The sequence below is a fragment of the Benincasa hispida genome, chromosome 5, assembly GCF_027475165.1.
Source record: "Benincasa hispida cultivar pf3 chromosome 5, pf3_genome.v1.1, whole genome shotgun sequence".
In the NCBI taxonomy this organism is placed as follows: domain Eukaryota; kingdom Viridiplantae; phylum Streptophyta; class Magnoliopsida; order Cucurbitales; family Cucurbitaceae; genus Benincasa; species Benincasa hispida.
This window is the reverse complement of record NC_143482.1, coordinates 40,165,651-40,237,739: the sequence shown is the minus strand read 5'-3', so window position 1 is coordinate 40,237,739 and position 72,089 is coordinate 40,165,651. Positions and strand designations below refer to the sequence as shown.

The window sequence follows — 72,089 nt, the reverse complement described above, 5'->3', positions numbered from 1 at the left end:
AAATGATCAACTTGATGCTACTCAATAGCGAAGATCGATGTATGATTGAGCTTGATATTATGTTATTCGATGCGATTTGAATGGTGAATCTATGGCGCCCGATTTGCAGAAAGAAGATATTCGTATGAACAAGAAAGATAAGGGCAATAAGATGAAACACAGAGTTTACGTGGTTTGGCAAGATTACCTACGTCCATGGGAAGATCCAAGTTATTTTACTAATGAAGATTGCGTACAGTTTTTGTAGTTTACAGAAAACTAGGAAAAATTATGACAACTCTCTGTTTTTGTTTTAAAGATCAGAGGTATTTATAGAGCATACCAGCTACTGCTCTTCTAATATTTTACCAAATTCAACACAAATCCCTCATTTCCATGCTATTAAAATGGAAGAAAAAACTACTATGGTATATTTTAATATATATATATATATATAATATTTTTTTAGTTTTAGAATTAATAAAAAAAATCTAACCTTTATATTAGTTTGATAATGTTTTGTATTTTGTTTGAATTTTAAGATTTTAGAAAATTTGAAAGATAACATTTAGGGCTTCTCATTTAAAAGTTTTGACAAAGATTTGTTATTAAAAAAAAATAAGGGAATTTGCAGTGGGTGTCAAATCCAAAATGTATAACATATAAAAAAATTTAGATATGACAAAATTCCCAAATTTAAATTTTCGTTTATTTTGTATATAAGTTGTCCCTTTCAATAAAGGAATAGTTTCGAATATAGATATTAGACCCAAAGTATTAGTAGATATAACATAATGTAAACAAATTACAAATATTTCCAAATTTAAATAATCTATCAGTGATAGACCATATTATTGATAGGAGTTTATCAGTGATAGACTATATCACTGATAAGAGTCTATCAATGATAGAAGTCTATCGCTGATAGACTTGACTATATTTGCAATTTTTTTCAAATGATGTTATACACTTGATTATTATTCCTAAAAATATCACCAATTAAAATTACCCTTTAACTAAACTCATGTTTTTTGGTATATCAGTCAACTAATATATCACATTTAAGTTATATTAGTTGTGTATTTTTTCCACTTATTTTTATACTTTTATGTGTTTTTGGTTTGCAACAATATGAGTTATTACTCACTCTAATTTTTGTATTTGCTACATTTTTTATCCCTTTTGTAGTTTTTTCCTTTTTAATTGATCTCATTTCTTTCATTTCTAAATACAAACGTACAATAGGCCGGAGAGTTTCAACGTAAAGCTCACTAACATTCAATTTATTATATTCATTTCGACAATTTGGCCATGTCTGGAATAATTAGAGAAAAAGTGTTCTTCAAAAATACTCATTTTTATGATTATTTTTCTTAAAAAATACTCATTTTTATGATTTTTTTTAAACACACTTAAATAACTAGTCATTTCAATCGTGTACCAATAGTATAACAAGTGAATCATGTATCTATCAATAGTGCATCAAGTATATATCAGGAGTGTATCAGACGTATATTAGTAGTATATAAAGGGTATCAAGTGTATATCAGTAATGTATTAAGTGTATCAGGTGTATTAGGTGTATCACGTGGGTTGAGCTTTTTTTTTCTTTCTATTTTTGCAAAAATAATAAGTCTAGGTTATAAGCCTAATTTTTTAATTTATTTTGTCGAATCTGTAAGAAGCTCAAAAAAATAATGGGGTTGATTTTAATTTATATTATATTGTTTTAATATAATAAGATAATAATGATACAGAATAATTAATGATAAACTATATTCACTACTTTCTAAAAGAAAAAATATATATATTAATTAAAGTGCAAATTTGAAATTTGAAATTTTAATACAGAAAAAAAAGGATGAAAAATAATTCGAAATCATCTAAACTTGAAATATAATGTTGATTAATCAAATTTCTAAAAAAAATAAATAAAGAAACCGATGCTATTACTGTTATTGTGGGGGCAATAAATAAAGTGTTTGGTTGAAATATAGTGAAAGATTTCCAAATGATAGTGTTTGGTTGACAAAGCAACGGTCTAAAAATATTGTGGGGGCAATAAATAAATTCAATCATTTTTCATAACCAATTCATCAATATATATTACTAATAAGGATTAAGGTTTTAAATTTTTGTTAACATATCCACGATATTTTCCTACGTTTATGGGTTGAAAATCAATACAAGGGATGATTCAATATTTATATTATATCTTATGTCTATTAATTACATATTTCATTGATTTTTTTAAGCTTAAAACAATTGATTAAATATGCACTATAATGTCAACTAGATATCACTAATGTAAACCATATTAATAATAATATAATTTTGAACTTACCAGCTCTAAAAAGTCAATTGATATCAACAATTTGTTTATATTTTCATCAATATATTTATTTATACTTGAAACATCAACATAATTTCATCAATATTGACATTTAAAATCTTGATGTTGGATATGCTAATACATATTTAAGATAATCCATGTGTACATTTTCTCTTGAGCAACAAAATCAAATAGCTTCAAATCGTATCAGGATCGCATGTCAAGAAAATCAACTCCTTTTGAAGAAAATTTTTAGGAAGTATAAAATTTTTGCAGAAGCATCAACAAAAACAGAATGAAAGATGAAACATATGGATCTAATAAACAGGATAAATCATCAAATATTGAGCTTTTAAGCAATAACTTTGTGAAAAAAAGTGGATTGAGAGTGTTCCCGCACTCATTTTCTAGTAATTTGAGGTACTTGAGAAGAAGAAACAAAAAAACTTAAAAAAAAAAACAAGAAAGAACAAATTGTAACAGTAAAGATAATAAGATTCGAAAAAAATACGAAAAGAAAGAATGAAAATAGGAAGAATAATGATAATATGAGATATGAAAAAAAATAAAAAAGAAAAATAAAGAAGAAATGAAAATTTGATATAAGACGGGATTTGAAAAAAAAAATTGATTATATCATAAAATTCAGACAAATAAGAGCGACTTTGTAGGCTATAATCTGATTTTTTTGATATTCAAATATAGGAAGGGTAAAATTTAATTAGGGTGTAATACAAGATTTCGTTAAGGGTATTTTAGGATTTTAGAAAAGAAAATAGGCACATGCATTAGATGAAATTTTCAACAATTCTAAAAATTTTCGATTTTTGCTAATCTTCAAAATGTAACCTCAAATGTTGCTACTGGGTTCAATTGTCCAATAGTATTTGGACATTAGTCAACAACATTGTTGAATGACAAATTTTGGATCAAACACAAGTTGCCACGTCATTTACTAAATTAATGACAAAATTCCAAATCATTAAATTTGGGCTCAATTAGGAGTTGACATTTGTCCTGAATTGAAGTTGAAGACAAATTTCGATGACGCCACGTGGTTTTATTATGACTATTGAATCAGATAAGATTAATTTGACCAAATTTGATATTATTATTTGCGTCAAAGTTCAACTAAGCCCAAAAATAGGTTGAATTAGACTCAAATGTCAAATCAGGCCTAAATTCGATTAATTGGGCCCAAAGGCCAGACCCATGGACCAACCAAGCCCAAGTCCAACTAATTGGGCCCAAAGACCAAACCCATGGATCAACCAAGCCCAAGCCCACCTACGAACTCTATAAATAGGGAATCTCTCCTAATTTGGAGGGGTCAACAATTCTATATACAAGAGAGCTTCTAGTGAATTCTCTACAATCAAAAGACTCCTTGACTTTTGAAGCTGACCACACCTGAAAACTGAAGTTCTTCGAAGATACAAGCATTCTGAAGACTAAAGTTCTTTGAAGATGCAAACATTCTGAAGACTGAAGTCCTTTAAAGATACAAGTCTTGCCTTCTGAAGACTGAAGTCCTTTGAAGATACAAGAAATTCTATACTCCAGAGAGCTGATAGGTAATTCTCTACTTGGAGATACAAGTATTCTGATGATTGTCTTTTGTATTATGAAGACTGAAGTCTTTTGAAGATACAAGCATTTTGACCTTGCTTGAAGACTGAAGTCCTTTGAACATTCAAGCATTCGGACCACGCTTGAAGACTGAAGTCCTTTGAAGATACAAGTATTCGAACCACGCTTGAAGACTGAAGTTTTTTGAAGATACAAGCATTTGGACCACGCTTGAAGACTGAAGTCCTTTGAAGATACAAACATTCTTCCAAGACTCGAAGCTTAAGAACATCCACACGCCCCACTTCTAAACATCAAGCGTACGCATTCATCCGAGAGAGAATCAGAGGATCAAGTACTAGAGATCGAACCACATCGCATCAAATCAATCTCAACATCAACACCAACTCAAGTTCAAGTTCCACGAAATAAATTTCTCCTGAAATCTCGTGCGAACAATAAGTTCTAAGTTTCTTGGAACGTTTGATTTATGATTAATCCATGTATTTAATTATTGATATTATTGTTTTATCAATTTCATTTTTTCAAATAATAATCACAATAAATATATACTTTTATATCTATTAATATTAAATGAAAAGAGATTATAAAAATACTTTGTAAAATAGTTTTATATTATCTTTATTATATATATATATATAACTAAATAAATCTGTTGAATGAGAAATTTTTGGACCAATCACAAATTGTCACATTGGTTATTTACCATATCAATGATGGAATTACAAATTGTCACATTGGTTATTTACCATATCAATGATGGAATTACAAATCATCAAATTTGGGACTTACAAAAAAGTTGACATGTGTCGTCAATTCAATTTGAAGACATAAATTGGCAAATCCCGATCATGCCACCTCTTTTCAACATGACCATTGGATTAAATATAATAATTTCATCTAGTTTGATATTTTTATTTGGAATAAAGTCAAATTGAGTAAAAAAAAAAAAAGCTTAATTTGACCCAAATGTAAAATAAGGCCAAAATTCGATTATTTAAGCCGAAGGACCAGGTACATGGATCAACCAAGCTGAAGCCCACAAAGCTGATCCGAGAACTCTATAAATAGAGAAGTTCTCTTCATTTGTGGGGGGTTAAAAATTTTTATACTTGAGAGGACCTAGAGAGAATTCTCACAACAATAAATAAAACTCCCTGACTCCTAAAGCTTCCCACACTTGAAGATTAAAGTCCTTTGAAGATACAATATTCTTCTAAGACTTCAACTTCAAGAACATCTACACGTTTCATTTCCTTAAGTCAAGCGTACGCATTCACTAAGTGAGATTTAGATGATCACATACTAGAGATCAAACCACATCCGTATGAAATCTACATCAACCCAAAATCAACTCCAGAAAACACGTTTCTTCGGAAACCTCGTGCGAACAAATTTGCATCCCTAATGGGACATCTATACCTCTCATCTCTCTTTCAACATTCAAACAAACCAATGGGACCAGAGAAAGCTACATCCAAGGTAAGTGCTGCAAATGGCTCTTACACAGGACCTACCACCTGTAATTATTCGAAAGAGACCATGCAGGAACAAGAGCAAGGTTCTACCATTGCACATAGAATTTTTGAAAAAACTAACTGAATCTCTAAGAGGATGGATCGTCATTGAGTAAAATTTGTTGTTTGACAAGTCGGCTCTTGCATTTGACCGAACAAAGAAAGAATCACACCCGGATGTAATATCTGTCATGATGGCAAATGTAATAGCCGAGGCGGCCATGGCAGAGATTGAGAGAAAATTTTTTTTCTTGTTGAATGTTGGTGAGGAGCAAGATCATGAAATCGCTTCTTCAGAAACCAGATGCAGGTTCGTGAAAATGTTGAGTTGAGTCAAACTCCTGTTGTCAAAGCCAGTGACAAAGGGAAAACTGTATTGCAGGAAAACCAACCGTAACAATCCACTTCTATCGCCTCCTTGTCAGTCGAACAACTATAGAATATATTCATAAACTCCATAAGTGCTCAATATGGAGGACCGTCACAAACATCTTTTATGTACTCCAAGTCATACATTAAGAGAATCAACAACTTGAGAATGCCTATTGGGTACCAACCTAAAAAAGTCCAGTAGTTCAATGATAAGGACAACCCAAAGCATCACATTGCCCACTTTGTTGAAACTTGCAAAAATACAGAAACCAGAAGAGACCTACTGGTCAAGCAGTTTGTCCAAACCTTAAAATAAAATGCTTTCAATCGGTACACATACCTAGAACCAGAAGTGATTGACAGCTGGGAATAGTTGAAAAAAGAGTTCCTGAACCACTTTTACAACAATAGGTGCATTATTAGTATGATGGAACTAATAAATGCCAAGTAGTGAAAAGGAAAGACATTCATCAACTACATCAACCGATGGAGAGCTTTTAGTTTGGATTGCAAAGAACGACTCACTAAATTGTGTATTGTAGAAATGTGCACCCAAGGTATGCACTGGGACTTCTCTATATTTTGTAGGGAATAAAGCCTCGTATGTTTAGAGAGTTGGCAACTCGCGCTCATGTTATGAACCTAAAAATCACCAATAGGGGAACTTAGGATTTTGAAGTCCTCGAAGTAAAAAAGGACAAGAAAGAAATAAAGAGCGCCGAGAAGATTGTGAAAAGCGCCATGAAAGAGCTAATGGTTGTTAACACAACCCCGTTGAAGTTTTCCTCCAAAAGGAAAGAAGCAAAAGCAGAAAAGAAAGATGATGGAGGCGAGAGACGATGCCTAACTTTGAAGGAGATATATGAAAAGGTTTATCAATTTTCTGACTCTAATCTTGTAGAAATACTAGAGCAACTGCTAAAGAAACAACTTATTCAACTATTTGAATGCAAAAGATCAAAACAAGTAGGAAATGTAGATGATCCTAATTACTGAAAAGTCCTTATTATTATATGTTAATTACTATATGTTAATGTTTCCCCTGATGTTATTAACTGGTTGGTTAAGCAAGCATTCAAAAGTGTAGCGAGTAAGCGAGCAAGTATTCAAGTGAACAACGAGTAAGTGAGTAAGCGAGCAAGCATTCAGGTGAGTAGCGAGTAAGCGAGTAACGAGCTAGTGAGGAGCAAGTATGAGTATGCAACTTTGAAACATTGGCTATTTAAGTGTTTTCTTCTTGTTGCTCTGAGCTTCGACTTTGTATTTCTTCTTCCAAAAGGAATTTCTCTTTATTCTTCTTTTGAATATAAGTAAAGAAGATTGAATGACCTTACACAGTGGATGTAAATCTCATCTTGAGATTGAACCACTATAATTTATGAATTGTTTGTTCTTTTTACTTTGTTCTCTTCTTCTTCTTTTATTTTCATTCGAGTACTTCTGCCGTTACTACACTGAGTTGAAAGGTTAGTAAGTATACATCAGCTCTACAATTTCATATCAGAAAGTACTCGGACATCTGGAGAGAAGTTAAAATTTGAGTCCATGGCAGCTAAGTTTCAAATCGAGAGATTTAATGGAAAGGGTGATTTCACTTTGTGGAAGAAGAAGATGAATGCCCTGCTTGTTTAATAGAAAGTGGCAAAAGCTCTGGATGAGCAGATAGATCTATCAATAACTATGAAGCCAAAATAAATTATTGAGATGGAGGAAATAGCTTACAACATTATCATTTTGTATATTGCAGACAGTGTTTTGAGACAAGTGAATGATACAAATATTGCAGTCGAGGTATGGAAAAAACTTGATGCAATTTATTTGACAAAATCACTCACTAATAAACTGTATATCAAGGAAAGTTTCCTTGGTTTTAAAATGGATCCCATTAAAGATCCAGAATATAACCTAGATAAGTATAATCGAGTTTTGTTGGATCTTGGCAATATTGGTGAAACTATGTCTGATGAGAATAAGGCCATAATATTGTTGAATTCTCTGCCTAATTCTTATAATGAAATTAAAATGGCTATTAAGTATGGCAAGGATAGTTTCACAATGGACATTGTTTTAAATACATTAAGATCAAGAGACTTAGAATTAGGGAAGGCTAAAGGAAAAAAACCTGAAGCCTTAATGATAAAGGGAAGGTCAGAGAAGAAATCAAACAAAAATTCAAACCATGGTAGATCAAAGTCTCAAGGGAAAATGAAGAAGTGCTTCTATTGCCATAAGAAATGTCACATTAGGAGGAATTGTTTTCAGCTAAAAAATAAAAGGAAAGTGAAAATAGAAAGGAGGATGATACTCAAAATGTCAATGTGACAGAGGACTACCAAGAAGCCGAAGTTCTTACTATTTCAGATGGCAAGTTCAAATCAGAATGGATTATTGAATCCGGATGTTCTTTTCATATGAGTCCAAACCGAGATTGGTTTCAATAGTTCAAGGAGATCAATGGGGGAAAGGTTCTTCTAGGAAATCATCAAGAATGCAATGTTGAAGCAGTTGGAACAGTGTTGGTGAAAATGTTTGATAGACAGATCATGGAACTCACCTCAGTAAGTTATGTTCCTGATTTGAAGAGAAATCTTCTTTCTCTTGGAGTTTTTGACACTGCATAAGACTCTTGTAGACTTGAGAATGGTACCTTAAACGTCATAAAAGTAGTATGGTGAAACTATGAAGAAAGCTTCGATAAGGACTATATGTTTTAGAGGGAAATACTGTTATTGGTGCCTCATCAGTTGCTTCACAGAAACATCACATATAAGCAAGAATATGGAGGTTGGGGCACATCAGTGAGAATGGTTTAAAACATCTCTTCAAGCAAGGCTTGCTCGGAACAACATCAGAAATCAATCATGGCCTAGCTAAAAAGATGAATCGTACACTGCTGGAAAAGGTAAGATGTCTCATGTCAAATGTTAACCCACCAAGGAATTTTTTAGGGAAGCATTGGAAACAACCACTTACCTTGTTAATAGAAGTCCTTCTTCAGTTATAAAGTTTAAAACTCCCATAGAAAAATGGACAGGACATCCACTAGACTTATCTAACTTGAGGATTTTTAGGTGTGTTGTAATATGCACATTTCAAAGAGGGAAAGTTAGACAATCGTGCTAAGAAGTGTCTTTTAATGGGTTATCCTAAAGGTATAAAAGTCTATAAACTATGGTGTGTTAAAGAAAGACAAGAGAAATACATCATTAATAGGGATGTAACCTTTGATGAGACCAAGATGACATCAACCAACAAAGAGAATAAGATTGCACAAGAGTCAGAGGTAGCATCTGAAACTTATATTGAGTTTGAAGTACTAAGTCATACTTCAAATGAATCGAAGAACCAGGAAAATATAGAAGAAAACTCTCAGGTGGACACAATTCAAGCAGAAACTTCTCAAGGAGATGATCTTCAGTCATATATTCTGGCTAGAGACGGACGGAGAAGGCAGATTAGGCCACCTTCTAGGTATGTAGATGCTCATATAATTCACAGTGCATTATGCACTAAGCTGGAAGATGCTGATAATGAACCACTGACCTTTGATGAAGCAGTAAATTCTAAAGAAAAACTCACATGGCAGCGAGTAATGCAAGAAGAAATGGACTCTTTAATCAAGAATAAAACTTGGAAATTGGTGGACAAATCACATAAGCAGAAGATGCTTGGATGTAAGTGAATATACAAGCTCAAACAAAAAATTCAAAATAAAGATTCACCAAGGTATAAAGCAAGGCTTGTTGATAAAGAATTCAATCAGAATGAAGGGGTAGACTATAACAAAATATTTTGACCCATAGTGAGACACACCTCCATCAGAATGCTATTATCATTGGTTACTAAGTATAACATGTAGCTAAAAACAAGGGTATGTCTTCTTGCATGGAGACTTGTCTGAAACTATCTGGATTTATAGAAGCAGGAACTGAAAATAAGGGTATGTCTTCTTCAAAAATCCTTGTATGGTCTAAAGCATGCACCTAGGCAATGATATGTTAAGTTTGATTCATATATGTTGTCATGTGGTTTTAAAAGAAGTATGTTGGATCATTGTGTATACTTTAGACATGAAGTAGTAAGACATTCTATTTTCTTATTGTTATATGTTGATGATATGCTAGTAGAAAGCATATATAGACAAGAGGTGAATAAGCTAAAAAATGACTTAAAAGGGGTATTTGGCATGAAATAACTTAGACCTACAAAGAAAATACTAGGGATAACAATTGATAGAAACATAGATGTTGGTAGTATGAAACTTTCTCAAGAAGCATACTGCAATAAGTTGCTTACAAGATTTAGAATGAATGAATCTAAATCAGTTATAACACCTCTTACATATCATTTTAAGTTATCCCTTCAGCATGCCCTAAAATATGAGGATGAAAGAGATCAAATACAAGTTGTACCACATGCTAATGTTGTAGGAAGTTTCATGTACCCTATGGTCTATACTAGACGAGATCTAACTCATTGTTTAAGTGTTGTCAGTAGATATATGGTTGATCGAAGGAGTTATTATTGGCAAGCAGTCAAGTGGATCCTGAGATATATTAAAGGAACCTTATCATATGGGCTATTATATACTAAACACTTGAGTAATCAAGATGTTCTCACAGCCTTTGTGAATGCAAACTATGCAACAGATAGAGACAAAAGAAAATATTTGTCTGGTTTAGTTTTCAAGTTCTATGGCAACACAATGAGCTAGAAATCATCTTTACAATCAGTGGTTGCTTTATCAACCATAGAAGCTAAATACATGGCTCTAGCTGAAGCATTTAAAGAAGCTATCTAGCTTAATGAGTTAGCAGAAGAATTTTAGATTTACTTAAAGGATGATTTGGTGATTTTTTGTGATAGCCAAAGTGCAGTTTTTTTGTTAATGAATCAGGCCTACCATGAAAGAACAAAACATATGGATGTTAGGTTCCATTTCATTTGAGATGTAATTGTAGAAGGAATGGTAAGGATTGAGAAAATTTCATCCTCTGAAAATACAGCTGATGCTTTGACAAAGACTTTACTTGCACATAAACCTGAGAGTTGTCTGGAGGCTCTCAAGGTTGGTTCTTGTGAATACTGTTATTGGGAAAGGTCTTAAATTTTTCTTACTGATGTATTATGTAGGAAGATGGAGAATTATTGTAGTTTTTTGCTAGCCTAATACATTTGGGCCCTTTATTATTTTCAATGGGCCTGTCTTCTTTTCAGCACATTAATTTGGCTTCTTAACGGGCATGCTATACTCTTTGTAGTTTGCAGGGAAAAGTATAGTTATTGTTTTTATTAGGCCCATCTTCAAGCAGTTTTTGAATGAGCTAGAAGAAGGAATATTCCTCTCCAAATTTGTTACAGAAGGCTACAAGGGATTGGCTGATTGATTGAGGTTTTTCACCTGAATTCGTTTCTTCTTCCAGGGATATTTTCCGTGCGTAAAGTTGTCCCAACTGAAGTATTTCTCCTGATGTTATTAAATGGCAGGTTGAGCAAGCATTCAGGGGAGAAGCAAGTAAGCGAGCAAGCATTCAGGTGAGTAGGGAGTAAGCGAGTAAGCGAGTAAGCAAGCAAGCATTCAGGTGAGTAGAAAGTAAGCAAATAAGGAGCTAGCGAGGAGCGAGTATGAGTATGCAACTTTGAAGCATTGGCTATTTAAGTGTTTTCTTCTTGTTGCTGTGAGCTTCGACTTTGTATTTCCTCTTCCAAAAGGAATTCCTCTATATTCTTATTATGAATATCAGTAAAGAAGATTGAGTGACCTTTCACAGTGGATGTAAATCTCATCTTGAGATTGAACCACTATAATTTCTTTGTTGTTTGTTCTTTCTACTTTTTTCTCTTCTTCTTTTTTTATTTTCATTCAAGTACTTCTACTGTTACTACACTGCGCAGAAATATTAGTAAGCATAGCTTAGCTTAACATGAATTTAAAAGCATCTCCTTATTTACTTTACTTCAACCAAAAAAAGACCGTGATTACTTCAATCAAGGCTATAAAAAAAATCCATACGTGATATCCACCATCACACACCTACCCCTAATGATACCAAACCAATATGTAATCCACAGTCATTTTTTCCATTATAATTTCCTTATAAATTAATACTGGTTCACTTTGTTCTGCAACCACACACCAGACAAGATGGAGATGCAAAACAAAGTGAACCAACAATGTGGAAGGACATTCAAGGCTGTAGCAGTGGCACATTATGAGATAATGGGCTTATGTTGGTCGAAGGAATGGCCCAAATCTGCTGATGACCGAAAGAATTAGAAGTCTGATTTAATATGTGATAGAAGTGAAGCCATAAAGAACAAACAACTCTTTATCATTTTCAGATCATATTTCTTTAAGTTAAAATCGATTCTCTCTTCCTCTCTCTCTCAATGTTCTTCAGCTCTTATCTTTGATAATCAAGATTGTTTAAAGTTTCATTAAAAATTTCTTTGCATGTAGGTGATGATGAAGAGAGAATCGAAGGAGAAGATGATTTATAGTTGTTCGGCAACAAGGCCTACATCCAAACATAAGCTAAGTGTTTTCTTTCTCTAAATCATTCTCTTGAACTCATTATTTAGGATATTGAGCTTCATATATATGAGAGAATGAGGAGTTAGTTACAGAGTTTGTTACTGACTGATTCTTTTAAAATGCTTTCATACTATAACTTTTACTTCTGTCTTCAACCATCTCCACCTTGAAAGTATCTGTAAGATTAGATTTGCTCCCTTACTCAAGTTGTGCAATTTTTTTAAGGTATGGTGAAGCCTATCAACTCTAGACACTTCAAGAGTTTGAGTTGGGATGTAGGCTTTCTCAAAATGTCTGCTGCGTCGACATCGGTATGAACTTTTTCCACTTTGATGTTTCCTTCTTCAATTTGATTTCTTACAAAGTGATACTTTATATCTATGTGTTTGCTCCTATTGTGGATTTGTAATTTTTTTTTCCAGATATATGGTGCTCTAATTATCACATAGAATGGCAAACTGTCTTGTTGTATTCCAATGTCTTGTAGAAGTCTTGTTAACCATAGGGCTTCGTTAACTGCTTCAGATAAAGCTATGAACTCTGCTTCTATTATTGAAAGAGAAACAACATATTGTAGAGAAGCATTCCAGCTTAATAGGTTGTGCCCCAATAGGAAGAAATATCCAGATAAGGATCTTCTCCTGTCTAAATCACCTACATAGTCTGCATCTACATAGCCAATAAGTGTAGGATTAGTGGAGTTTTGCTTCTTGTAAGTGAGTATAGACTTTTTAGTACCATTAAGGTATCTAAGAATCCAATTAGTGGCTTCCCAATATCTTTTCCCAAGATTTGACATATAACAACTGACTAAGTTGGCTCCATAGGCTATGTCTTGTCTAGTTGAAATCAACACATACATTAAGCTTCCCATTATTGGGAATAAGGGACTCTAGACATATAGTCTATGTGTACAATATCATCTTCTTTATGAGAATTTGTTGTTTGAACTTGAAGTGATGAGCTATTGGAGCAGTAACAAATTTTGCCCTTTTTTTTATAGAATTTCTTTAGGATTTTATCACATTAGATATGTTGGCTAATAGACAACTCATTCTTATTTCTGTTTCTGATAATTTGAACACCAAGAATCTTCTTTGGTTCTCCCATGTCTTTCATTTCAAATTCTCTTTTCAACATAGTTTTGAGTTTACTCAAGTCACTTTTAGAGCTCTATGCAAGGAGCATGTCATCTACATATAGGAGTAAGTAGACTTTGTCTTTGAAGAAATTTGAGTTGATGTAAACACAACTATCATAGTTGCTTCTCAAGAATTTAATCCTCAGGATAAACTCATCAAACCTTTGATACCAATACCTTGGAGCTTACTTTAATCTATATATGGATTTGTTTAGTTGAAAGACTAGATCTTCTTCACCATGCTTGATGTAGCCAGTGAGTTGTTTCATATAGATCTTCACCATTAATTGACCATGTAGAAAGCTGTTTTCACATCGAATTAGTCAAGTTCTAGGTTGTTTTGAACCACCAAGGATAAAAGCATCCTTATAGAGGTTTTCTTGACCAGAGGAGATAACATTTTAGTGTAATCAATCTCCTCCTTTTGAGAAAACACCTTTGCAACTAGCTTTGCTTTGAACCTAGGTTGTTCAACTACTGTTATTCCTTCGTCGTATCTGTATATCCCCATAGAGGGAATTTGTTTGAAGCCCTTAGGAATAGATGTAAGAGTCTAGGTATCATTCACATTTAGTGAATGCATTTCATCATTCATTGCTTCAATCTAGGTACGAGCATTAGGTCCATTGATAGCTTCCTCAAAAATGCTCAGGTCCATGTCATCATCATAAGTTTTGCAAGCAAAATCTGCCTCCCTATAGGAAAAGGCAACCTAGTTATACCTCATATGTGCATTCAGACTCTTGAATTGTTATTGACCATTATATCTAAGTTTTTTGTGATTGTTAACGTGAAGATCTTGTCATCTGGGACAACATAATACATGCAATAGGAGAGGAGAAGTGCCTAATTTATGAAAACATGAAGGCGAATGAAAAATCACTCACCATGCATCGGTCATATTTTGCACCTAAGCTTGGAGTTGATAGCATTTCAAATTTGAATAGAAAATGCAACAGAAAAAGCTAAACTAGATGTAAATTTATGAAAACATGACAAAAGGTTTATGTCTTACTATACAAAGTGGTGAGATCAAGTTCATAAAAAAAGATATCCTACCATCAACACAAGGATTACACGGACCACACGTATGCAATAGCACCATCATAACTCTTGTGATTGACCACCAAAAGGCATTCTAATAACTATATAATAAAATTTATAAAAAATAATGGCTTACAAGCTTTTAGATCCAACATAAATGCCTTGGGTGCTACACAGTTTGCCTTCCCACATGTTGTGTGGAGTAGGCTAACTCCCTGTTAGCAAATCACCAATAACTGATGAGTAAAAAAACAAAAATAGAACTCCAACATCTGTTTGATACAAGAATGCTACTAATCATGTTTGTTTCCAATAAAAAAAAAAAATCATAAATAGTAAATTTTAATAAGTATTTTACCTATATCATTTCTCCCAAACATCATGTTGCCCAACCCCTCCCTTCCCTCATACATAACCATGAAAAAGAGAACAATGAGGGACTAAAAGGAATCTATCTTAAATATTACAAAGCTTGGAGTGGAGAAAACTGCAAATTACAACACTCAAAATCTTCAAGCAAAAACACCCATTTACCTAAAACTTTGTATGCCAAACTAGGTACATTGTATACCAAACTAGGTACATTGTATACTTAAGCCCGTAAATTTCAGATCCCGTAAACTTGTGGGCATTATAAATCAAAAGTAATCACTTATCTCGCTCCTTCAAAGTTAAAACCCATTCATTTACCATCATCTTGAAATATAGAAAACTGCTCAAATTAAAAGAGAAAATAATGATCAAATCAAGCATCTAAACACCATCACATATGATTTATATAAGTAGATATGGAAACCTAGATAATAAGAAAATATGCATGTGATTAAAAAAAAAAAGCATAACACCTTCAAATTCAAAGATTCAGTGGCTCATCACCCAACACATTTAATAAGAAAAACTAAAGTATGTGCAGTGATAGAAGAAGAAGAATCAGTAACAAAAAAGAAACTAACCAGAATATAGTCATCAATGTCACCAAGTGAATTCTTGGGCAAACTCAAAGAATCCAAATTAATAAACAATAGTACATGAATCAAACGACATTCAAAGAAGTCCCAAAAGAGACTATCATGTATTAGAATACTATCAAATTATAAATACAAAAAATTACAACATTATTGCAACACATGTATTGCAAAAGATCACAGAGGTCCAAAACTTTTTTCCAAGAAATAAAGCATAATGGAGATGAAAATAAATGCACTTCTATACCCATTTAATGGAAGCTAGATTTATTCAGTTAAAAAGAAAGATGAATAGAAGAAATCTTATTGTAACGAAATCTCAAGAAGAAACAAAAGATCATCATAAAATTGCAATCAAGAGAACAAAAGGAAACTAATTAATATAGGGTTCATAAATGTTGGAACACCAATACCAATAAGGAAGGGGACTAACTCAAGCATGAACTAGCGGTACATATTGTAATAGACCTTGTGTATAGATTAACAAATATTCTAGATAGAGAGATTGCTACCAACTATAACTATTTGAGACAATAAGAAGTTTTTTGTATTCTAGCCTTATTCTCTTAGTTACCCCTAATTGATAAATTACTAATTAATAATAATAGATATCCACCTGCAAAGGCTTAACTTTTTCATATTAGGTGGTATATCGATAAACTGAGTTACCAAACTCAGAGTCTTCGTTTCGTGATTTATTGTTTGTTATTTTGTTATTGTGTCTGTGATTACTAAGATGTCTTGTTTAATATCTGTGCTCTGTGTAACATAACACATTAAAATTTTAGGATGCTTGTTACTCATTATGATTCTAATTCTTTAAAGGAGGCATTGGTGAATAAGTGTCAAATTGGTGTTCTTGCATGATTTTCTGATCAAATTATCAATGGCAAGGATGATGGGAAACAATCTTCGGGTTGGAGTGGAGGTGGAGAAAAAAAGAAGAAAATGAATGATTTACAAAGGAAAGTGTGTGCAAAGTTATGATGACTATGATGAATGAAGAGAATGAAATTGGAAAATGATGGCGTATTTGATAACGTTCGTGTTTAGGATTTTTTTTATTTCTTGTTCTTTAAGAAACTGACTTGTTTGATAATTATTCCTATTTTGTAGCTCACACTTGATAATGACTTACAAAAACCAAACAAAGATTTAGAGTCTGCTGAATTCAAGCCTCAATATCATCAGAGTTCTCCATCATTTAGCAAAAGGAATCAAAATTATCCTACTAGTTTTGAACCATCTTATCTATAACAACCATTAACATAATAGAATTAAGTCAATACAAACTCAAATAAATAAAACCAAGGCTTCCCAATGAGGTGGAGGAGAATCCAATTCTCGACACACCACCAGCTTGACACTGAAAAAGTTTATGGAGAGAGAGAGAGAATTGGATGTCAATTTATGTATTTGATTTAGTAGTTTGCAGAACATCCCAATAGGAGAGGATTAAACAAGAAAATAAACTTAAAAAAAATATATATGAAAGGAGAGAAGAAGAAGTATAAACAAGAAATAATTACAACTTAGAAGTAAAAGCTTGAACATGTCTCAATGACTAGAGGGGTTAATCTATAAGTTTGGGAGATGTCATTTCCTTAAGTGGGCAAGCTAAAAATGACTTCAATTATCAACCCTAACCATCCAACAATCTCACACTCTCTCTACTGAAACTATTGGGTTTTATTCAGTCAGACATTATCACAAACAACAATTGAGAAGTCAAATTAATGCCATCAACATAATCTATAGAAATTGCGAATTTATATAAGAAAAAGTAAAATATACATCATCTGTTGAGTAATTAACACTCTTATTAAAATTTCCTCTTCCCCTTTGGTTCTATCCTTGAAAAACTGTAGCAACCAAAATCAAATGAACAAAATGTCATCAACATAATAAACTCATTTTACAAGCTAAACAATGAATTCAAAAGAAATTTGCTTACAAACATGTATATAGTTTACATTGTATCGAATTTTTCACTTGTTGCTTTTATCATTTGAAATAAAAGATTATTTAGAATAACCCTATAAATGGTTTTGTGAAAGAATGTATATGGAAAGGAAAAAAGAAATTAAACAGCAAAAATTGGGGGAATTGATAAACTAATGAAAAAATATATCAAAATTCCAACACTGCTCAAACTTGCCTCATTCAACGTCGGAGACTATGAGGTCTACAGTCCTCATTCACATCGACGGCATGAAGGAGATCAATATAAATGGAAGAGAAGTTGCAAATGATCAGAGGTTTAAATAATCACCTCTCACGGAAGAGAAGGAGATCGACGGAACAGACACGACGTGAAGGAGATCGACGGACATGGACGAGCAACGGCGTGAAGGAGATCGACGAATGAGCGAAGAAGGGTGAAGGACGGGCACGAGCGAGATAGGGTTTGGGCGTAAGAGAGAAGAAGGCGGTGATATAGAGTTTTATTATTTAATAAAATAAGAAAAAAAAAACATTACACCTTTAATGTCAGTTTTAAACTGACATTAAAGCCCATCTTCCGACATTAAAGATCTTTTTCTTAAAAAAAAAATCGATATTATACATCCGATTTCGCTTTTTCCAACCTACATTAAAGCCCGAATTTCTTGTAGTGTTTCTAATTTATATGATATTGTTTCTTTTATTTATCAAACCATCCTTTCACCTCTTGGTTGTGTGTTCAACTCCTATGTTGGGCACTTTTTTTTTTTTTCTCTTTTTATATTTATGTTTCATCTTTTATATTTTATTTATTTTCTTTATTAATTTTTTTTACACTTCTTTGAATATTAATTTTTACAATATGCATGTTTATATATTATTTCAATTCTAATGTTTTTAGTATATCTAAAACCGAGTAGAATTTTATATAAATTTTGTTAACTAAGACACTCATTTAACTTAACTTTAATGTTTTACAACAACGACAATTACATAATAACTTGAGTTAGAGATGACAGTGCTGATCAAATTTGGGCAACATATGAAGGTTAGGATACAACTTCGTTATTATATTTTGTTGTCATCGAGGCCTAGTCTTACTTGTATTATATGATATAAACTTTTGATAATATCTTTTTTTCAATGTTTAATGTATGACATATCTTCTTTTTATATTATATTGTTAAAAAAAATAAGGAAAAAAACAATAAACAAGAAACAAGAAATAGTTATCAAACAAGTTTATGTTTCTATTTCTTTATTTCAAATAACCGAGAATGGGAATAATATCTTTTTTTCAATGTTTAATGTATGACATATCTTCTTTTTATATTACATTGTTAAAAAAAATACGGAAAAAAAAACCAAGAAACAAGAAACAAGAAATAGTTATCAAACAAGTTTATGTTTCTATTTCTTTATTTCAAATTACAAAAAACGGGAATAATTATCAAACATATTCCTGTTTTTAGAAAAGAGGAAACATGAAAGAAAAAACAAGCAACGAAAAATAGGAAACGAGAATGTTATCAAATAGTCTTAGAGTAAATCATGCTAAAATAAGGATCTTTTGTTGAAAAACAGATTTGGAACAGATTTATATTGATGGTTTTAGCCACAATCTCTGTGATTTGGTGGTATGCATGGAAAGCACATCCAAAATTAAAACATGTGTAGAAAGCAATTAAAAAGCCACATCTTTTATTTATCATATGAGCTATCGAGAAAAGGATAATTATATGCTAGCTTGTAGCATTTTGAAGAGTTGAATCATGGCTTTCGTTTGTTGTGTGTTTTCTTTTCCTAAAATGTTCCAATTTTACATTTTAAAGAAAATTTAGGGTGATGAATGGATTTATTTTTTTGGTCCAAATTTTAATGTTTTTGTCATCTTTATAAACAAAAGTAAGGAAATTATGATAAATAACATTTTTAAGATTTCACATTACAAAACTAGCACTCTTTTTTAAAACTAATTAGAATAGTTTTTCTCGGTTCATCTCATTGGAGATTGACCACCGAGATTTAGTTAAAAAAAAAAACTTTTTATAACTTATTGATTGTTTTGGATTTTCACAGTACATCTAACCAAATTACACACAAAGATTTGCTGATTTTGTATGTAATCTTCCCAAATCTTATATCTTTTCAAAATTTCTACAAATTCGGTTTTCTTTACTAACCATAAAGTTAATGAATGCCCTAAATGCTGCTCAATAACATAACAATATAATAATCAAAATTCATCATTATTCAGGGTTTGTTATAAACATGTATGTTTTTTCATATTTTAATTAGGCTACAATTAGTTTGTGGCCACAAAAAGCTTTTGTTTTGTTTTGGCCAATGTTTAGTTTCTAAAATAAATTTGTTATTGGGTGAGTGAGGGAAGTATACTTTTGCAACACACCCTTGATGAAATAACTGTCAAACAATAAACAAATTTTAGTTATCAATTTGTGTTTAGATTAAAAAATAGGGATGGCGAGTTAATAATATGTCACACATCAAGTTCACAACCTACACAACATCTTTTAGTTTCATTGCAACTTATCTTTTATTCTTCGATTGATATATATAGAGTTTTGAATGCAAAATAAAACATCAATTGTATATAAATTTTCAAACATCTTACATAAAGAATAAGTTAAAAGAGAAAAAAAGACGATATGGGTGTGATTAAATCGAGTTTCTTGACTACTATATTATTGATGTCATTGTTATCATTTAAAGTTGAGACATTGGACTTGGTGTTGATATCACTGAGGTAACACACACAATAAAATGAATGTGGAAGTGATTACTTATTGAATTGATAAATTGTCTTTGCTAATTTTTGTTACTTGTCAAACATAGGCTTTGAAAGATGCATGGAATGACGCATGTGCATCTTTTCGTCCAAGTGCGGTAGTAATTCCAAAAGGAACATTTAAAGTAAGTGAAGGAAAATTTAAAGGCCCTTGTAAGAGCCCTATTGAAATACAACTTGAGGAACATTGCAAGCTCCAAAACACCCTCAAGGTGATAGTTGGATTACTTTTGCATATGTTGATAGATTGACACTATCAGGCGGAGGAGTTTTTGATGGTCAAGGAAAGGCAGGTTGGGAAAAGAATGATTGCCATAAAAACATAAATTGTGTTGATCTCCGTATTGTAAGCTCTATATACCTTGCATTATTTTTCTTTCCAATCTCATTGGTCACAACAAAATGGTAAATACTTATGATAATATTTAAGGAATTAAGTTTAGAAATAAATTTTAACCGTTACAAACATTAACTAGGTGCTAAATTTTGAAAGTATAAAAATTATATATTGAAAAAAAAAATTGATCATTATCTTGTCCTTCCCTGTAAAAATTTGTGGCTTCACCCTTGCTCTGACATGACATATTGCATATTAAATGAGCAGAGTTTAAGGTTCAACTTCATTACCAATTCAATTGTGAAGAGAATAACATCACTTGATAGCAAGAAATTTGATATCAACATCCTAGGATGCAACAACCTTACATTCCATGGTGTCAACATAATTGCACCAGAAAATAGTCCCAACACGGATGGAATTTACATTGGTCGATCGATTGGAATCTCAATCACAAAGTCTCGAACCGCAACAGGAGATGATTGCATCTCCCTTGGAGATGGAAGCAAACGAGTAAAAGTCACCAACGTTACATGCGGGCCTGGACATGGAATAAGCATAGGAAGTCTTGGAAAATACACTAATGAAGAAGCCATTGAAGGTGTCGTAGTGAATAACTGCACCATAATGAACACCACTAATGGTGTTAGGATCAAAACATGGTCAGCCTCTCCTGTTGCCGGCACTGCCACAACATGCATTTTTCAGACATTAAAATGGTGAATGTTAGCAACCCAATTCTCATAGACCAAGAGTACTGCCCATGGAATCAGTGCAATCGCAATGTATTGATCATTCTCAAGACTTTGTTTTTGAAATTCTTCATGTCGACTTCACAAATAAACTTTTCATTTTAATTTTTTAGATTCTGTCAAAGATTAAGATTAGTAAAGTGAGCTTCAAGAATATTGTAGGAACTTCTGCAACTCCAATGGCGGTCAAACTTGTTTGTAGTATCGACTTGCCATGTGACGAAGTAAAAGTAACTAACATTGACCTCGTTTATAATGGAAAAGAAGGTTCCATTACATCTCAATGTACGAATGTGAGACCCATCATTTTGGGAATACAAAATCCACAAACCTGCTCATCCCCTTATGTTTTTCAATGATTTATTCATGATCTTACTACATCAAAATGATGGACAACCATAATTATAAGACAATTCCTCTCTGCATTTTTGTTTCTTTTGTTCTACTTTTCCAAGTAAACAAGATGGTGACATTTCATAGGAAAGCTTATAACATGAGTACTTTAATTTGATTATTATTATTATTATTATTATTATTTTATTATATACATATATATATTTGTAGTCTTTCATCTTGAAACATGGAATTTTCCTAATACCTCAGTATAATAACTCGGTTTGACTGTACTTTTCGAGTGTAGATTCTTTTTGTCTTTCTTGAAAGGGAATAACAATCTATTAAATTAAATTATTTTACCAATCAATATCATTCCATTTTACAAGGTTATTTCAATTGACAAACATTACACAAAAATTTATTAAAATCCTGGGGAAAAAAGGTTTGTTGATCAATTATATTCCTCATTTAGCAAGTGTTAAGTTCATATCAAGACAATAATTGTCACTCACACATATTCTTAATCGAAATATAATAGAGTTTCAAATTGTCCAGGAAATAAGCAGAAAAATAATAGAGAAATTAATAAAAAGACAATAAATCTGGGAACACAAGTATCAACATGGAAAAACTCCATACTAACGAATAAATTATGGACCAAAAAGATTTCACCTATGTTAAAAATTATTTTAATTGCACAAAATAATTCTCTCCCTAATCACTATTTCAAGAGTACTCTTTCAAAATTGTTGTACTACTCATACTCTTTAATGTCACTCTCAACCTAGAGAATATAAAGGAAATTTAACACAATTAAACTTAAAGTATTTCTAACTGTGGTTGACCCAAAGACATAACTTTTTTATAATGTTAGGAGTCCATCACTTTTTTAATATTTTAGACACGCTCTTCTAATATTTTGCCACAATCCAACACAAATCTATCATTTCCATGCTATTAAACTTGAAGAAAAAAAAGTACTATGAGATATTTTATATATATAATGTTCTTTAAGTTTTAGAATTAATAAAAGATAACCTATATTCTAATTTGATAATAATTTTGTATTTTGTTTTAAACATAATTTTAAGGTTTTAAAAAATTTGAAAGATAGCACATAGAACTTTTCATTTAAAGATTTTGACAAAGATTTTTTAGTAAAAGAAAAATAATGGGTTTCATTTCAATGTATGTTATTGTTTTAATATAATACGATAATAACGATGCAGTCTAATCAATGATATTAATCAAAATGCAAATTTGGAATTTTAAATTTTAAGAAAGAAAAAATGTTTAAAAATAATTCTAAATCATCTCAACTTGAAATATAATGTTGATTGATCAAATTTCTAAAAATAAATAAACAAATAAATCTATTATTTTACTGATGTTATTACCAAGTAAAAGAGTTCCAAATGATAGTGTGTGGTCGACAAAGCAACGGTCTAGTGGTATTGTGGGACAATAAAGAAATTCTCAATCATTTCTCATAACTAATTCGTTAATATATATTACTAATAAGGATTAAGGTTTTATATTTCTTTTAACATATCCGCAATATTTCCTTATGTTTATTAGTCCAACTTAAATATAAAGGATGATTCAACATTTATATTATATCTTAGGTCTAATAGTTGCATATTTCATCAATTTTTTTAAGCTTAAAAAAACCGATGAAATATGCAACTATGATGTCAACGAAATATCACTAATGTAACTCTAATGATAATAATAATATGAATTTGAACTTACCAAAGTAAAAAAAAACATGCTCTAAAAAGTCAATTGACATCAATATTTTGTCGATATTGTCATTATATTTATCTATAGTTGAAATATCAACATAATTTTGTCAACATTGACATTTAAAACCTTGATGTTGGATATGCTAATACATATTTCCGATAGTTCATGTGTACATTTTCTTCTGAGCAAAAAAATCAAATAGCTTGCATGAAGATTGCACGTCACAAATATCTGCTCCTCTCAAAGAAAATTTCTAGGAAGTGTTTGAAGAAAATCAAGTTATTAAATGAAAATTTTTTGCAGAAGCAATAACAACCACAGGATGAGAGATTAAACATATAGATATGATAAAGAAGATAAATCATCAAACATTGAGTTTCTAGGCAATAACTATGAGAAAGAAAGCAGGTCGGGAGCGTTATCGCACTCATTTTCCGATAAATTTTGAGGAATTTGAGAAGAAGAAACAAAAAAAAAAGTAAAAAGAAAAAAAAAAGAAGGAAAAAATGGAACAATAAAGACAACACGAGAGTAAAAAAATACAAAAAGAAATAATGAAAACAGTAATAATAAGGATGATATGAGATTTGTAAAAATAAAAAATAAAAAAAAATGAAAAATTGATATAAACGTGTTTGAAAAGAATTTTTTTTTTTATTATTTCTTAAATTCAGACAAATAAGAGGGACTTTTGTAGACTATAATGTGATTTTTTTATATTAAAATATAGGAAGGGTAAAATTTAATTATGGTGTAATACATATTGTTAAACACAATTTAGGATTTTAGAAAAGCACATATACATGCATTAGATGAAACTTGCTAGAATTCGATTTTTTTTTTTTTTTTCTACTTTTGCTATTCATCAAAATGGAACCTCAAATATTGTTGTCGGGTCCAATTTTCCAATAGTATGTGGACATAAGTGAACAATGTTTCTTTTGTATAATATATATCCTTAAATCTTTATGTACAATATAATGTACCTTAAAATCTCCTTTAATTCATTTGAAATTTTATTTTAGACCGACGATAAAGATTACAAAAATTTATGAAATAAACTAGTAGATGAAATTAATGAGCTATGTTTCAATTAAAATTAATTTTTAGCAAAGAAATTGATGAATGAGAATTTGAACATCTAATTCTAAAAAAGAGAGTGTAATACGTCAATTAGTGCTGATTAAGTTATGTTCACTTTGACAATAATATTATTCATGTACTACGTCCAAAGGCTAGCCAGAAAGTTAGCATACAGAAATAGTAAAATTAATATGATAGAATATAACATAATAACGAAAAAGACTATTTAATTTTGTCTTTTTTCTTTATTAAAAAACCAACAATAAACCCTATAATTAATCATCTATAAAGTTAGTATGGATGCTGGCCTATATAGTTGCCTGGAGGATTATAGTTGCAGATCAAAAAAATCCAATTGTTTTGACATTTCACTTGGGCACAACCAACAGATTTAGTGTTCCTCCACACCAACTGTGTATAATGGAGGCAATGGCTAAAGTCATTGACACATGTATTAGAATTGTAGTCATAATGTTTTTTCTCATCGGCCCATAGACTCACCGTTGGCTCTACTGTCATCACTTCGTATCTATTTGCTAGGTTTTCGCCATAGGATCCTCCAGAGTGCTCCATTTAGCAAGTGGCAATCTTTGTGTTGGCATAATTTTGAGCATAGGCAGCCAAAGTGGCATTCCATTGGAGGGGCTGGACGCCAACCTCTGCACGGATGGCGTTGTGAGCGGCTATATAGTGGGTAGCTTTTTCCCTTGATGGGGGCAATGGGAGCTAGGACTAGGGTTAACGCCAACAAACAAAGAGAGGAGAGAATGTTGGCAAATGCCATATTTGTAAGCTATAGTTGGAAGAATGGTTAATTGTGTTGAATGTTGATGTTGAGGGTTTGGCTTAGCTAAGGCCTTTTTATATAAAGACGAAAGTTGGGCATGGTTCCATTTTGGGGGTTTTTGGAAGACAGAGAAAAGGTCTAATAGTAGTGTGGGACAACAAAGAAATTATCTCAATCTTCATGATATATATTACTAGTAATAGAGTATTATGTATATATGTGGATCAAGGTTTTAAATTTTTGACGTAAACACAATATTTTGTTATGTCTATAGGTTCAACATCAATCTGAAGAATGATTCAACATTTGTATTATATCTTAAAAAAATTGAAGAAATATATAACATAATATCAACAAAATATCTATGATGTTAACCTAACATTGACAACAATATAAATTTAAACTTATCGAAGTAAGAAAATGCTCTAAAAAGTCGATTGACACCAACATTTTGTCAATATTCACATAAACATTCATATAAAGTTGAACATTGACTTATTTTTGTCAATATTGACATTTAAAATCTTGATATGAATATGATAAATACACATTTTCTTATGATAATTATACACATTTTTTATAATAAACATGTACACTTTCTTCTTAGTAAAAATAAGCTAAGTGTTCTCTTTCTCTAAATCATTCTCTTGAACTCATTATTTAGGATATTGAGCTTTATATATATATATATATGAGAGAATGATGAGTTAGTTACAGAGTTTGTTATTGACCGATTCTTATAAAATGCTGGCATACTATAACTTTTACTTCTGTCTTCAACAATCTCCACCTTGTTGTAAGATTTGATTTGCTCCTTCACTCATATTATGCAATCTTTTTCAAGTATGGTGAAGCCTATTAGCTCCAAACACTTCAAGAGTTTGAGTTGGGATATAGGCTTCGTCAAAATGTCTGTTGCGTTGGCATCGGTATGAACTTTTTCCACTTTGATGTTTCCTTCTTTAATTTGATTTCATACAAAGTGATACTTTATATCTATGTGTTTGGCCCTATTTTGGAATTTTAATTTGTTTTTATAGACATATGGTGTTCTAATTATCACATAGAATGGCAATACTGTCTTGTTGTATTCTAATGTCTTGTAGAAGTCTTGTTAACCATAGGGCTTCTTTAATTGCTTCAAATAAAGCTATGAACTCTACTTCTATTGTTGAAAGAGAAACAACAGGTTGTAGAGAAGCGTTCCAGCTTAATAGGTTGTGCTCCAATAGGAAGAAATATGTAAATAAGGATCTTATCCTGTCTAAATTACCTGCATAGTCAGCATCTACATAGCCAATAAGTGTAGGATTAATGGAGTTTTGCTTCTTGTAAGTGAGTATAACCTTTTTAGTACCATTAAGGTATCTGATAATCCAATTAGTGGCTTCCCAATGTACTTTCCCATGATTTGACATATATCAACTGACTAAGTTGGCTCCATAGGCTATGTCTAGTCTAGTTGAAATCATCATATACATTAAGCTTCCCATTGTTGGGAATAAGGGACTCTAGACATATAGTCTATGTGTTCAATATCATCTTCTGTATGAGATTTTGTTGTTTCAATTTGAAGTGATGAGCTATTGGACCAATAACAGATTTTGCCCCTTCTTTACAGAACTTCTTTAGGATTTTATAACATTAGCTATGTTGGCTACTAGACAACTCATTCTTGTTTCTATTTCTGATAATTTCTACACCAAGAATCTTCTTTGATTCTCTCTTGTCTTTCATTTCCAATTCTCTTTTCAACATAGTTTTGATTTTATTCAAGTCACGTTTAGAGCTCCCTGCATGGAGCATGTCATCTACATATAGCTCCCTGTAAACACAACTATCATAATTGCTTCTCAAGAATCCAATCCTCAGGATAAACTCATCAAACCTTTGATACCAACACATGGGAGCTTGCTTTCATCCATATATGGATTTGTTTAGTTGAAAGACAAGATCTTCTTCCCCTTGCTTGATGTAGTGAATGGGTTGTCTCATATAGATCTTCACCGTTAATTGACCATGTAGAAATGTTGTTTTCACATCCATCTAGTCAAGTTCTAGGTTGTTTTGAACTACCAAGGATGAAAGCATCCTTATAGAGGTGTTCTTGACAACAGAAGAGAAGATTTTAGTGTAATCAATCCCCTCATTTTGAGAAAACCCCTTTACAACTAGCCTTGCTTTGAACCTAGGTTGTTCAACTCCTGGTATCCCTTCTTCGTATCTATATATCCATTTAGAGGGAATTGGTTTGAAGCCCTTAGGAATAGATGTAAGAGTCTAGGTATCATTCACATTTAGTGAATGCATTTCATAATTCATTCCTTCAATCCAGCTAAGAGCATTAGGTCCATTCATAGCTTCTTCAAAAGTGCTCGGTTCCATGTCATCATCATAAGTTATGCAAGCAAAATCTGCCTCCCTATAGGAAAAGACAGCCTGGTTATACCTCATAGGAGGTGTTGTTCTTCTTCTTTGTCTGTCTATGGCTAACCGATAATTTTTTAGGTTATTTGTATCTGAGATATCCTATAATACATTTTTCTTGGTTGTCTGAGTAAGTGACTCATCTTCAATATCTTCCTAGGTCAGAAAACCCTCATTTTCTAAGGGTAACTCCACTTCAAAATTGGTAGTATTATGACCCTAAGAGACCTGTTCTGCACTTATTTCTTTATGCATGAACATTTCATCTTCCTTGAAGATTAATTACATCTCTACTATGAACACATATCTTCTCAATAGGATGTCGTAGTCTGTAGCCTTCAATACCTTCAGTGAAGCCAACAAACATACACTTTACTGCCCTTGCCTTCATTTTCCCTTTGGACTGATGTACATAACCTTGACCGTAAAAAACATTGAGCATATTTTGGTTTGGAGGGTGGTTTCACCACTTCTCGTCTGGAGTTAGAAAATTAAAAGAAGAGTGTGGGCATTTATTTAGAGTGAAGATAGTATAAGAGGCTACTTCTACCCACCATTTCTCACATAATAAGGCATTTGATAAGAGGCATTTGACACGTTCCATAATGGTTCTATTGAGCCTTTCAACAACTCCCTTTTTCTGTGGGGTGCATCTTTCAATTCGATGCCTAGTAATACTATTTTCTCTGCAAAATTTATTAAACTCTTCTCCACAATACCTCAAACCATTATCAGTTCTAAGAAATTTAATTTCTCTTGAAGATTGTTTTTCAATCATAAGTTTCCACTCTTTAAATTTTTCTAGAACTAGATCTTTAGCTTTTAAGAAAAATATCCATCTTTTTCTAGAAAAATCATCAGTAAAGGTTAAGAAATACCATAATCCACTCAAAGATGGAGTTGGAGATGGTACCCACAAATCAGAGTGTATGTAATCAAGTATTCCCTTAGTAGTATGTTGGGCTTTAGTGAAGCTCTGTCTCACTGCCTTACTTAGAATACAATGCTCACAAAATTTCAGCTCTTCACAGACATTCTTAGGCAGTACACCTTACTTAGACTAGATTTGTAGACCCTTTGACTGATATAAGACATTCTTTTGTGCCATAGCTCTCCTTCTGTATGATTTGCATGTGTAGCCACAAAGGCAGTGTGAGTCATCTTCACATCACTAATGATGTAGACACCGTGCCTTTTCTTTAGTGTTAGAACAACTTTGGAGTCTTTTAGAATTTGAAGAGTGTCTCTATGCCTTTATATTCACACCCTATAGAATCCAACATACCTAATAAGAGTAAATTCCTTTTTAGAGTAGGAACATGTCTTACATTTCTGGTGAGCTTTTCTGATCCATCTTTTATTTTAAGATAGATCGATTGATCAAATGCCTATGATTTTGCAAGCATTGTTATTGCCCATATAGACAGATCCTCCTTTATATGGCTTGTAGGTTGTAAACCAACCCTTGGAGGGTGTCATGTGAAAAGAACATCCTGAACCTAGGACCAAATCTTGAACTCTTTCTTCAGTGTTCTGAGTTCCCCTCTCATTTGAGGTTGCAAGAGCATCTTTGAAAGTCAGTACATTCTCCCCTACTGCTGCTCCTCCTTGCTATTGGTTTTTATTTTTCTAGTTTTGTTTCCTTTTTAGTAACCAACAATCTTTCTTGATGTGACCATCATTTTATACAGTAACCACGCTTTAATTTATGTTTTCCTTTATTATTAGGCTATGATTTGTTGTCCTTCCCACTGTTCGTTGGTTTCCCTTTAGAGACCAGTCCTTCACCATTAATATTTTCTTTCTTCTAAACACTTATTTCAAGTTCCCAAGTTTTTAAGGCAAAAATTCAGTAGTAACAGTTTACCTGCCATATTTAAGAGCAACTTTCACATTTTTGTAACTTTTTGGCAACGAGTTCAAAAATATGAATACCTCATTTTCTTCTCCGAATTTATCTCCAATCTTCTTGAATTCGGAGGAGATTCTTCTGAATTCATCTAGATTCTCAGAAAGAGTTTTGGAGGCATCCATCTTGTATGTGAAAAAACGTTCTCTTACAAATGCTTTATTAGGTAAATCTTTAAACTGATACAAAGATTCTAATTTTATCCAAAAAGCATAAGGAGTACCTTCATCTAAGACTTGTCTCAACACATTATCACTTAGATTTAAAATGATTGTTCCATAGGCAACTTCATTCATAGTTTCCTTATGATCTTCTATGAATTCTGATGGTAGTGTTTCTGGATCAAGAATTGCTTTAGATGCCTTTTGCTGCCCAAGAAAAGTTTTAATTTTAGCTATTCAGAGCACGAAATCTCCCTGACCATCAAACTTTTTTCAATATCAAACCTTGCAACAACCTCATTAGGGACTAAACCCTTAGACTAAAACTTTTTTGTGTTCATTTGAAATCTATCAAATCAATTGCAAAGATTTCTATCGATTACGCCCAATTTAAAACCTCATTAGGGACTAAACCCTCAGACTAAAAGTAAGCATCAACATCTCTTAGAAAAATAGCACGCGATGTAGTTTTTAGAAGATTTCTTAGGTGAATCGAGAATGGATGGAAGAGAATTAGTTGAAGATAAAGAGTTTATGATTTTTTTTTTTTTTTTTTTTTTGGGAATTACTGTTCTTCTTTGCCATTGATGGAGTTAGGAACATGCAAGTATAAGTAATTTAATTACATTAATTGAAGGATTAAGCATGAAGTAGCTCAAAATTGAAGTTGTCCTTCGTGGACCACCATTAGAGTCTTCCCCACCATTCTTCGGCCTTAGAATAGATTATTGAATCACAATTTGAAATGAATTTGAAGGAAACAAAAAGGTTGAGAGTGTTTTGATGTAATGAACTTTCAGAGAGAAATTCAGCTTCACAAGCTAGCCAAAGGAACTCAAATCTCAACATATTTAAAGAAGAAATCATGCAGGATTAAATCAATTTCAAGATGACAGCACTAAATTTTGTACTAATTAAATGGGATTCGAGGTGTTAAAGAAATCCAAAATGTGGAAAAAACCCACTAACTTAAAATTCAATTTAAATTTAATTTCTAAATTAAATTTAAATGCTTTTTTATAAAATTATTTCAAATAATTTTAATTTTAAAATCAATTTAAAATCAAATTAATTATCATAATTAATTAATATTTTAATATATTAATTTAATATCATATATTAAATTATAAAATGAATTTCAAATAATTAATTAAACAATGTAATTAATAATATTAATTTAACATCAAATATTAAATTAATAAGTAACATCAATCATGATCATGAATTCCTATTCATGTGACCAATATTTAATCATATTTAAATATTTTCAACTCTCCAAATTGTTTAATTTGAATTAAACAATAATACGTTAACTATATCAAATATAAATGACGCTTATTTCCTAAGTCAAATTTGAGCAATTCAAATTCTCTCATCATGCTATTCTAAGATTTAGTTCGATATGAGCTAGCAGAGGACCTAATCGACCTATAGATCGTGAGCTTCAATAACTTGAGATTAAATGACTAAATTCTTTAACCTAATTAACGAACATTCGTTAGCTACCGGAACACTCCACTATAACACAGTAACTACATTCTCCTCTTTATAGATATATTTATGTCCAATCGATATAACCATGTTTAGTAAGTTGATCCTTCAGAGGTTGTTCATAATTACAGCTGGGTCAAAATCACCATTTTGCGCATGTAATTACATCTTGTTTCTTATGTTCCACTGATCCTCTAATGAACAATTGATTTGTGGTCCAACAACAAAACCAAGTCCCTCTTAGACCAATGACAAGGGTGGGGCCTTTGTTCAAGACCCATAGTCAACACTTAAGAGAACGACCTATCTACTATCCCCAAAATAGGGTAGGAGAAAAATTCATCTTGTAGGATTATATCCTCAGCTATCTACCCGATCTTATGTAAAAAATGGACGACTTATTGAGTCGGCTAACTCGAGCCACTCTCACCTATGAAGATTAAAGGATAATCTCAAATAAACAAGAGATCATAATTAGCTCAAGATTAATATCAAGTTATCTAGGTCATTGTATTGAAACAGTCAGTCTTAACAGTAAATGGTGTTATAAAGTAAAAGTGTGTATTTCATGGTCCGATTTTATGCAAACTCATTGCGTAGGATGCATCCATCGTATGTTTCCACATGAACGACTCAGGATCACATTCTTTGTATCAATAATATTTTTATTGAATAAACCTCAATAAAAACCATACAAATTATAAGTATGTAAACTCTGATTTCAAACTACATTTTGATAAATCAATATCATATAAAACCATCGAGAGTTTAGAAATCATGGTTTATACATTTTTGAAATATCAGATAAGTAAAATAGATCATGCCATCACATTTCATAAATCATAGTATACTAGAATATATAATTAGTTCTATAATAAAACATTCGAAAGTAAACCACTCACTGTTAATCGGCTCCTCATAATTTCGGTTTTTCCATCTCCCGTTTATCCTGAAATTATATTGATAATCCTATACATGACCATGATTCAATTATTTGAAAATTAATCTTAAAGTATAACGAATTTCACTTAAACTTTTTCCCAAATCCCTAATTTGATCCAAAGTAGAGTTTGCTTTGTAATTTGGTCCTTCAATTTCTCCAAAATTAACTCAGGACCTTAAAATTAATCTTCAATAAAAACTAATTCTGTTCCAATTTTTCTTAATTTTCCTCATTAACATAATTAGGTTTAGTTTAAATTAACCCCTTAATCAACTTCATAGTTGACTTAAGATCTCAATTTCTTCTAATTTCAGGTTTAAGGTATCATAAAAATACCAATTGATCCCTAATTATGCTTGAGAACAACTCAATTAACCTAAAATAATTTTCTAGCTTTTAATGACGGATAATAGATGACAGACAGGAGTCACACAAGGAAAGTCAACTATTTCTTCAACCTCTAGCCGAGAAATTTTCAGATTTGACCTCTGTTTTTTCGGTGAGCGTTTCAATCTTAAATTCATCATTTTCCAGCCATTTAAACTTAATTAGCCAATAAAAACCTTTTACCTATCCTCTTAATTAACTTACATCAAAGTTTGGACGTCCGAATTGCCCTAGAACTCCTGAAATCGACCAATCTTTCCATGGTGCCCCTATTTTTCCACCAAGAAGTTGCAGAACTTTTAGAACTTAAAATAAGAAATTCTAGCCAATAAAGATCAAATAAAAGACCATATAAGTCTAGAAGGATCTTATGAGTAACTTACCCTTAAAGTTGGAGCTTCGAATTAGCCTCTAACTCCACTAATTTACTAAAAACCCGAGCATCCTCTGTTTTCTTGATAACTCTAGCGCCACTGATTTTCTTCGTTTTCATTACTTCTCTGGAAAAATTTCTTCAAATCAAGCCTCTTACGAGCTTTTGCCTTACTTCCTCTTTAATTTGGTTGCATTTTGCTTAATTTTCCTTCACAAGAACGACTCTACTTCGGAAACAACTTTTTCCTCTTCTTCGGTCGGCCAAGCTCAAAAAAATTCGACATTCCCTTTTTCTCTTCGTTTTCCAACTTCAATTTCCAGTTTAACACGTGTCCAGATGAGTAATGCTTAACCTCAAAGTCATCCAATAAGAAATTTCAATAGAAAGCATCTTAATTTTTCCAAAATCTTCCAAATTCTCTTTATTCCTCTTTCTCTCGGTTTTCATCATTTTCCCTTAATTTCCTTTAATTTCCAGTACATTTAAGTCCAATAAGTCTTAAACAAGCAAAATTTACCTTTAAAACTAAGAAATTACCAAAATTTCACCACTTTTCAAAATGTTGACTTTTTTTTACTTTGACTTTGACCATTTGACCGTTAACTTTGACATGTCCCAAGTATGCCAAATTCATCATCGAATTTACTTTACATGCTTAACAAGGTTCGTTGCCTCAAATTATTCCTCCAATCCTTATTTCCTCTTCCAAAATGAAACAAATGTCAATCCAAATATTTTTATTTTTAATTATAAATCTTAACAAGAGATCCACATCAAACATTATCTCAAGTCCCTAAATTCAATCTCAACTATGTGCTTCCTAATATCCCAAGAAAGAGTAGAAGAAGAGAGGGCTTACAAGTTACTATCCCTTTTTTGAGAATTTCGTCCTCGAAATTCAGGTAAGGTCATCGGATGAATAATTGTGGGTTACAAACTTCCATCAACTGTGGACATTCTCTTTTAAGGTGACCAGGTTGTCCACATTTATAACAAGTATGAGTTTCATTCTAACATTGTTCCTATTGATACCTGGTTCATACTAAACACAAAGGTTTCTTTCTAATACTAGCAATGGATTTTTTAAGTTGCTCACTAGAAACAGTTCCCTCTGTTCCCTGATTTTCTTTACTAATTCAAATCGGAACCCGATGTACCTCTATGCTTGGATTTTAAAGTTCCTTTATTAGATACTCCAAGTGCAAATCTTTTATTACCGTCACTTCTTGTTCATTCAACAGATGGACTGGAAAATTTAAATCCATTACCAATATATACTATTCCTCCTACCTAGTTTTCTTCCATCACACTCTTTTCCATTCATATAGCATCTTTCACTAGTTAGAAAATTATCTCTACTCAGCACTGGTTGTTACAGAGGTATGTATTTCTTTCCTCAATCCTTCCTCAAATCGCCTGTATAACTCTTTGTCAATCTTGAGTTGTCTTTAGTCTCTCTCTAATAATTTTAAGATTCCTAGAGTAACTTGTACTGGCTTAAGACCAATTGGTTTCCTAAACCTAATCTGTATTGATGTATCAAACAGAATACACCATTTAGTTCCTGTTAGGAGTAACTCTTATCCACAGGTTCTCATAGTTGGATTCCCCAACTCTCTTTCGAACCCTTCCAAAACCAACCTGTACGTTGCTGAAAAGGTCATTACTGTCTTAAGTACCATGCCAGACCACTTAGGCCAAATATCTAGGAATTTTTCATACCCCTAGTCAATCTTGTTAACTAACATTTCTAGTACATAACTCAACATTTGTGTTATCCTTCCATAATAACTTGTCTTCTTTCTTTAGCAAGTACATACTAGCTTAAAGGATTCTCCTGCCACTCCTCTAAGTTATTTCAAGAGTTACATCCACTTTTGGATACCTCAAGATATTAAACCACACCACTATGTCGTTAATGCTAACAAACCTACATATTGAAGAAAACAACACAACACACAATAACTCAACCCATAAATATCCTATACAATGAACTCCCAAACAACAAATTATTCTTTTGCATAACACCCTCATGTAACCGTTGTGGACACTTTTCCCTATAACAACCACGTTGTGCACAATTATAACAGACAGTGGTCCCTTTCAATCATCGACCCCAATGATGTTTTCCACAAGATGAATAATAAGATTGCACATCTACATGTGCTACTAATTCTCTGGGTTGTGTCTTACCTGGCTTCTCATATATAACTACAGGACATATAGAGTCTCTTAACCCTTGGTTTCTCTTTTTGCCCTCATTCTTCAATCATACCCTGACGTGAAACTTCCTCTGCTCATGACTCTAGGTATGAAGCTTCTATTTAACTATTCACGCGGTGTATTCGAGGAATTGCCCACACAAACATCCCTTTTTGTTTTCCTTTTATTGCTTATTCCTAACAAACTTTTCTCCACTTTTTTAGTTGCTTCTACCAGTTTCGAGAAATATCTCCACTCCGCACTTACTATGACAAAGATTCGAATTTCATCCCATAGTCCATTCTCAGACCTTTTACACTTATCAGTTTCATTTTTAAGCTAAACAATTGCAGACTTAAATCATTCCTTAAACTTTTCTCCATACGATTTTGAAACAATGTAACAACCTCAAAATTTACTTCCGTTTTTCACTACAGAGACATTGGATCAAGCTCTTCATGGAAAGTTTCCTCAAACTTTTCCCAACTTATCTATCCTTTTTCTTCATAACTTATTTCAAACATGCGTCATAGTTCTCAGCTTCACTTTGAAACAAGGGTGTAGCAAGTTTTACTCTTTTATAGGTAGGATAGTTCGTCATTCTGAAGAATTTTCCTAACTTGGCTAACCAGATTCTTGTATCCATAGAATCAATTACTCTAGTGAAAACTGTTGCTATGAACGCTTTTAAGCATTCAATCTCAAAGCTTTTTTCTAGACTAATTTGTCCATCACTATTTTCTGTAGCGCCTTCCTGATTTAAATGACCCTCCATTGATTTCCTTTAGGTCAATCTCAGTCTGGAAGTACATAGTTTCACCACCAAACACTTCTTTCCACCCCAGGTTTACAAGTAGCACTTATAGTCCCTTCTGATGCTTGTCTTTGCCGTTTGCCACAATGATACATGTTTCATCTAATGCAATGGTGTATCACACACCTTTAATGAAAAGACCAATGCAACTTACTAATGCAACTCTAACTCATATTGACTTTCTGACCCAAAACCTTTAGGTTTCCCAAAATCATGCTCTGATATCAAATTGTCACACACTATTCCAGGTTTTCCTTATAACCTAGAACGAAGCGTGAAGACGTTAAACATCACTTCTCTCTACGACATCTAATGTCCCAACTCTTAACATATCCTGTACTCAAGATTAAACCCAGACTTCCAAATCCATTTCCAAAAATAATCTATGTACATTGAAAAATTTTAAGAATGTGATTCAGTTTAAATCACAATATTGTTTAAAAAGATTTACTGACCAACAATAAGGATTATTTTGAACAAAACCTCCCATGACATGTAACTCACAAGTTCTAGCTGTTCTGGAATACTCTCAAATACATGCACAAACAATACAACAGATGTTTAACAACACTAGTGGCGTTTGACGGCTCAGCACGCACCAGGAACTTGTCACCACTTGGGGTGGAGAAAAACATAAAACATGGAAAGCATGAGCTAAAGCCCAATAAGTGGTAATTTAGTATAAACATAAATTTTCTCTTTCCAAACATCAACGAATTATAAAAAAAAAACATTCTATAAATTGTTGGAAATGTATATAAGATTCATTAATAGCATAAATACACACCACAGGCCCAAGTTACTCTCCATATTGTTGTTTCTCCATCCCCAAGCTTGAGGATTGCACTCCTGCTTTCCATCTCCAACTTTGAGAGTCGCATTCCTGCTTTTCAATCTACAAGTTTGATGGTTGCACTACTACTTCTCCATCTCAAAATTTTGATGGTTGCGTTACTACTTCTCCATCCCCAAGTTTGATGGTTACATTGCTACTTCTCCATTTTCAATTTTGATTGTTGCATGCATTGACACCTAAAAAGTAGAGTGTGGTGCATTAGCGTACTGTTGGGTTGTATATCCTAAAACTCGTAGTTTTGTAAATAAACATATATAAAGTTTATTTAGATAAATTTTTTTTGATTATTTAATAACTCTCAATCCAGTAAACTACGAATCCTTGGCTATTGTCATGAATGCTTGGACTTTATGTGGAGACATAAACTTGATCAAGTTCGAGTAAAATAGCCTAAACCATCTATAGTACTTGGATTAGGTTGGGTACTTATTTCTGGAGATACTATTGAATATGGCCTGCTTTATGATTATTACAAATGTTGTAAAGTGTCATAAACGATGTGATCAGTTTGTTCATGTAGTGACATGTGAGTAGGGGTGTTCTATATGATGATATTGTGTAAGACAGACCACGAAATAATAACTATTACGTATTAACACCGTTTACTGTTAACACTTATTTATTTCACTTCTTGATGACCTAGATAACTTGATTTGAATCTTCAGTTGTCTATGAACTCCTGTTTATTCGTGATTGCCCCTTGATCTGCATAGGTGAGGGTAAGCTCAACATCGCTACTCAATATTCCTTTCATTTCAGGGATAAGATCGGGTAGATGGCTGGGGACATAGAATTTACAAGATGGAATTCACTCCTACCCATGTTAGGGATAGTAGAAAGGTTGTTCCCTGATCATGAACAAGGCGCCCCATCCTCTTGTTAGCCTGAGAGGAAATGGATTTAGTGATTATGGTCCTAAACCAATTGTTCATTAGAGAGACAGTGGTACTTAAGGAGAAAAAATGTAACTCATGGGTATTTCAGTATTTGACCTAGTTGTGGTTACGAACAACCTATGAAGGATCAATTTATTGATGATGGTCATATCAAATGATTACATAATATATTTACAGTGAGGGTAGTACAACTACAGGCAATAGTGGACAGTCCTGTTAGTTAATGAATATTGATTAACTAGGTAAAAAGATTGACCGGTTAGTCTCGAATCGTTGGAGCCCATGATCTGTAGGTCCATCGGGTCTACGGACAAAATCGAAAAACTAGGTGAAGTAAGAATTTGAAACACTCAAATTCGTGTTTTAGGGAATATTGTATTTATATGAGATATAATTTACAATGAAATAATTAATTTATTAATCAATTAATTTTTAGAGTATACTTGATCATTACCATTAAAGTATTTTTTAAACTTGATTAATGTGATTAATCAAAGCTAGGTGTCATAAACAATTTAGTATGTGATATTAAATTTGTTCATTTATTTTATTTAATTGAAATTATTTTAATTAAATAATTTCTAAATTTGAAAATTTTTATTTTATTTTTTTAATAAAAAAATTAGTTAGTTGAAAAATCCAATTGTCAGATTTTCCCACTAACTAAGTGGAATTTGAAGTGACACTTCGCAAGCTTGACACCTCACATGCTAATGGAGTTCTAGGTGGAAGACATGCAAAATGGGACTTTGCATGTGTTTTCTCTTTTAATGGCTTTCGTTTATAAATTTGTAAGACTAGTACTTCCACAACTTTTGACCTAAACTCTTCCACCTCAATCTCCTTTTCTATCCATCTTTTTATAGTGAAATTCTCTTATTTTCACTAACAAAACGGTCGCACAACCGTGTTTTCAACCAGAGAATAGTGGGTATTTACCGTTGGTCGTGTCGTGAAATGCACGGGAGAGGAAGTTTACGGTGGAGTCTTCAAAGTTGGTATTTTTTATACCTTTTGCATGCTTATTCTTGTTTTTATTGCAATTAGAATATTGTCGATTTCATCGCTTCCACTGTGCATGCGTTCTTTATGTTCTATCACGTACATGTCTACTACATATCTGCAATATGTCTGTATCATATCTACAACGTATTTGTTACATATCTACAACACATCTGCACATGTTGGCACCTGTAAAAGAACGAGAGTCACATTGGCATTTGTCATCCAACGTGCCAAACAACCTCTATTGGAGTTGGTGCAGTAACTTCACAATAAAGGGAAGACCATTTTTTCGGACCCTAAGTTGGCGCATGCGCGCATGATAAGGAATGTGGGACACATTGATGTCTGCCAACATACGCTCCAACATACCTTATAATCACAATCGTTTGATGGAGCATGCCAACATACCCAACATAACTAAGCTTAGTTACCTTGGAATTTCCTTTATAAAGTACTGATTTAGGATTCTAATCTCATAGTAAATAGATTCTACAAATAATAATAATAATAATAATAATAAAAAAAAATTAAATAAAAAATAAATAAATAATAATAATAATAATAATAATATACGATAGTGAAACTTCTTCCTTACAAACTTACGGTCCTGAAAACACTACACGATTGAGAGCATTACTATACGATAGTGACAATCACAGAATCGTTCTGTGTTCTTCCTTAATCTTCTTCGTCCTCCAAACTAAAAATCACCCTCTTAACCAAAATAGACAAGGCCTACAACTCCTGGACTCTCACTCTGAGTATACCGAAGGTTCCAAATGGTTGTGTCTTCTATTTTGGTTCGAGTTTTCATGAAGAGGGTATTCAAGCTTGTTGCTGATTTTAAGTTCGTGACAATTCAAGAGGTTTACACGAAGAAATGTTGTTCAAAGGTATAATCTTTTGAACTCTATTTCTTTATTAAAAAGCATGCTGTAATTTATTTAAGAATGCATATCTTGTATGTTTGTTGTAATTTTTTTCCAATCAAAATGGAATTTGGACGATCCACTTCTGCTTAAGGATCTCTACAAATCAAGTTCCTCCATGGCTTGATCCTTATCCATTATAAGGATACGTAGGAAGAATGAAGCTTTAAGTTCAGTATAGTAAAAAAAAAATTCCTCAAACTCCAATTCTTCATCTCAAAGTTCAATGCTCATTATTGCTTCTCCATCTCCAAGTTCGAGGACTACATTGTTGCTTCTTTATCTCCACGTTCGAGGATTACATTGCTGCTTCTCCATTCCAAAGCTCGAGGGTTGTACTGCTGCTTGTCCATCTCCAACTTTGAGGGTTGCATTGCTGCTTTTCTATCTGCAAGTTTGATGGTTGCACTGCTGCTTTTCCATCTCCAAATTTTGATGGTTGCGTTACTGCTTCTCCATCTCAAAGTCTGATGATTACATTACTACTTCTCCATTTTCAATTTAGATTGTTGCATGAATTGAAGGATCATTTCCTTAAGCCTATAAATACCACCACAAGCCTTCTTTTTAGTACATAATCCGAAATCCCCTTGAAATACAGTAGGAAGAGTGGTTAAGAGCAGTTTCGGAGATAGCTATGCGTTGGTCATGAAGTTTCAAGAGAAGGAGATGTTGTTGGACAGTGAAGTCTGGAAGTAGCATAAACTTTGGACAAGGATATCTCCCAGAATACTCGTGAGCTTGGAGTGATTCTAAAGCCACCTGAAAGGTAAAAGAGTCTAGTGTTCAGGGTAGGTCTTCCAGAGAAGAAGCTCCAAGGAATCGGGCTGGAGAATGAGCAAAAGACAGAAGGGTCAAGCTGTCGGGTATGCTAGGCCAGTCTTGATTTGTTGAAGATTCCGGACAAACCACAAGGCGTTATGACCTAAAATGTTGAGGTAAGGTTCCCGAGATATTTTAGAGCATATTTGTTGAAGGAAGTAACCCAAGATAAAGCCTATAACTATGAATAATCTGAGCTTTGAGTTGAATCTGAAATTTAGGGTTCAAGAGGAGCCCGAGAAGATCAAGGAACTTCTAAGAGAAAGATTCCTATTCTTACTAAGGTGAGTGGTAATTTCCTTTAAGTCTTAAAGCATATCTTTTAGAGTAAATTGTATATGCTTATGTTATGAATGAGTATCTAGCATGAAAATAAGATTATGTGATCGGGATGGTCAGGGGGTCAATAGACCTGGTTCCTGAGCCCGAAAGCAAAACCTCACAGGATGGTCAGGGGACCGAGAAGTCTAGTTCCTGAGCCTGTGGGAGGATCCTCGTATGGGATGGTTAGAGGACCGACAGGCCTAGCTTAGAGCCCATGAGCGGGGAGCTATGTTCAAATAAGAGACATTGGGAACAAAAAGGAACATAGCATAGTAAACGTTCATGCTTAGTATTAGTTAACTATCTATCGTGTGTGTAAGTAGTGAATAGACACATTCTAATTAGATATCAGTTTAGCTATCTACCGTGCGCGTAGATAGAGTTGAGAACAGACTCATTCAAAGCTGAGGTTTGAATGTAATCTCATATTTATGATATGCTTGTTATTATGAGTTGAAATAGACTCTAGAAGTTTCTTACCACTCACTGAGCTTTGTGAAGCTCATTCTTTTCTTTCATGTTTTTCTTCCCAGGTAGCGAAAGGTGAGGAGTTCCAGGGTGTTGTTAAGGTCAAAGTCTGCCACATGCCACCATCGTATTTCTAGAGAGTTTTAAGAGTGGTTGTTGTAAACTTTGTAGTTAACTCTTGGAGTTGTATAAACATTACATTATTGTAATATAAAATGGGCCTACTTAATCAGTTGTTGTTATCTCCCTGACTTAAAGTTTATTGAATGTAGTAAAGAAGTTCAGTTGGACAATAGGTATCACAAAAGAGTGGTATCTGTGGTCCCTCACGCCTCTCTTTGGGCTCAGAAGTGCGGGCTCGGGGCGGGGTGTGACAGACATAAACTTGATCAAGTTTGAGTAAAATAGCCCAAACCATCTATAGTAATTGGATTAGATTGGGTACCTATTTATGGAGATCTATTGAATATGGTCCGCTTTATGACTGTTACAAATGTTGTAAAGTGTCATAACAATGTGATTAGTTCGATCATGTAGAGGCATGTGAGTGGGGGTGTTCTACATGATGAGATTGTGTATGATAGACTACGAAATAATCACTGTTACGTATTAACATCGTTTAATGTTAACACCGATTTATTTCACTTCTTAATGACCTAGATAACTTGATCTGAATCCTGAGCTGTTATGAACTCCGATGTCGTTCGGGTTGAGAAATTCCCATTTCTCAACAAATTGTTCCATAAATTGAGACAAAAACAATCCAATTAAATTTCACTTAAAAAAAGTGTTTTTAGATTCATTGAGAGATGACGATTTGCACCATTAATTTCTTGATTTACAGATCTTTACTTGGATGGGCATTTGCAATTTTCGTAACCTGAAAAATAAGAAAGTTGAAAATCATAACACCGTTCAAATATAGCATTTTCTGTTACATATCTAGAAAGTTTCTTGCAATCAAAGAATAAATTTTGACCAAGAATTTGAGAGATCGGGGTGAAGAAGAAATATACCAAGGTTTAAGAAGATAGATGGAACTGATGGCGATTGGAGATGATGAATAAGAAGACAAATAGAATGAATGTGAAGGCTGAAGAAGACAGATAGAATGAATGTGAAGGCTGAAAACCAAGGATGACTCTTTTTGTGAAGAAGCAGAGTGAAGAAGGATCAAAGCTGGGAAGAGGAAGAGAGAAGTTGAAGAGACCTTTTGCAATGAGAGAATGTGCAGTTTGATTGTGAGAATGAGTGGACGGGTGAAGAGACTTTGAAAAGCGTAACCCTTTTAGAGGGAGAAATTTGTTCGGTAATTTCATTATTTTGACTAGACTCCATAATATTTTGGTTTGTAGCTTTTTTCCTCTACTTTTAATAACATTTTTCTTAAAAGGCTATTCTAAAAAGTTATTGAAGATGATGTTTGTTGTAGCATTAGGCTCTACGTATGTCGCTATGATCGCCATTATTTTATAGATAAATCAATGTTGTAAAGGCTTGACTTTTTCATATTAGTGATTTTACTTTCCTGGGCACATTGCCCAACAAACGTAGGTGGTATATCGATGAATGGGGTTACCAAACTCTGAGTCTTCATTTCTTGATTTGTTGTTTGTTATTTAGTTCGTGTGTCTATGATTACTAAGACATCTTGTTTAATATGTAACATAACACCTTAAAATTTCAGTATGCTTGTTACTCATTATGATTCTAATTCTTTAAAAGAGGCATTGGTGAATAAGTGTCAAATTGGTGTTCTTGCATCTTGTTCTGATCAAATTATCAATGGAAAGGATAATAGGAAACAATCTTAGGGTTGGAGTGGAGGTGGAGAAAAAATAAAAGAAATGGATGATTTCAGAAGGAAAGTGTGTAAAGGTATGAAAACTGTGATGAATGAAGAGAATGAAATTGGAAAATTAGGGCGTATTGGATAACGTTCGTGTTTCAAATTTTTTGTTTTTATTTCCTATTTTTTAAGAAACTGACTTGTTTGATAACGATTCCTATTTTGTAGTTTCTAGAATTTGAGTAACGCTTATGAAATGGGTTTTGTTCCTATTTTATATAATATTATTTCTTTTATTTATTAAACCATCCTTTCACCTCTTGGTTGTGTGGACTCCTATGTTGGACACTTTTACTTTTCTCCTTTTCTGTTTATTTTCATCTTTTATATTTTATTTTAATTTTGAATTTTAAAAACTTAAATTTATATATTGTTTTAATTTTCAATATGTACATTGATTTTTTATATTTTAAATTTCCACTCCCAAGATGTGCGCTTATTTCTTTTATTTCTTTTATATTTATTTTCATCTTTTATATTTTGTTTATTTTTTTATTCATTTTTATATTTACAAAAATAATTATGCTATATTTATATTTATTTTGATTTTTTATTTTAAAATTCTCTTATATTATTTAATTTTCAAAATGTATATTATGTTTTTTTCTTTTTTTTTTTTTACATTTCAACTTCTGAATATTAATTTTTACAGTATGCATGTTTATATATTATTTGATTTCTAATATTTTTAGTATATCTAAAACCGAGTAGAATTTGACAATATATACATTTTGCTGACTAAGACACTCATTTAACTTAACTTTAATGTTTTATAACAACGACATTTATATAATAATATAATTAAGTTGGATTCGACTCAAAATCGTTTAAGTGAAATAACTTGAGTTAGAGATGACTGTGCCGATCAAATATGGGTAACATATGAAGGTTATGATACAACTTTGTTATTATATTTAGTTGTCATCGAGGCCTAGCCTTACTTGTATTATATGACATAAACTTTTAATAATATATTTTTTTTAGTGTTTAGTGTATGACATATCTTCTTTTTTATATTATATTGTTAAGAAAAATAAGAAAAAAAAACAAGAAACAAGAAACAAGAAATAGTTAAGAAAAATTAAAATAATATTGTTGTTTTAAAAACAATTTATAAAAATATTTCTATTTTGAAACTATTTATAAAAATATGGTTATTTTTTTTAATATGTCCAGTGCTGAAAATTCGACAAACCTAGGTTGAATTTTAAACATTCAACCTTTATATATATATTTTTTCATTTTTCATTTTATAAATATGTTTTTTTTTTTTTTTATTTGAATGTGTCAAGTCATCAAAATTCAACCAACCTAGGTCGAATTTTGAAGATTCGACCTTCACCCTTCTTGTTTTTTTTAAAAAAAAAATCCATTTTATAAAAACAATTTCTAAAATTTTTTATTATTTTATTATTTTATTTAAATTAACTCAAAAGAACAAATTAAAAAAAATATTATCTCATAAAAATAAAAAATTGTAAATTAAAATATCTCATTTATATACAAACAATTACAAAAATCAATGTGTCCCACAAGCGGACCTCGTCGATTTCGAACTTGAGGTTGCTCTGGTTCTTCTTGATGTCGTTTTGGTACCTCTGCATGTGCTTCGTAATATAAATATTCATTATGCTCTCCACGACCCCCACCATATCCATGTACATATGAAGACGAAGGACCAGCCTCTAAGTTATAATGTCCTAAACCAAATGCTGGCATCATCGTCATCGGACTAACATAATCAGTTTGACTCTGCATCTACATCACATGGGGCAACTCTTCCACATTATGGGCAACCTTATCAAACTAATCTTTTTCCCAAACAAGTCCTCTACGTCTAGGAGCTAGTGGAGGAACAATAGGTATATCGTATATATAATGTATCTCCTCCATATAGCTTTTGTTGTCACTACATATAGCAAGAACCTGGTTCAGATCATTCACAACATCACGGAGTCTACTGTTGTTTGATCTCTATGAATTATAAAACAATTAGATAATATTTAAAATAAATTTAAATTAAAAATAATTAGATAATATTCATTGAAGTACCAGATGATCCACAGCTGCTCTCGGACCAGTGACGTAGTGTCTTGTGATATTATTATACTAATGAATGTAGTCTTGGGTGACATCCCTGTCAAACTGTTCAATAGAAACCCTTACTGCAATAAACCTTGCACGATAGTGCCATCACACTACCAAATAAGCAACTTTTTCGAACCAATCTATAGTCTTTAAGTCAATATCATGCAATAGGGGTTCAGTATTACAAGGAAATGGGATATCCTGCTGAAAATCGAATTGTCTCATCACTCTGTCAGGAAGATGCCATTCATCAATATGAAACATATGAGAGGACTAATCGTCCGCCATATGTTTTGACCATTCGTATAGAAATTGGGCAAAGTATGCATAATAATTTTGTACGGCTCCCAAATAACCTGAAACACAAAATATTATATTGGAGAACATTAAAAACAAATTCAATAAAAATGTGTATAAAATAATCAATTTGGTTCAGTGTTAATGTACCTGATCTGGTTGAAGAAAATCAAACATGTATCTGTACTGGCTGACTACATGTGTGGCTATCCTAGTCACACAAAATTTGTCTCTCTACCTAAATTTTTAAATTGATAATTTAGATTCTAAATTAACTAGATCGGTGATATAAAAATTAAATTGAATTAAAATAACATACCGAGAACCATAGACTCGTCCAGCTAACTGAGCGTCATTGACATGTTGTAGCTGTGGAGCCATTGTTGGAAATCGCTCCCAAGCCCATAGTTTCAAAAGTATGAGAGGCCCAGCTGTCTCACGAATCTCAGATCTTGTTGCTTTGCATAGTTGTCTATACAACTATACCGCTCATCGTCTACTTCCACTAGGCGATCGTGTAGTAAAGCTCAACAATCGTGTAGCACTTGGTAGACGATCGTATAGTAAAAGGTAGGCGATCGTATAGGTTTTAAAAAGGCGATCATCTAATAGTAATAACTAAGTGATCGTGTAGGAGTTTGTGGGCGATCGTGTAGTGAGGAAAGAGAGTTCTCGAGAGTGGAAGTTTGGAAGATGCTGTCGTGGAGAGGCCATCGCAGCGTGTCGCTCATCATGTACTTCGACTAGGAAATCATGTAGCACTTGGTAGACGATCGTACAATAAAAGGTAGGCGATCATATAGGTTTTGAGAAGGCGATCGTCTAATTGTAATAGCTAAGCGATCGTGTAGGAGTTTATGGGAGATCGTGTAGTGAGGAAAGACAGCTGTCGAGAGTGGGAGATCGAAAGACTCTATCATGGAGAAGCCATCGCAATGTGTCGCTCATCGTCTACTTCCACTAGGTGATCATGTAGTAAAGCTCAGTGATCGTGTAGCACTTGGTAGACAATCGTATAGTAAAAGGTAGGTGATCGTATAGGTTATGAGAAGGCGATTGTCAAATAGTAATAGATAAGCAATCGTGTAGGACTTTGTGGGCGATCGCAGAGAATTTAGTAAGCAATCGTTTCGTCATACTGAGCCATCATGGAGAGATTGTAAACGATCGTTTAACGTCTCATAAGCGACCGATTAATCTTATTTGATTCCTATCGTCTAATAAAGAAGTTGTTCATTATTCACTTGTTCTTTTTGGAAGTTTGCATCCATTGTTACGTTAATAAAGAATTATTAAACGATTACATAGTAATTTACTAAACGATTGTGTGCGATCGTGTATAATTACTAAATGATCGCATTGTAATTTACTAAACGTTTGTGTGCGATCATGTATAATTACGAAACGATTCTTTAATTTTCGTTAGGTCGAGGGTCAAACCCTCGACCTCTTCTTTAATTTTCGACAGGTCAATGGTTGAACCCTCAACCTCTTCTTCAAATTTTGTCATCTTCTTCAATTTTCTTTAGGTCGAGGATCAAACCCTTGACCTCTTCTTTAATTTTCGACAGGTCGAGGGTTGAACCCCGGACAAAATATTATACACAAAATCTCCGCCCTCGAAAACTCCAAAACAACCATAGATTTGTAAATAGTTTCAGAACCACTATATTTCCCTAAATTGTTTTCCTAATCACAATATAAAAAAAAAAAAAAAAAAAAAAAAAAAAAAAAAAAACTCTGAAATAGTGATCAAACAAGTTTATATTTCTATTTCTTTATTTCAAAAAAAAAAAAAATAATAATTATCAAACATATTCTTGTTTTTAGAAAAGAGAAAACATGAAACAAAAAACAAAGAACAAAAATTACGAAACGAGAAGGTTATCAAATGGACTTGGAATAAATCATGCTAAAGTAAGGATCTTTGGTTGAAAAACGGATTTGGAACAGTTTTATATTGATTGTTTTAGCCACAAACTCCGTGATTTGGTGGTATGCATGGAAAACACATCCAAAATTAAAACATGTGTAGAAAGCAAGTAAAAAGTCACATCTTTTATTTTTCATATGAGATGTGGAGAAAAGGATAATTATATGCTAGCTTGTAGCATTTTGAAGAGTTGAATTATTGCTTTCGTTTGTTGTGTGTTTTCTTTTCCTAAAATGTTCTCATTTAACATTTTAAAGAAAATTTAGGGTGATGAATGGATTTATTTTTTAGTTCAAATTACACATCGAGATTTGCTGATTTTGTATGTAATTTTTCCAAATCTTATACTAAATTTTATATCTTTTCAAATTTTCTCCAAATTCGATTTTCTTTACTAAATATTATGTCATATTTATTTCGTAATTTTTCAAAACCTTAGCATAATTTATGTTTTGATAGTTGAATGAATTTCCGAAATTCCATATAAGTTTTCCTACTATCAAAATAGATTTTCCAAATTGATTCAAGATGATTGCATTATCATTATTAAATTTTGGAAAAGATCAAATTTTTCGAAAAATTGGATAAATTTTGGGATATATATTGAATCTCGATACTAATCCTGCCTGAGATTCCACTGAAAAAGCTCAAACTATCAATAAGTTACAAAAAGTTGTTTTTTAAAAAAATATCAGTAGCCAATCTCAGACTGGATGCATCGAGACAAACTATTCTAACGATTTTTTAAAAATCGTGTTAGTCTTGTAAGGTAAAAATTTAAACGTCTTATTTCTGAAAAATCTCGATAAAAGTATTGTTGAATAGGGTAATGCTTTTTATGCAAGTTCAAAATATAGCTTTTTATTTTCATTTACATTTACATTCATTTACATCCAACCATGTGAGTTTTTCTAACCATGAAGTTAATGAGTGCCCTAAATGGTGCTCAATAACATACCAATATAATGATCAAAATTCATCATTATTTATGGTTTGTTATAAACACGTAGGTTTTTTCATATTTTAATTAGGCAATTAGTTTGTGGCCACAAAAAGCTTTTGTTTTGTTTTGGCCAATGTTTAGTTTCTTAAATAAATTTGTTATTGGGTGAGTGAGGGAAGTATACGTTTGCAACACACCCTTAATGAAATAACTGTCTACAATAAACAAATTTTAGTTATCAATTTGTGTTTAGATTAAAAAATAGGGATGGTGGGTTAATAATGTGTCACACATCAAGTTCACAACCTACCCAACATCTTTTAGTTTCATTGCAACTTGTCTTTTATTCTTCAATTCGTATATATAGAGAGTTTCTAATGCAAAATAATACATTAATTTCACACAAATTTTCAAACATCTTACATAAAGAATAAGTTAAAAGAGAAAAAAAGACGATATGGGTGTGATTAAATAGAGTTTCTTGACTACTATATTATTGATGTCATTGTCATCATTTAAAGTGGAGACTCGATCCCATGTTGATGTTATTTTTCCTTTGAGGAAGTATGGTGATATTGGGCCTGGTGTTGATATCACTGAGGTAAGACACACAATAAAATGAATGTGAAAGTGATTACTTATTGAATTGATAAATTTCGCTAATTTTTGTTATTTGTGAAACATAGGCTTTGAACGAAGAATGGAATGACACATGTGCATCTTTTCGTCCAAGTGCGGTGATAATTCCAAGAGGAATATTTAAAGTAAGTGAAGTAAAATTTAAAGGTCCTTGTAAGAGCCCTATTGAAATTCGACTTCGAGGAACATTGCAAGCTCCAAAACACCCCCAAGGGGATAGTTGGATTACTTTTGCATATGTTGATAGATTAACACTATCAGGTGAAGGAGTTTTTTATGGTAAAGGAAAGGCAGGTTGGGAAAAGAATGATTGCCATAAAAACATAAATTGTGCTGATCTCCCTATTGTAAGCTCTATATACCTTGCATTATTTTTCTTTCCAATCTCATAGGTCACAACATAATGGTAAATACTTATGATGATGTTTAAGAAATTAAGTTTAGAAATCAATTTTAACAGTTACAAACATTGAGTAGGTGCTAAATTTTGAAAGTACAAAAATTATATATTGAAAAAAAAATTGATCGTGATTTTGTCCCTCCCAGTAAAAATTTGTGGTTTCACCCTTGCTCTGACATGACATATTGCATACTAAATGAGCAGAGTTCAAGGTTCAACTTCATTACCAATTCAATTGTGAAGAGAATAACATCACTTGATAGCAAGAACTTCCATATCAACATCCTAGGATGCAACAACCTCACATTCCATGGTGTCAACATAATTGCACCAGAAAATAGTCTCAACACAGATGGAATACACATTGGTCGATCGATTGGGATCTCAATCATAAAGTCTCGAATCGCAACAGGAGATGGAAGCAAACGAGTAAAAGTCACTAACGTGACATGCGGGCCTGGACATGGAATAAGCATAGGAAGTCTTGGGAAATACACTAATGAAGAACCCGTTGAAGGTGTTGTAGTGAAGAACTGCACCATAATGAACACCACTAATGGTGTTAGGATCAAAACATGGCCAGCCTCTCCCGTTGCCGGCACTGCCACCAATATGCATTTTTCAGACATTATAATGGTCAACGTTAGCATCCCAATTCTCATAGACCAAGAGTACTGCCCATGGAATCAATGCAATCGCAAGGTATTGATCATTCTCAAAACTTTGATTTTGAAATTCTTCACGTCGACTTCACAAATAAACTTTTAATTTAAATTTTTTAGATTCCGTCAAAGATTAAGATTAGTAAAGTGAGTTTCAAGAATATTATAGGAACTTCTGCAACTCCAATGGCGGTCAAACTTGTTTGCAGTAGCGACTTACCATGTGACGAAGTAAAAATAACCAACATTGACCTTGTTTATAATGGAAAAGAAGGTCCCATTACATCTCAATGTAGAAATGTGAGACCCATCATTTTGGGAATACAAAATCCTCAAACTTGCTCATCCCCTTATGTTTTTCCATGATTTGTTCATTGTCCTACTACAAAATGATGGACAACCATAATTATAAGACAATTCCTCTCTGCCTTTTTGTTTCTTTTGGTTTACTTTTCCAAGTAAAGAAGATGGTGAAATTTCTTAGGGAAGCTTATAAAATGAGTACCCTAATTTGATTATTATTATTATTATTATTATTATTATTATTATTATTATTATTGTTGTTGTTGTTGTTGTTATTATATATATATATATATATATATTTATTTATTTATTTGTAGTCTTTCATCTTGAAACATGGAAATTTTCTAATACTTAGTATAATAACTCGGTTTGACTGAACTTTTCAGGAGTAGATTCTTTTTATCTTTCTTTAAAGGGAATGAAAATCTATTAAATTAAATTATTTTACCAATCGATATCATTCCACTTTACAAGGTTATTTCAATTAATACAAATTACACAAAAATTTATAAAAAATCCTAGGAAAAAAAATTTCTAGATAAATTATATTCCTCATTTAGCAAGTGTTAAGTTCATATCAACACAATAATTGTCACTCACACATATTCTTAATCAGAATATAATTCAATTGAATAATGCATTTACATTCAAAAAGTTATTTTCACACCCCGTCCCGAGCCCGCACTCTTAAGCCCGGGGAGAAGCGTGACGGACCACAGATACCACCCTTTTGTGATACCTACTGCCCATTGGAACCTCTTTACTTTGTACAAACTTTAAGTCAAGGAGATAACAACAACTGATAAAGTGGGCCCATTTTATTACAACAATATAAAGTTTATACAACTTCAAGACTTAACTACAAAGTTTACAACAACCATTCCTAACTCTCTGGAAGTGCGACGGTGACATGTGGCAGACCTTGACCTTAGCAGCACCATGGAAGTCCTCACCTTTCGCTACCTGGGAAGAAAAACATGAAAGAAAAGAATGAGCTTCACAAAGCTCAGTAAGTGGTAAGCAACTTCTAGTGTCTATTTCAACTCATAAAAACAAGCATATCATAGGTATACGAGGTTACATTCAAACCTCTACCTTGAATGAGTCTGTTCTCAACTCTATCTATGCGCACGGTAGATAGCTAAACTGATAACTACTTAGAATGAGTCTACTCTCTACCTACACACACGGTAGATAGTTAACTAATAATGAATGTTTACTCTGTTGCGCCCCCTTTTGTTCTCAGTGTCTCCTATGTGCACATAGCTCCCCGCTCATGGGCTTAGAAGTTACGCCCGTTGACCCTCTGACCATCCCATATGAGGATCCTCCCACAGTCTCAGGAACTAAACCTCTTGGTCTCCTGACCATCCCGTGAGGTTTTCCTTTCGGGCTCAAGAACTAGGTCTATTGACCCCCTGACCAATCCGATCACACAATCTCATTCTCATGCTAGATACTCATTCATAAAATAAGCATATACAATTTACTCTAAAAGATATGTTTTAAGACTTAAAGGAAATTACCACTCACCTTGGTAAGGATAGGAATATTTCTCTTAAAAGTTCCTTGATCTTCCCGGGCTCCTCTTTTGAACCCTCAAAATATTAGCTTAGAACTCCTCATGGTTTAACTGGAATCTTCAAAACATCAAGACTTGCCCAGCTTACTCGACAGCTCGACCCTTCTGTCTTTTCCTCATTCTCCAGCCCGATTCCTTGGAGCTTCTTCTCTGGTAGCCCTACCTTGAAAAATAGACTCTTTTAGCTTTCTAGTAGCTTTGTAATCACTCCAAACGCACGAGTATTCTAGGAGATATTCTTTGTCCTAAGTTTATGCTACTTCTAGATTTCACTGTCCGACAACATTTCCTTTTTTTAGAACTTCATGACCAATGCATAGCTAATCCCGAAACGGCTCTTAAACACTCTTCCTATTGTATTTCAAGGGGATTTCGGATTATGTACTCAAAAGAAGGCTTGTGGTGGTATTTATAGGCTTAAGGAAATGATCCTTCTCATCTTTACCAAGCCTCCAATGCAAGACACCTCTTACTCTTGAATTGTTTGCACTATGTTTTGCCACCACCTACTCCCTTGACATTCACCTACTTCCATTCCACATACCTACCTGAGTTGTCCTCCTCATGCATAATACTTCCTTTGCATGAAACTTAATTCATCCAGATCCTATTAACTCAAGTCTATCCATCTCTCGATACAGCCATTTGTCCAGATGAGTTCATCAATCTTGCGTAACGTAGTCCTCAGCACTGCCTCATTGTTTAGTTCCTGCTTCTATCGCCTAGCTCCAATAGCTCATCGTGTAGCTCAATCGTTTAGCAAACGATCTTGCTCTCAACGATCTCGCTCCTAACGATCTCGCTGATCTCGCTCCCAACCATCTCGCTGATCTCGCTCTCGCTGATCTCACTCTAAATGATCTTGCTTTCAACGATCTCGCGCATAGCCTATCTCTTGGCTACTGCGAGCGTCGTTTACCTCCATCGTTTAGCGTTGATGCCTTATCGTCTAACGCATCCTCTAATCCCTTAGTGTCATCGCCCAGTGCCCGCCTATACGATCACCTACCTCATCGTGTAGCTCCCAATTTTGTTACACGATTGTCCAACGCCCGCCTACACGATCGCCTACCTCATCGTGTAGCTCCCCGTTTTGCTATACGATCATCTAGTGCCTGCCTACACGATCGTCTACCTCATTGTGTAGTGCTGCTCACTTACTAAACGATCGTCTACCTCTTCGTGTAGCACTGCTCATTTGCTACACAATTGTCTACCTAGTGCCTTATGTTTAGCCTCTTGCTTTCTCTACTCTCACTCACATATACCCAACGTATGAGCAACTCATGACAACGTCTCTTACCAATATTTTGCCCACACATGCGTCCAACTTTACAAACGCATGGTTGCCTTCTCATCTTATGTGTTAATGTATTCTCACTCAACGCATGGTTCCTTTTTTACTTTACACTTAGCCAAATTTCACCTCTTCGTGTAGCACTGCTCATTTGCTACACAATTGTCTACCTAGTGCCTTATGTTTAGCCTCTTGCTTTCTCTACTCTCACTCACATATACCCAACGCATGAGCAACTCATGACAACGTCTCTTACCAATATTTTGCCCACACATGCGTCCAACTTTACAAACACATGGTTGCCTTCTCATCTTATGTGTTAATGTATTCTCACTCAACGCATGGTTCCTTTTTTACTTTACACTTAGCCAAATTTCACCAATTAAGGCTTAACTCAAAACTACTCAAGGAAAATCTATCTAACACTTAGAAATCTCTTTCACTTCAACATAGGATTTAACTTTCACTTAGTTAATTCCCTTAATCACCTACTTAAGTAGGAAAAATGGAAATCTGGGTTTCACAGTTAGAGTTTCAAATTGTTCAGAAAAACCTCATACTTCTATCACAGAAATAAGCAGAAAAATAATAGAGAAATTAATAAAAAGACAATAAATCTGGGAACACAAATACAAAATGGAAAAACTCCATACTAACGAGAAAATTATGGGCCAAAAAGATTTCACCTATGTTAAAAATTATTTTAATAACACAAAATAATTCTCTCCCTGATCACTATTACAAGAGTACTCTTTCAAAATTGTTGTACTACTCATACTCTTTAGTCTCACTCTCAACCTAGAGAATATAAAGGAAATTTAACACAATCAAACTTAAAGTACTTCAAACTGCGGTTGACCCAAAGGCATAGACTTTTTTTATATTGTTAGGAGTCCATTGCTTTTTTAATATTTTAGATATGGAATATGTGTTCTTCTAATATTTTTCCACAATCGAACACAAATCTATCATTTCCATGCTATTAAACTTGAAGAAAAAAAGTAGTATGAGATATTTTAATATATATAATGTTCTTTAAGTTTTAGAATTAATAAAAAAAATAACCTATATTCTAATTTGATAATGTTTTTGTATTTTGTTTTAAACATAAATTTAAGGTTTTAAAAAATTTGAAAGATACCACATAGGACTTTTCATTTAAAGATTTTGACAAAGATTTTTTAGTAAAAGAAAAATAATGGGGTTCATTTTAATGTATGTTATTGTTTTAATACAATAAGATAATAATGATGCAGACTAATTAATGATATTAATTAAAGTGCAATTTTGGAATTTTAAATTTTAATAAAGAAAAAAAAGTTTAAAAATAATTCTAAATCATCTCAACTTGAAATATAATGTTGTTTGATCAAATTTCTAAAAATAAATAAATAAATAAATCTATGATTTTGCTGATATTATTACCAAGTGAAAGAGTTCTGAATGATAGTGTGTGGCCGACAAAGCAATGGTCTAATGGTATTGTGGCGCAACAAAGAAATTCTCAATCATTTCTCATAACTAATTCATTAATGTATATTACTAATAAGGATTAAAGTTTTATATTTATGTTAACATATGCGCAATATTTTCTTATGTTTATTGATCCAACCTAAATATAAAGGTTGATTCAACATTTATATAATATCTTATGTCTAATAGTTGCATATTTCATCGATTTTATAAGTTTAAAAAATCGATGAAATATGCAACTATGTTGTCAACAAAATATCACTAATGTAACTCTAATAATAATAATAATATGAATTTGAACTTACCAAAGTAAAAAACATGCTCTAAAAAGTCAATTGTCATCGATATATTTATCTATAGTTGAAATATTAACATCATTTTATCAACATTGACATTTAAAACCGTGATGTTGGATATACTAATACATATTTCCAATAATCCATGTGTATATTTTCTCCTGAGCAACAAAATCAAATAGCTTGTATCAAGATCACACGTTACGAGTACTCCTCTGAAAGAAAATTTCTAGGAAGTGTTTGAAGAAAAACAAGTTGTTAAATGAAAAATTTTTGCAAAAAAATAACAACCACGGGATGAAAGATTAAACATATAGATCTGATAAAGAGGATAAATCATCAAACATTGAGTTTCTAGGCAATAACTATGAGAAAGAAAGCAGGTCGGGAGCGTTATCGCACTCATTTCCCAATAAATTATGAGGTATTTGAAAAGAAGAAACAAAAAAGAAGTAAAAAGAAAAAAAAAAGAAAGAAAAATTGGAACAATAAAGACAATACAAGATTAAAAAAATACAAAAAGAAATAATGAAAACAGTAATAATATGAATGAAAAGAGATTTCTAAAATAAATAATAAGAAAATGAAAAATTGATATAAACGTGTTTGAAAATATTTTTTTTTATAATTTCTTAACTTCAGACAACTAAGAGGGACTTTTGTAGAATATAATGTGATTTTTTGATATTAAAATATAGGAAGGGTAAAATTTAATTATGGTATAATACAAGATATCATTAAATGCAATTTAAGATTTTAGAAAAGCACATATACATGCATTAGATGAAACTTGATAGAATTCGAATTTTTTTTCGATTTTTGCTATTCTTCAAAATGGAACCTCAAATGTTACTGTCAGGTCCAATTTTTCAATAGTATGTGGATATAAGTGAACAATGTTTCTTCTGTATAATATATATCCTTAAGTCTTTATGTACAATATAATGCACCTTAAAATCTCCTTTGATTCATTTGAAATTTTATTTTAGACCGACGATAAAGGTTACAAAAATTTATGAAATAAACTGGTAGATGAAGTTAATGAACTATGTTTCAATTACAATTAATTTTTAGTAAACAAATTGAGGAATGAGAATTTGAACATCTAATTCTAAAAAAGAGAGTACCATACATCAAGTAGTGCTAATTAAGTTATGTTCATTTTGACAATAATATTATTCATGTACTACGTCCAAAGGCTAGCCAGAAAGCTAGCATACAGAAATAGTAAAATTAATATGGATATAATATAACATAATAACGAAAAAGACTATTTAATTTTGTTTTTTTTTCTTTATTGAAAAACCAATAATAAACCCAATAATTAATCATCTAAAAAGTTAGTATGGATGTTGGCCTATATAATCGCCTGGAGGATAATAGTTGCAGATAAAAAAAACCCAATTGTTTTGGCATTTCACTTAGGCACAACCAACAGATTTGGTGTTCCTCCACACCAACTGTGTATAATGGAGGCAATGGCTAGAGTCGTTGACACATGTGTTAGAATTGTAGTCATATAATATTTTTTCTCATCGGCTCATAGACTCACCCTTGTCTCTGCTGTCATCACTTCGTATCCCTCTGCTAGGTTTTCGCCATAGGGTCCTCCAGAGTGTTCCATTTGACAAGTGGCAATCTTTGTGTTGGCGTAATTTTGAGCATAGGCAGCCAAAGTGGCGTTCCAATGGAGGGGCTCGATGCAAACCTCTGTGCGGATAGCTTTGTGGGTGGCTATCTAGTTCTTAGGGTAGCTTTTTGCCTCGATGGGGGCAATGGGAGCTAGGACTAGGGTTAACGCCGACAAACAAAGAGGGGAGAACGTTGGCAAATGCCATATTTGTAAGCTATAGTTGGAAGAATGGTTAATTGTGTTGAATGTTGATGTTGGGGGTTTGGCTTAGCTAAGGGCTTTTTATATAGAGACGAAAGTTGGGCATGGGTCCATTTTAAGGGTTTTTTGGAAGACAAAGAAAAGGTCTAATAGTAGTGTGGGACAACAAAGAAATTATCTCAATCGTTTCAATAACTAATTCATTAATATATATTACTAATAATAGAGTATATTGTATATATGTGGATTAAGGTTTTAAATTTTCGGCGTAACCAAGATATTTTGTTATGTGTATAGGTTCAACATCAATCTGAAGAATGATTCAACATTTGTATTATATCTTAGAAAAATTGAAGAAACATGTAACATAATATCAACAAAATATCTATGATGTGAACCTAACATTGACAACAATATAAATTTAAACATATCGAGGTAAGAAAATGCTCTAAAAGGTTGATTGACACCAAAATTTTCTCGATATTAATATAAATATTCATATAAAGTTGAAACATCGACATATTTTTGTCAATCTTGACATTTAAAATCATGATGTGGATATGATAAATACACATTTTCTTATGATAATTATACACATTTTATAATCAACATGTATACTTTCTTCTTAGTAAAAATAAAATAAAATAGCCTGCAAATTCCACAAATGAATTTTTCTCTATCAAACTCCCCGTGATAATTAGTCTTTTTAAAATATATTTAGGTCACACTTCTTGTTCGAAAAAAGTACTTTATCCATTTGAATAACAATTAACTTCAAATTACCAATGAGATGACCAATGTTAAGATTTTATTGGAGGTATAAATATTAAATGAATGGAATAATCACATTAGACGAAAGCATTAAAATGGATTTTGTATTCATTTTATAATTAAACCAAAACCAAAAAATGTTTAGGGCTAAACATGAAATACATTAGTTTGTTGGAGATTTGTTTTGGCGATCTTCATCCCGTCCACAAAGCCTTTTTTACTGTGTGGCCTTAACACATTACTAAAAAGGATTTTGTAGGACTAACTTTTTGTTAGAGACGTGGAATACGGAAGAATTTTGTAGGGAACAATTTTCTAGGAAGGGGAAGCACACCCTCAAATATGTTCTTTTCCTTATTTTATGAAAAGTATATATTTTCTTATTAAATTCATATAATTTAAATTATTTTACAACATATATTTATTATTTGAAACTCATTCAAGTTAAATTTTTTATGCCAAATTTTGTCTAAGGAAAAACGTATTTGACCTCCACGTGACAACAACTGTGAATTTGTAATTCAAGGAAGAGAGTTCCTACAAAAGAAAGAAAAAGAGATTTGATGGCTAAGTCAGTAACAAAATTAGATGAGATGAAGAAATTGGAACATCTAAGTTACCTCTCCTTTATGCTTTTCAACCTTATTTATTGTCTTCTTCGGTCCGACTTCTCACTATCCCTGTTTCTATTTAGAGTAGGGATTTCTCCCACTAACTCCCCCAAGAAAACGGTTTGCTTCTTTGGGCTCGCCCTTGGCCTTAGTAGTATGAGCTCAACCCAAACCAATTTCTCTCCTTTTTCTTATCCTCACTTCTTGCATTCACTTTTTAATGTTAAATTTGAAATTTTGCATGTCAAAAATCATTTTTGTCCCCTCTGTCTAATTTTGCCTATAACATTAGCCCCTTCTGCCAAATTTGGAACAATGATTTGGTTGTACCATTGAGATGTAATCTTGAGAGTATTGCTCTTTACCTTTTGCTGCCTTATGACTTGATTTTCTTTTATGAATTTTATGTCATACCTTCCTTTAATCGACTTGATTTTATAATAACAAACTTGGCCTTCCCAAATTACCCTCGACTCTTTACCCTTTTTTCTTAGTGTTCAATTGAAATCTTTTTCCCCATAAAAGTACAATTGACCTCCTTATGCACATCCGTCCAATTAAGCAGTGTTAAGCAACATATTTACACTGTGCTCATCTTTTTTCCCAAAGTGCATAAGTGTACCACATTGCCATTTGTTGTCTCCCTGGGACTAAACCCTTGGAGATAAGCCACATTGGGAGTGCTGACTAGATCGTCATTGTATCTGGCCAGCTCCCCAATTATCTTTCTCCTACACTTAAGTGGAGTTAATCTGTCTGCCTTCATTAGTAAACTTTGGCATCTCATTGTAATCTCCTTCTTTTACTTTAACTTTCCGTCCTTCATATTATGCCATTCCCTTGTACTACTTGGCTTCGACTATAGAATCCCCAAAATCTTCTCTCCTCTTCCTAAAACAAGCCTATCAAAACTTATAAGATTTCGATTTGTCTAACCTAGTGACAATTAATTACATCTCCATTGCTTACTGTTCTATATTAAATCATTTTGTCCTCGCCTTGTCATGTTAGGCTTGTCTACCGAGTTGAGCCTTACCTTATTTTTGGGTTGTCCAATCTACTGACACATTGTCATGTCATCCTCGTCTGCTCCATGTCAAGTCTCATCTACCCTGTCCTATCAAGTCGAACTCGACTGTCGAGCCTAACTTCTATCTATCTTGACTTTTCTCCTTTAGTAATGTCAGGTTCAACTTCCAAAACTCTAGCGTAGTCCCATAATTCAAAAACTCTAACCCTGGCTATTGTGCCTTATTTGATCTTTTAACCTTGTCTTTTCAGGCTTGGCAATCGAACCAAGCATATGAAGCCTTGATCATTTAAGTTTTTTGATCTAGTAATTTTTTTAAGAAGACCAATCATCACGATGGGAAATACGGGGAATAAGTTCGTACCTAAATGGGATGACCTTACATCGTCAAAGAAGTCTACAAAACTGGAGCGTACAATATTGTTTATCAAAATGGATTAAGAATTGGCCCAATCAAAGACAAGTTTCTTATGAAATTTTGTGCTTCATAAACATGTAAAAACTCTTTAACGTAAGAGTATAAACTGTATGTTGCTCCTCGCTTGCATGAGCTTAAAAGGTTAATGACAAAAAAGAATACGTTTGAACTACATTATGACTTCATCCCTGTCATTATAAAGGGTACGTAGGCAACTTCAAGGAAACTTTAATTTTAGACTACTCAAGAAAAAAAAGAAAAAAAATATTTGATCTACGTTATGACTTGATCCTTATCCATTATGAGGATACGTAGGCAGCTTAAAGTGTAACGACCGGATCCTTACATATTATGGTCCGATCGCTAACACATGTATACTTAGACTTTTCTATCATGAGATGAGTTTTGGCAAAAATCTCAAAATAACATATTTAAGATTTTATTAATTAGATAGAAAACTACATAAAAAATTTTACAAAACACCAGGATCCATAAAATATTAGCGTAGTGATACAAAAATATATGTGCCTAAAATATTAGCCATTTGAGCGACGTCCAGTTCTGCCACCTACGTTGTGTCCTTACCAACAAAGTCTGTAAAAATAGGATGAGTATATAATATACCCAGTAAGTAGTTCTCACATAGGGTAGTGACCAAATGCACAATCACATGCAACATGTCCTGAAAACATATGATTGGGACCGAAAACATATAATAACATGTGGTGGTCGGTTATGCTTCTAACGTAAATTTCTCCGCCCTGATAGGAAGATGAGAACCTAGATGGAAACTAACCCATCTGATGATTAGCGGGTTATGCAGTCAGTAGGGCCAGAGTTGCATCCAACATGAACCATTAACATAAACGGAAGATTGGACTAGAGGGGTGCAACCATACATAACCTGTTAGTCCCTAGCATAATCTTGACATAGAATTGGGTCTAGAGGGGTGCAACCATACATGCCCTGCTAGCCCTAGAATAATCTTGACATAGAATTGGGTCTAGAGGGGTGCAACCATACATGCCCTGCTAGCCCTAGAAGCATAACCTTTATCTAATTAAAATTTAATCTTATGAAAAAACACAATACATAAGGTCCCTTGTCGATAAATGTATTTTAAACATGTAATGCAACATAACAATAACATAATTATGCAACATATTAAAGGTACATTACCATGAAACACTTAAAGAGAGGGTGAGATAACCTACTTACCTTGACTGCGATCCTAGTTATTCCTTATTAATCCTTATGGTTTAATCAGTAGAGTTTTCCTTCTTAAATTAGAAGGAAATTTGGGCAGCACTTCCCTTGCGTTTCCTACTTCTGACTAACAGAATTACTTCACTCTTTTCACACGATTTTTACTACTCAGTTTTGTTTGAGAATGAGTAACTTCCAGCCCAAAGCCTTCTATTTATAGCCGTTTCTAGCTCTTCTCTGTGTGACAACTCATCCTACATAATGCTTTTTTTAAAATTACTTAGGTTTAAGAATTTCTCTTAATAAGACACCTAATTTTGGCTAACGTTTTCCTTTACGTCTTCAACCTTTGTTTGTATTCAATTTTAGGGTTCTCCATGTATAATCTATAAGATCATGGCCAAATTCAACGCATAATTCACGCTTCTGTCCAAATCTCGCTCTTTCTGTTCTCAGAATCTCGCTCTCTCCAGCTTTCTCGCTGGTTTGGCTTTTGTGACTCTCGCTCTCTCTTTCGCTCCCGCTCTCGCACTCGCTTTCGCTCTCTCCCACTGTCTCACTGAGAATCTCGCTCTCTCCAATTTTCTCTCCACTCTCACTCGTTTTCATGCGTGGGTTGCCTTCACTGCTTGTAGATTCCACTTCTCCTTTTTAACTCTTTCAAATTCTAAGAGTATATGGGCAATTAATTCACCTCCAATTCTTCCATGTAACCGGATGACCACTTTTAAGTACATTTGAGCTAATGCTTCCGTAGTCTGAGTAGTCTTGCATGGTAGGAAGTGGGCCGATTTGGTGAGTCGATCCACAATCACCTAAATCATGTTGTGGCCTTTAACAATTCTTGGGAGTCTTGAGATGAAGTCCATAGAAATATGCTCCCATTTCCATTCTGGAACATTTAGAGGCTGGAGGAGTCCTGGTGGTCGTTGCCGTAGATCTTTCACTTGTTGATAAACAAAACATTTACTTACATAGTCAGCTATATTCTTTTTCATGTTACACCACCAGTAATGTGCTTTCAAGTCTTGATACATTTTGGTACTCCCAGGATGTATTGAAAAGCATGATTCATGAGCTTCATTCAATAGTTCTTTCTTGATTTCTTTATCATCTGGTATACATAGACGTCCATGATGGAGGAGTGTAGAGAATTGACTTGTTTCTCCATCCTCTGACTGCAGTTGTTTGTTTAGGTATTTATCTATTTGTTGTGCATCAATTATCCTTTGTCTTAATGCAAGTCTTGCAATTAACTGTGATATTTGAGTTGTGAAGGTTTCTGGTATTAGTGAGATCTCAGCTCTTTCAAGGTCATCCATTATATGTATGGAGATGGTACTTAGAGCTGCTGTATGAGCTGACTTTCTGCTAAGAGCATCAGCAACAATGTTAGCTTTTCTTGAATGATAGAGGATTTCACAGTCATAGTCTTTGACTAATTCTAACCATCTTCGTTGCCTCATATTTAACTCTTTCTGGGTAAAGAAGTACTTAAGGCTTTTATGATCTATATAAATTTGGATCTTTTCCCCATATAAGCAATGTCTCCATATCTTTAAGGCAAAGACTACGGCAGCTAACTCCAAGTCATGAACGGGATAATTTTGTTCATAAGGTTTTAGTTGTCTTGAAGCATATGTTATTACCTTTCCGTGTTGTCTCAATACACAACCAAGACCCTTCTTTGATGCATCACTGTACACAGTTAAACCCCCTGATCTGTCAGGTATAGTGAGAATAGGGGCTGTGGTCAACATTTCTTTTAGTTTTTGGAAGCTTTGCTCACATGCTTGATTCCAGACAAAAGGATTATTCTTCTTGGTGAGGTTAGTTAAGAGTAATGCTATACTTGAGAAATTCTTCACAAATCGTCTATAATATCCTGCTAATCCAAGGAAGCTTCGCTCTTCGCTGACTGTTGTTGGACGAGGCCATTTGCTAACTGTCTTAGTCTTAGCAGAATCCACTGAGATTTCTTCTTGCTTTACAATATGCCCTAGGTCAGCAACTTGTCGTGTCCAAAACTCACACTTGGAGAATTTGGCATACAACTTTTCATTTCTTAATATGGAAAGGAAGTCCCTAAGATATTTTTCATGTTCTACCTCAGACTTGGAATAGACCAAAATATCATCTATAAATACAATCACGAAGTTATCAACATAGTCCTTAAAAATTCTATTCATCAAGCCCATGAAGGCTACTAGGGCATTCGTTAATCCAAAGGGCATCACAACGAATTCATAATGCCCATATCTTGTTCGGAAAGCAGTCTTGGGTATATCAGACTCTTTGATTCGTATTAGATGATATCCAGATGGTAAATCTATTTTGGAGAATACTGAGGCTCCTTGTAATTAGTCAAATAGGTCATCAATGCGTGGAAGTGGGTACTTATTCTTTATTGTCAACTTATTCAACTCCCGATAATCTTTACATAAACGCATTGATCCATCTTTTTTCTTAACAAATAAGACAGGTGCTCCCCATAGAGACATGCTAGGGCATATAAATCCCTTATCTAACAATTTTTGTAATTGTATTTTGTGTTCTTTTAATTCCGCAAGTGCCATTCTATATGGCGCTTTAGATATTGGTTCAGCTCCGGTAATTAGATCTATACAAAATTCTATTTCTTGACTAGATGGTAAACCTGATAGCTCTTCTGGGAATACATCTTCAAATTCTCTTATTACAAGAATGGCCTTAACTTCATCCGTTTGGTTTCGTAAATCCACTACACTTGCTAAATATGCCCAAGCCCCATGGTTGAGTAAATGTTTAGTTTTTAAGGCTGAAATTATTCTTGGGACTGATGGTATATTAGAACTCTTAAACTTAAACTTGGTTCCTATTGGACAGGTGAATATGACCTCTTTATTATGGAAATCTATGCTTGCATAGTTTGCTGCTAACTAGTCCACACCTAGCATTATGTCAAAATCACTTATGTCTAGGATGATAAGGGTCACTCCTAGTTTATGTCTTGATACTGACAATTCACAGTTTTCCACTACTGAGTTGGCAATTATAGATACTCCGACAGGAGTAGCTACAGATAGAATATAGCCTAAGGGCTTTGATATTAATTGAGCATGTTGTGCAAATGTTGTAGAGATGAATGAATGACTAGAGTCCATATAAAATAAAGTGAAGGCATAATACCTGAGGATGGGTAATGTACCTGTAATAACTACATCTTGATCCTCTGCCCCTTGACGTGTAACAGCAAACACCCATCCTTTCTGTTGTTGGGTAACCTTGTTACTAGTAGGCTGGGTGGTCTGGGCAGTTGATACTTGGTTGGTGAACTTTGGGCAAGCCTTTGCATAGTGAACCGTTTGGCCGCAGTTGAAACACACCCCTAAGCTCCAAAGACATTGCCCCTGATGGTGTTTTCCACAATTTCTGCACTTAGGATATGTGATTATTTGACTCTTCTATTGTGACTGTACACCCTGAGCACTTTGGAAAATTTTTTTGCTTGCCATTGTGAACGTTGGAAGCCTTGTTGGGTGAATTTCCCTTTTTTTTTTTTTTTTTTGATTGGGCATGAATCCTTATTTAGAAGTTGAGGTTTTGGACAGCAAGATCTAATTCCATGAGTAAGGTCGACTCGAGGGCAAGAGCATACTCTTTGTGTCGGAAAGCAGTAACAATGCCTCGAATGCCTTCTCTTAATCCCAAATAAACCTTTCCACCTTTTTCTCTTCTGGGTCCACTAGTCGAGGGACAAAGTTGGACAAACGATCAAATTTTCGTTCATACTCTGCCGCGGACATGTTCTCTTGACGAAGATTAAGAAATTCCACTTCCTTTTGATATCTCACTGTCAAAGGGAAATACTTGTTGTAAAAAGCCTGATTGAATTGTTTCCATGAGACTGTATCTTTGATTGTTCTTTGTGTGGATTCCCACCAGAATTTTGCATTGCCTTTTAACATGAAGATGACACAATTTACTTTCTGTTCTTCTGGGATGTTCATATGGCAGAAAATAGTTTCTATTTCTGTTTTCCAATTCAGTGCTGTAATTGGATCCACAGATGATCCATCAAATGTTGAAGGATTGAACTTCCTGAATTCTCGAATGATCTTTAAGTCATTTATATCGTTGGTTATTGGTGTGGTGGACGAGGTTGCGTTTCCATTACTCATATTTTGTATTAGTATTTGTAGTGCATCTGGTGTAAGTAACACGTAAGGCGTCTGTCCATGTCCTTGATTTTGATCCCTTGTGGATTCACTTCGAGGTCTGTCTCGTCGTGTTGGAGCCCTTTGTGGTGGCATCTGGTATACACATTTAATTTTCATAATAAGGAAGCAAACTCATACCTTATGTTTTCTAAATTATTTACCAAATTACTTGTTTGAAAATTCCACTCACCAGCGTATTTGGCATAACTGTGGGCATCACTTAACAGGCCAAACCATCAAACACCCCGACTTTTCTTATTAGTAGAGCCTAATTGGCTCAAATGCTCTGATACCAACATGTAACGATCGAATCCTTAAAATTATGGTACGACCGCTACGACATGCATACTTAGACTTTTCTATCATGAGATGAGTTTTGGCAAAAATCACAAAAGAACATATCTAAGATTTTATTAATTAGGTAGAAAACTACATAAAAAATTTATTTTACAAAACACTAAGATCCATAAAATATTAGCGTAGTGATACAAAAATACATATGCCTATAATAATGAGTTTGATGGTTGGCCATTTGAGCGACGTCCAGTTCTGCCACCTACGTTGTGTCCTTACCTACAAAGTTTGTAAAAATAGGATGAGTATATAATATACCCAATAAGTAGTTCTCACATAGGGTAGTGACCAAATGCACAATCACATGCAACATGTCCTGAAAACATATGATTGGGACCGAAAACATATAATAACATGTGGTGGTCGGTTATGCTTCTAACGTAAATTTCTCCGCCCTGATAGGAAGATGAGGACTTAGACGGAAACTAACCCATCTGATGATTAGCGGGTTATGCAGTCAGTAGGGCCAGAGTCGCATCCAACATCAACCATTAACATAAACGTAAGATTGGACTAGAATGGTGCAACCATACATACCCTGTTAGTCCCTAGCATAATCTTGACATAGAATTGGGTCTAGAGGGGTGCAACCATACATGCCCTACTAGCCCTAGAAGCATAACCTTTATCTAATTAAAATTTAATCTTATGAACAAATATAATGCATGGGGTCCCTTGTCGCTAAACGTATTTTAAACATGTAATGCAACATAACAATAACTTAATTATGCAACATATTAAAGATACACTACCATGAAACACTTAAAGAGAGGGTGAGATAACCTATTTACTTTGACTGCGATCCTAGTTATTCCTTATTATTCCTTATGGTTTAATCAGTAGAGCCTTCCCTCTTAAATTAGAAGGAAATTTGGGCAGCACTTCCCTTGCGTTTCCTCCTTTAACTAATAGAATTACTTCACCCTTTTCACACGATTTTTACTATTGAGTTTTGTTTGAGAATGAGTTTAACTTCCAGACGAAAGCCTTTTATTTATAGCCGTTTCCAGCTCTTCTCTGTGTGACAAGTCATCCTACAAATGGCTTTTCTAAAATTACTTAGGTTTAAGAATTTCTCTTAATATGACACCTAATTTTAGCTAACGTTTGCCCTTACGTCTTCAACCTTTATTTGTATTCAATTTTAGGGTTCTTCATGTATAGTCTATAAGATCGTGGCCAAATTCAACGCATAATTCACGCTTCTGTCCAAATCTCACTCTTTCTGTTCTTAGAATCTCGCTCCCTTCAGCTTTCTCGCTGGTTTGGCATTCGTGACTCTCGCTCTCGCTTTCGCTCCCGCTCTCTCCCACTGTCTCACTGAGAATCTCGCTCTTTCTACTCTCGCTCTCTCCAATTTTCTCTCCACTCTCGTTCGTTTCACGCGTGGGTTCCCTTCATTGCTTGTGGCTTTCACTTCCCTTTTTTAACTCTTTCAAATTTTAAGAGTATATGGGCAATTAATTCACCTCCAATTATTCCAATGAGCAGTGCCCAAACAAAAAGTTATCTACTGCCCTTTGTCTTCTGAATTAGCTAGCGTCCAACTTCTAATTAATCCTTTTTTATTCTGCCCCCGTATTCATTATTTTGGATAATTAATAAATTTCTTATTTTTTTCCAATTCTAAATTTTCACCCGATTTTCCTATTAAGTTTATATATTTTTCATTCTTAATTATATATTTTATTTGTTTTCCTGCTTTCTAAATTAAGGTTAGGGTATTACATTTACCACCCCTTTAAATAAAATTTCGTCATGCTTAGCATTTGACATTTAATTTCCTGTAGTGTATTCATACAAATTTGGGATGTTACATAAAGGAAGCATTAAGTTCAGTCTAGTAAAAAAAATCCTCAAACTCGACTTCTTCGTCTCCAAGTTCGATGGTTGCATTATTGCTTCTCCATCTCTAATTTCGAGGACTATATTGCTGGTTCTTTATCTCCAAGTTAACAAGACCTTAATCCTGAGTGAGTTGTGAAGTCCTGCCAATGAGGGCGATCCTTTGATTTGTATGGGTGAGAGTAGCTAGATTGCTAACTCAACAAGCCTACCATTTTGGAGATTCGTCTGATTGGGGAGCTGGGAACTCAGCTACACAAGATGGAATTCACTCCTTCCCCAAAGTATGGGTAAGTAGATAAATTGCTCCCTTAAGAGCTGATTCCGGGTCTTGAACAATGTGGCGCCACACCATCTATTTTCTTGAAAGTGGTTTGGTCATAGTGGGACTATAATCTATTGTTCATTAAAGGGGTCAGTGGTACTTAAGGAGTTAGATGTAACAATAGGGCAAAACAGTAATTTGGTTCAGCTATACATACGAGCAATTTGTGAAGGGTCATCATACTATTTATTGGTTATATCCAATGGATACAAAAATATATCTATAGTATGAAGAGTGCAACTGTTGATCTTTAGTGAAGTGCTCGACAGTTACTGGATAGTGGATAATGTAATTAAAGAGTTTCAAGCTATAGGTCTATAAGGTCCCATTGGTACCTCAAAAGAATTTAGTTGAGAATTAGTTTTTGGGATAATTTGAATTGTTCAAATTAATAAGAGGGATATTATATATGATATAATTAAATTGATTTGATTATATATGGTATAATTGTTATAATGTATTTGATACATTATAGTTTATTTGTAGAAAATAAGTATTTGAATGAGATTCAAATAGTTATTAAATTTAATATAAATATGATTTATATTAAATGTCATAAAATAGAGAAAAGAACTATAGTTTATATTATATATGATATAATATTAAAACTATAGATTATGTGTTATATTTGATATAACATATAGTTTAATATAAATAAGATATGATAACTTAGTTATCATATCTATTTATATTAACTTTATTATTTTGGATAATTATTCCTCTTTTCTCTCCAACCACTTTAGTGGGTGGTTAAGTGGTTTTATGACAAATGGAATAAAAGAATTTTCTTTTCTTTGGTACAAACTTACGATCCTGAAAACACTACATGAATGAGAGCTTCACTATACGACAGTGACAATCACAGAATCGTTCTGTGTTCATCCTTAATCATCTTCCTCCTCCAAACTAAAAATTACTCTCCTAACTAAAATAGTCAGAGCCCATAACTCCTGGACTCTCACTCTGAGTATACCGAAGGTTTCAAGTGGTTGTGTCATGTTGTGGTTCGAGATTTCATGAAGAGGGTATTCAAGCTTGTTGCTGATTTTGAGTTCGTGATAGTTCATGAGGCTTACACGAAGAAATGTTGTTCAAAGGTATAATCTTTTGAACTCTATTTCTTTATTAAAAAGCATGCCGTAATTTATTTAAGAATGTATATCTTGTATATTTGTTATAAATTTTTTTCAATCAAAATGAAATTTGGATGATCTATTTCCGTTTAAGGATCTCTACAAATCAAGTTCCTTCATTTCTTGATCCTTATCCATTATAAGGATATGTAGGAAACTTAAAGGAAGCTTTAAGTTCAATCTAGTAAAAGAAGTCCTCAAACTCCAGTTCTTCATCTCTAAGTTCAACGGTTGCATTATTGCTTCTCCATCTCCAAGTTTGAGGACTACATTGCTGTCTCTTTATCTCCAAGTTCGAGGATTACATTGTTGTTTCTCCATCTCCAAGCTCAAGGGTTGCACCGCTGCTTGTCCATCTCCAACTTTGAGGGTTGCATTGCTGCTTTTTTATTTGCAAGTTTGATGGTTGTACTACTGCTTCTCCATCTCCAAATTTTGATGGTTGCATTACTACTTCTCCATGCCAAAGTCTGATGGTTACATTGCTACTTCTTTATTTTCAATTTCGATTGTTGCATGCATTGACACCTGAAAACTAGAGTGTGATGCATTAGCGTACTCTTGGGTTGTATGTCCTAAAACTCGTAGTTTTGTAAACAGTAAACGTATATAAAGTTTATTCGGACAAGTGTTGTTGATTGTTTAATAACTTTAAATCCAATCAAATACAAACCCTTGGCTATTGTTATTAATAATTGGACTTTATGTGGAGATAAACTTGATCAAGATCGAGTAAAATAGCCTAAACAAACTATAGTATTTGGATTAGGTTGGGTTCCTATTTTTGGATATCCTATTGAATATGGCCCGCTTTATGATTGTTACAAATGTTATAAAGTGTCATAACAATGTATCAGTTCGATCATGTAGAGGCATGATGAGCTTTTGTATGATAGACCACAAAATAATCACTGTTACGTATTAACATCGTTTACTGTTAACATAGATTAATTTCACTTCTTGATGACCTAGATAACTTGATCTAAATCTTGAGCTGTCTATGAACTCCGATGTCGTTTGGCTTGAGAAATTCCCATTTCTCAATAAATTGTTCCATAAAATGGGACAAAAACAGTCCAATTAAATTTCACTAAAAAAAGTGTTTTTAGATTCATCGATGATGATGATTTGCACCATTAATTTCTTGATTTATAGATCTTTGCCTGGATGGGCATCTGCAACTTTCGTAGCCTGAAAAACAAGAAAGTTCAAAATCATAACAACATTCAAATATAGCATTTTCTGTTACAGATCTAGAAAGTTTCTTGCAATCAAAGAATAAATTTTGACCAATAATTTGAGAGATCGGACTGAAGAAGAAACATACTAAGGTTTAAGGAGATAGACGGAGCTTGTGGCGATTGGAGAAGATGAATTAGAAGGCAGATAGAATGAATGTGAAGGCTGAAAAGTAAGGATGACACTTTTTGTGAAGAAGCAGAGCGAAAAAGGATCAAAGATGGGAAGAGGAAGAGAGAAGCTGAAGAGACCTTTTGCAGTGAAAAAACGTGCAGTTTGATTGGGAGAATGAGTGGACGGTGAAGAGACTTTGAAAAGCGTAAACCTTTTAGAGGGAGAAATTTGTATGATAATTTAATTATTTTGACTAGCCCCCATAATATTTTGGTTTGCCACTTTTTCCCTCTACTTTTAATAACATTTTTTCTTAAAAGGTTATTCTAAAAATTTATTGAAGATGGTGTTTGTTGTAGTGTTAGGCTCTACGTGAGTCACTATGATCGTCATTATTTTACAGAGAAATCAATGTTGTAAAGGCTTGACTTTTTTATATTAGTGATTTTACTTTCCTGGGCATATTGCTCAACAAACGTAGGTGGAATATCGATGAACGGGGTTACCAAATTCCGAGTCTTCGGTTCTTGATTTGTTGTTTGTTATTTAGTTCTTGTGTATGTGATTACTAAGACGTCTTGTTTAATATTTGTGCTTTGTGTAACATAACACCTTAAAATTCTAGGATGCTTGTTACTCATTATGATTATAATTCTTTAAAGGAGGAATTGGTGAATAAGTGTCAAATTGGTGTTCTTGCATCATGTTTGGATCACATTATCAATGGCAAGGATGATGGGAAACAATCTTAGGGTTGGAGTAGAGGTGGAGAAAAAGGAAGGAAATATATGATTTACAAAGGAAAGTGTGTAAAGGTATGAAGACTGTGATGAATGAAGAGAATGAAATTGGAAAATTAGGGCCTATTCGATAACATTCATGTTTTTTATTTTTTGTTTTTATTTCTTATTTTTTAAGAAACTGAGTTATTTAATAACGACTCATGTTTTGTAGTTTCTAGAATTTGAGTAACTCTTATGAAAATGGGTTTTGTTCCTATTTTATATAATATTATTTCTTTTATTTATCAATTCATCCTTTCACCTCTTGATTGTGTGTTCAATTCCTGTGTTAGGCACTTTTATTTTTTTCTTTTCATGTATATTTTCATCTTTCATCTTTTATTTATTTTCTTTATTTATTTTTCTATTTACAAAATAATCTATTATATTTATATTTATATTTTATTTTAATTTTGAATTTTAAGAACTTAAATTTATATAGTATTTTAATTTTCAACATATACATTCATTTTTTATATTTTAAATTTCCACTTCCAAGATGTGCACTTATTTCTTTTATATTTCTTTTATTAATTTTTCTATTTACAAAAATAATTATGCTATATTTATATTTATTTTTATTTTGTATTTTAAAATTCTCTTATTTTATTTTAATTTTCGAAATGTATATTATGTTTTTTTTTTTTTTTTTTTTTTTTTTTTTTTTTTTTTTTTTACATTTCAACTTTTGAATATTAATTTTTACAATATGCATGCTTATATATTATTTGAATTCTAATTGTTTTAGTATATCTAAAACAGAGTAGAATTTTAAAATGTATACATTTTGCTGACTAAGACACTCATTTAACCTAACTTTAATGTTTTACAACAACGACATTTACATAATAATATAATTAAGTTGGATTTGACTCAAAATCATTTAAGACAAATAACTTGAGTTGAAGATGACAATGCCGATCAAATATAGGCAACATATGAAGGTTAGGATTCAACTTTGTTATTTATTTAGTTGTCATCGAGGCCTAGCCTTACTTGTATTATATGACATAAACTTTTGATAATATCTTTTTTTCAATGTTTAATGTATGACATATCTTCTTTTTTATATTATTTTGTTAAAAAAAAGAAAGAAACAAGAAACAAGAAATGGTTATGAAACAAGTTTATATTTCTATTTCTTTATTTCAAAAAACAGAAAAAGAGATTTGCTGAGTTTGAAAGT

General features: G+C 33.0%; 1 protein-coding gene and 3 pseudogenes across 1 annotated transcript; 2 read left to right on the top strand and 2 right to left on the bottom strand.

Moving 5' to 3' along the window:
• The first annotated feature begins 9,028 nt into the window (after positions 1-9,028).
• Positions 9,029-21,676, top strand: LOC120077314 (exopolygalacturonase-like; annotated as a pseudogene).
• Positions 21,677-24,773: 3,097 nt separating this feature from the next.
• On the bottom strand, positions 24,774-25,444 carry LOC120078699 (basic form of pathogenesis-related protein 1-like; annotated as a pseudogene).
• Positions 25,445-48,888: 23,444 nt separating this feature from the next.
• On the top strand, positions 48,889-50,456 carry LOC120077315 (exopolygalacturonase-like). Its single transcript, XM_039031199.1, has 4 exons — positions 48,889-48,990; positions 49,076-49,375; positions 49,633-50,130; positions 50,211-50,456. Exons 1-4 carry the CDS (start codon positions 48,889-48,891, stop codon positions 50,454-50,456), a joined length of 1,146 nt encoding a protein of 381 aa, XP_038887127.1.
• Positions 50,457-56,381: 5,925 nt separating this feature from the next.
• Positions 56,382-56,879, bottom strand: LOC120077316 (basic form of pathogenesis-related protein 1-like; annotated as a pseudogene).
• Between the last annotated feature and the right edge of the window lie 15,210 nt (positions 56,880-72,089).

Bases quoted from the DNA above. Each gene is read 5' to 3' on its own strand.
- LOC120077315 (XM_039031199.1), top strand. From the start codon at position 48,889: ATGTCATTGTCATCATTTAAAGTGGAGACTCGATCCCATGTTGATGTT. The intron at 49,376-49,632 runs GTAAGCTCTATA...CTAAATGAGCAG, and splicing joins ATTGTGCTGATCTCCCTATT to AGTTCAAGGTTCAACTTCAT. The intron at 50,131-50,210 runs GTATTGATCATT...TAAATTTTTTAG, and splicing joins GGAATCAATGCAATCGCAAG to ATTCCGTCAAAGATTAAGAT.